Raw genomic sequence first — 72089 nt, forward strand, 5'->3', positions numbered from 1 at the left:
CCTAGCAAGTATTCATTTACAACTCCCAATGCTTGGACACCATTGACGTGATAAGGTAGTGAATAAAGCAAATTCTTTTTGCTTGGGAAACTGACATTCTTACTGGAAGAGAAAACATTAGCAAATCTAAACAGACAACATGTCAGATGCCGATGTGTTCTGTGAAGAACAATAAATCTCAGGGAGAGGGGACAGCATGACCACAGGGTCGGGGAGGAGGCAAGGACAAAGATTTTAGATTAGTTTGTAATGGAAGCCTGATTCTCTGAAGACTCCATTTGAAAATTAATGAAACTGAAGCTTGGAGTGGGTATGTGACTTGGGGAAGTTTGGGCAGCAAGACTGGGAACTCAAGGTCAGCTGTGCCTTCAAGACAACTCAGTGAACTGCACACCTATGATTCTGTGGACTTCTATGTCTGTGTGTTATTCTTCCAAAAAAAGTTTTAAAATTATCGTGTGCTCGATTTCAGAATTCGTCATCTTTCAAGGATACCACCCTGTCTGTTTCTCGTTAATTGAGGAAGACTAAGGAAGTGATGTTTGGAGTTCAATCAGCAGAGAGATTCAAATCAAAATGGTTTGGAACCACTGGATGACTCAGTGGACAGCTTCCTGGAAGGGAGCCATAGGTGGAGCAGCAGTGAACTTGGCTATTCCCTTTGATTGCCTGTTGGGCTTTGTCCAGGGTCCAGCTCCTTACCATTTTAGCTGCTGAATCCAGCAAAAGAAATCTGGTTCTCACAGACCACTCGGGAGACTGCAAACAGCGAAGGGCTTTCCCCCTTTCTCCAATCCCTCTCCCAGCCAGCATATCTGGCCCCATATCACTGGGCAAACCCAGGGGAGACACAGTTTCCTAAAGAGATGAATCATTGTTAGGGCCGTGAGGTTACCAGGGGGGTCAAGGCAGTCACTCAGAAGTTGCAATAAAGTTTGGAATCTGAAATAAAGGCCTCCCCATGCTCAGGAAATCAAATGGCTGCCCACAAAGGTGTCTGCAGACAAACTCTCTGCAGGTCACCAGCCTGTGCAGGCGATGACCAATTGACTGGTTCTCTAAAGCACTTTTGGCTGCTGCAAATGATTTACCAGAGGGTCCCCAAGGTTCATGTCCTGCTGAAAGACTGACACAGTGACAGAAGCAGATGTCCAGATAAGATCTCGTGGTGCGGTGAGCGCAGGAGCAGGAACAAAATATTTAGGAGCCTTCCTCATGGTAGAGCCGACTGGAGTGTCAGACTCTGTACTAATACATTCATTCATTCATAGTGGCTTATCTGTACCAACCATGTGCCAGACACAGAACACATTGTTGCAGAAGACACGGCCCCACTCCCAGGGGCCCACCCTTTTTAGATGGGGGGGTCAGCATGTTCACCGTCCCCTGTGACAGTGGGACAAGTGTGGCACTGGAGGGAAGCATCTGGGGCTGGGGACACAAGAGACGGTTTGGGTGTATGTGAGGCGGGCAAGGGAGGTGTCTCAGCAGAGGTGAGGGCTGGGGTAAGTTTGGAAGGGACAGCATGCTCAAGACACAGTGACAAGAGGTCTTCGTGCATTTGGTAGGGAGGATGGAGAAGGAGTGGAAAAGAACAGGACCCCAAACAGGGAGAGCTGTGATCCCAAGCGAGTGTGGAGATGGCACAGGAAGATTTGTGTTTTAAAGTGACTGATTCCAAGAAGGCGCGTTGGAGGAAAGAATGGCATCATGCAGACCAGAGAGGAGCGTGGTCTAGGACGGGTCAGGGGCTTGGCTGCTGAGATCAGAGATGGGTAAAGAGATAACAGATTTGAAAAAGTATAGTTGACATTCCTTGAAAATGACTGAGAGGAGTCCAGGATGTGTGCGCAGGTGGCAATGCCCCCATCAGCGCCAGGAGGAGTGGGTTTGGGGACAGGGCAGGATGACCTCGGGTATGGACATCTACATGAGAGGTGAGGCCGTTGGCAGTAGCAGGATGATATTGTGGGTCATGGAGGTGGTGTTCAGGGGCCTATGGCAGGTGTCAGATGGGGTACTAGTGGGGACCCAGCACTTGTGGTTGAAACGACCAAATCTTTCTGGCACAGTGGTCAGCAAGAAATTATAAAGCCAAGGGCTTCCCTGGTGGCTTAGAGGGAAAGAATCTGCTGGCCAGTGCCAGAGACACCAGATCATCCCCTGGTCTAGGAAGATCCCCCATGCCGCGGAGCAACTAAGCCCATGTGCCACAACTATTGAGCCTGTGCTCTAGGGCCCGGGAGCCGCAACCACTGAGCCCACGTGCCCTAGAGCCTGTGCTCTGCAACAGGAGAAGCCACCGAAATGAAAAGCCTGTGAACTGCAACTAGAGAGTAGCCTCAGCTCACCGCGACTAGAGAAAAACCTGCAGCAGTGAAGACCCAACACAGCCAATGATAAATAAATAAAAGTAATAAATCCTTTAAAACAAGAAATTACAAAGCCAAGTGCAATTAAGGTGATATCTGTTTGTGTTTCTGCTCCGGCACTCTGGACTGCGTTTTCATGACCTAGAGAGAGGGGACCATCCTGGGATACAGACTTCCTGCTTTCTTGGCCTTGGAAAGGGTAGGGTGGCTGCAATTGCCTGTCCCCACGTCTGACTCCCTCCCTGAACTCTTTACCAGTCAAGAAGCATGTTTGGTTCACCACTGGATCAGAGCACAGACAATACCTGCACTGCCAGGCACACCATAAGTACCCGCTGAACGGAGGAGGATGGGGCATCCGGAAGAGAGGCCGGTGGATACGCGGACCTACTCCTGACATCAGGGAAACAACTTGGAGAGAGCTATGAGTGTGGAAGCCATCAGCACACCATGGTCAGCGTCCAATACATGTAGGTGAATCGGAATCTGCCCCAGATTCTTCCTGCAGATTCCTGGCCGTGAACCTTTCGCCTCTCTGCAGGATCCCTTCCTCTCTCTACACAGCCATGCCTCCCCTCTGGCATTGACCAGCTTTGGGTTTCACCGAAAGGTAAAGTCTGATCCCAGTTCCCTGGAGACAACAGATGAGTTTTTATGTCTCTTGCTTCTCCCCAGAAAGGCAACATTGGGTAGGGAAGAGGTCACAGGTTTTGATGGTGAGCAGATGTGGGCTGGGGCCTGGGTTCACCCCCATCAGCTATGGTTCTGAATAGGTGCATTCACCACTCTAGGCCTTGGGCCTCTCCTTGCACAATGGGGATATGAAGGCTTGGTAGGCTTGGTGGCAAAGGTACCTGTAGGCTTGGTAGACTTGGTAGCAAAGTGGGGAAGCAAGCAGGGTTTGAAGCTGACAGTCCTTCCTTGACCTCAGGCGAGTGATTCCTAGCTGTCTGTCGGTTTCCTCAGTGGGAACATTAGCAGCAGCATCCTCATTGGTTATTATGAGATGTTGATGAGTCTGTGTCCTGCTCCTAGTCAATATCTCTATGTGTCAGCAACTGCTACTATTTAGACTGCTTAGTGAGAATATTATATATGCAGATTCCATGGCACTTAGTAGGTGCCGAGTAAATCACAGAATTTCCCCCTAATTACTAATGTTGAATGTTCTCTTCTGAAACAATTTGCTGTCCACTCTTCACCAACATGCCTAATCATGCAAGAATTTATCACTGCATGCCAAGTTCATTGGAAAATGTAGAAGCAAGATCACTGAGGAATGTGGAAGGCTGCTGGGAACGTTGGAATATACAGTAAATGGGGTGGGAGGAGCTGAATTCAAATCCCAGTTTCACAATGCCCTACCTTCAAAATGCTTATCTTCTTTAAAAAAATTAATTTGTTTATTTTAATTGGAGGCTAATTACAATATTGTGGTGGTTTTTGCCATACATCAACTTACTTAAGGAGTCTTGCATCAGTTTCCTCATCTGTTTAATGGGGATAGTAATTCTTACCCTCTTAAAATGGCCGTGAAGGTTGCAAGCTTCACAAAGGATGGTATGGAGCTGATTCTCCTGAAACAGACTGAGATGGAGGAGTCTTAGAGTAAAGCTGCTTGTGCTCTAAAGATCAAAGCCTCTGAACGAAAAAGGATGCAGCAGTTGAGGGCAGAGAAGACACACTTGATTCAGGTCCGGCAGAGCCTTGGTCAGCAGAGAAAGGGCCCAGGATTAGGCTGGCCCAATGTGCTGAGTCAGCACACCAGGTCTTCACTCCCCTGCCCTCCTCAGGGAGAAGGCAATGGCAAGCCACTCCAGTACTCTTGCCTAGAAAATCCCATGGATGGAGGAGCCTGGTAGGCTGCAGTCCGTGGGGTCGCTAAGGGTTGGACACGACTGAGTGACTTCACTTTCACTTTTCACTTTCACACATTGGAGAAGGAAATGGCAACCCACTCCAGTGTTCTTGCCTGGAGAATCCCAGGGACGGGGGAGCCTGGTGGGCTTCCGTCTATGGGGTCACACAGAGTCGGACACGACTGAAGTGACTTAGCAGCAGTAGCAGCAGCAGCCCTCCTCAGTCACCATATACACAGAGGGGAAGGGTGGGACTTCTAGTCAGATCCCAAACAAGTTGATTGCCAGGGACCTTTGGACCGCGATCCCCACAGTTGAGCAGCAAGTCCTGACTTGAAGCAGGATCTGGGTGGCACCTCTCCTTGTCTACCATCCGAGGGGAGCTCTAGGCATAGGACAGGTATCAGTTAAGATCAGTGACTCTTAATCTGATTGTGTTTGGGGAATATTAGCAACTGCTATCACCCTTTTCAGTTCAGTTCAGTTCAGTCGCTCAGTCGTGTTCGACTCTTTGCGACCCCATGAATCACAGCACGCCAGGCCTCCCTGTCCATCACCGACTCCCAGAATTCACTCAAACTCACGTCCATCAAGTCGGTGATGCCATCCAGCCATCTCATTCTCTGCCGTCCCCTTCTTCTCCTGCCCCTAGCATCAGAGTCTTCCAGTGAGTCAACACTTCACATGAGGTGGCCAAAGTATTGGAGTTTCAGCTTTAGCATCAGTCCTTCCAATGAACACCCAGGACTGACCTCCTTTAGGAAGGACTGGTTGGATCTCCTTGCCATCCAAGGGACTCTCAAGAGTCTTCTCCAACACCACACTTCAAAAGCATCAATTCTTCAGTGATCAGCTTTCTTCACAGTCCAACTCTCACATCCATACATGACCACTGGAAAAACCATAGCCTTGATTAGACGGACTTTTGTTGGCAAAGTAATGTCTCTGCTTCTTAATATGCTATCTAGGTTGGTCATAACTTTCCTTCCAAGGAGTAAACATCTTTTAATTTCATGGCTGCAATCAGCATCTGCAGTGGTTTTGGAGCCCCCCAAAATAGAGTCTGACACTGTTTCCACTGTTTCCCCATCTATTTCCCATGAAGTGATGGGACCAGATCCCATGATCTTCCTCCCAAACTATTAAAATCATTCTCTCTTTATCCCCTCCTGAATTGAAGCAAAAGATCTATTAATGATCTCCATTCCCACGTCCAGTTACTGCTGCTCCCCCTGGAAGATGTGGTTTCATCTGGCTTATGTGCCAGAGAGGCTGTATTCCACTGGCTCCTGGGCTCTGTTGGGCTCTCATAGTTTCAGTGGTCAAATCCTTCTCAGTAACAAACAACCTGAAATCACCACAGCAGAGGGCAATGTGGAGTATCCCTTCACCCTAATCTACACCACCACCACCACCACTACATGCCCACCACACCGCAAACGCCACAATATCCAGCCCCAGTGAACCAGTGCCCCCAAATCAAAAACATATCATTCCAAACCCATACCGCAAGCACGCCCACCCAACCTATAATCTCCCAAACAGGCCCAGTATACCAACAGTTTGGGTTTGAGAAAACCCCAAGCCTGTTTTGGCAAACCGTTTGAATCATTTGGTTCACGCATAATTTAAAGGAAATTCAATCCACGTGTAGCTGATTTGTTCGCCATTGGATCCTCAGAGTAGTGCCATTCAAGAAGCGTTTTCTATCTTCAGTGCTCCACCTCCTGCAGATGGTCGCCACTCCACACGAAGTAGCAGTTCTTCTATTTCAGAGGGGTGGTAGGAGTGGGGATCATCCTTTCAGAAAAAGTGCATGCACGCCAAACTGTATTGAATTCCAAAAGGCTTACAGGCTTTCCCAAAGCCAGGTGAAGAGGCTCAACTCTAGAAGCCAGAGTTTGGAGACCAACAGTGTCTTAGAAAAATCAAGGGGGAAATCCTAGGAAAACAAGGTTTGAGTCATCATCCTATTGCTGACAAGGTGTGCCACCCAATCAGAAAAAAACTGCGCACCTACCTGCTCCTCCAGGGTCTCTCAGACTGTTGCCTTATTTTTGTTAAGTATGACTAATAATACCCTGCACTGTTCTTTTGAGGATTAAACAATAATAATAACAACAATAAAGTGACATGTGATCATCAGTCAGGATTGGGAACACCCAACTCAATCACAACATTTCTGATTCTTCAGCTCTAGGACATCACCTGGTCACCTTCCCTGGATCTGAACACCTTCCAAACTCCTCAGTCACACTTTTAGAAGTCATTTTCCTGGATCACCCCTCAAAAAGTCTGGTGGCTCAGTGATGAAGAATTCACCTGCCATTGTAGGAGACATGGGTTCAATTCCTGGTCCAGGAAGATCCCAGAGGCTGCGAAGCAACTAGGCTGGGGCACTGCAATGACAGTCCCAACTATTGAGCCCACGGGCCACAACACAACTACTGAAGCCCTGTGCTCCGCAGCAAGAGATGCTGCCACAATGAGAAGCCTGTGCTCCACAACTAGAGAGCATCCCTCACTCTCTGCAGCTAGAGGAAAGCCCGAGCAGCAGTGAAAACCCTGAGCATCAATGAAGAAGACCCAGCATGGTCAAAAATAAGAGGTCTGAGCTCATCAATCATGTATTTTTAAAACACTATAATTTGGATTTTCTTTTCATGAAAGTAACATCTGTTCCTTTTAGAAACAAAAAATGACAAAAGGTAAAAACTATGCAGCAGAAATTGAAACTCTCCTACCATTTTACCATCCAAAGAAGCTATTTATATTTTTATGTCTTTATAATGGGTAATATCAACTCAAATACATCCTCCAAGTTTCCCCTCTAGGCCTTGTGTCCAGTGAGGTCACATTTACTAAATTAACCTTCAGGGCCTGCATCTGCCAATCTCCGTGAGCTATCCCAGGGAGCCTGGGGTGGGGGTCTCAGGTGAGCTCAAGACCAAGCCCTCGCATTCTGCTGCCCTGTGCCCACCACTCTGTGCCCCACTGAGAAACATCTCTGGGTTAGTGCCCACCGTGGCCACTGCTCTCCGTTCAGTGTCCGCTGAGATGGTGGTGACATCTGGGCCAAAAGCCTGTGTCCTGAGAAAACCAAGGGATCCTGAGTTCCCAGGTCCTTCTCCAGAGCTGGGCCAGGGGACTGGGCGAAACAGTAGGACAGGTTCTCTCCACTGAAACTGGCTGCTTCTTCTGAGTTCCTATTTCTCACAAGGGCCCCTGGGACTGGCCAGCGGACTGCAGGTCCTTTGCTGCCCTCCTCATGCCCCTACCCCATTTCTTTCCCGAATCTCCTCTTTGATGTTTCCTTTCGTCCACTGAGAGAAGCTCACGCCATTAGACACATTCATTAGTGTTTAATGAATTCAACTAACATAGAGAGACACGTCTGAATTGCAGGAGTTGGGGCTCAGCTGGAGTACAGGTGACCTTTATGAAACTGGGATCTTATTTCATACACATTCTGGCATCATGCACATTCATGCTTGATATAAAAACTCTCCTAAAGCATGATTTTTTAATTTGATGATTAGTACTCTTGCATCCAGTCCTTTGACCACAATTTATTTAAGTAATACCATATTTTTGGGATTTCAAGGTTCTTTTGTGTGTTTATAAAAAGTATGGCAATAAATGCTTTTGTAAATATATGTGTTCATGCAGGCAGTCAAGAGTCCAATGGCTCCACCAGCTCTCTCTGTGACTGGCAAGACATGTACCCTCCAGAAAGAATGACTTTCTAATTCACAAGTGGGTTTTCTCCAAGATCTCTTTCACTTTTCCAACTTTTAAAACTGAAACTCAGATTTTTATTAAAGCGTCTATAACACAAAATTTTATCTAAGAAGGAAAGACATACCCTCAATGAACTGTCAAGGTCAAACCCTTATAACAAGGATTGCAAACTGGTGGCCCCTGGGCTGAATCTGGTTCAGACATTGATGTTGCTTGGCCAAGCCTATGATTTGAATTTAGATCTGAATCCCCTAGTTGGGCACACTCCAGTCTGTCCGTTATCAATGCACCCCCGTGTTTTACATTGCCATTCCATTATGTTGCAGGATTTGGCTCCCAAAGTCTTTTGAGTTGCCTGCCTCTGCTTTACAGCTCAGCCAATTACTCTTGTCTTTCGATTTAGACTTCCAGTTAATGAATCAGTTAGTCAAGCTGATCAGGTGTTTACTGAGCCCTCCTGTGTGCTGACTGCTGCATGTAGTGCTGAGGATGCAGCTGTGAACAGCAGATCTGGGATTTCATGGAGTTTGTAGACAGAGGGGAGGCCAGACAATTAGCACACAGACACATGCCTCAATGAACAAGAGAATCCTTAGTCCTGATAAGGGCTGTGATGAAAATAAAGTAGGGTGAGTGCTAGAGAGATGCGGAGAGGATATATGCCTTTAGAATGGGAGCTTGGGGAAGGCTTCTCCAAGGATGTGACGTGCAAACTGGGACCTGAAGGAGCCAGCTTGTGAAAACCTGTGGGAAATAGATGGGAAAACAGTGGAAACATTGTCAGACTTTATTTTTTTGGGCTCCAAAATCACTGCGGATGCTGATTGCAGCCATGAAATTAAAAGACGCTTACTCCTTGGAAGGAAAGTTATGACCAACCTAGATAGCATATTAAAAAGCAGAGACATTACTTTGCCAACCAAGGTCTAGTCAAGGCTATGGTTTTTCCCGTGGTCATATATGGATGTGAGAGTTGGACTGTGAAGAAAGCTGATCACCGAAGAATTGATGCTTTTGAAGTGTGGTGTTGGAGAAGACTCTTGAGAGTCCCTTGGACTGCAAGGAGATCCATCCAGTCCATTGTAAAGGAGATCAATCCTGGGTGTTCATTGGAAGGACTGATACTAAAGCTGAAACTCCAATACTTTGGCCACCTCATGTGACCAGTTGGCTCACTGGAAAAGACTGATGCTGGGAAGGATTGGGGGCGGGAGGAGAAGGGGACGACAGAGAATGAGACGGCTGGATGGCATCACCAACTCAATGGACATGAGTTTGAGTGAACTCCGGGAGTTGGTGATGGACAGGGAGGCCTGGCGTGCTGTGATTCATGGGGTCGCAAAGAGTCGGACACGACTGAGTGACTGAACTGAGCTGAAACAATTAGATGTTCTGGATGGGGAGAGGTGAGAGAAATCAAATAATGAAGGATGACTCCTTCTCACCTTGGAACACAGTTCTCACCTAGGAATGCAGGCGGCTCTTGTGACACACAAAAATAATAAAGGCCGGTGAAGCTTCCAGCTTCACCTCCTTCATTCCCTTCCCTCCTCTCCCTGTAATCTGTCTACTTTTCCTTATGAACTCTAGTCTCTCAATAATGGATTATAATACAGAAAAAAAAAAAAATTCCTCCCCCAGAGTTGCTGGAGATAAGGGAGACAGGGCTCAATACCTCACTTTCCCAAACCAGCACAGTACCTTTCTCCAGGACGGCCCACCGTGTCAAAGGCCTGCATAGAAACTTTGTTCTTATCAGCCTCCTGGCCTCAGGCACACAGGGTCCGTTGGGCTCCTGGGGCTGTGAGCAGAAGCCCTGTTTGCCTGGTCCACAAGCGGTTCCCTGGATGCTGATGCATAGAATGTCAGGAGCTTTGCTCATGCAGCGCCCGTTACCAACCTGTTTAGAAAGAGAGACAGTTGGGGGTCTCTCTTTGCCCTTGTCAACAACATCCCGGAAAGCATCCTTGTACCTGTTCCTTGAGCACATGAGTTGGTCCTTCTCTAGGGTAGGTGCTTGAAGGGGGATTTACAAGGCTATGGGGAGTACCTGTTTTTTATTTCATACCTCTATTTTTCTACAATCCCTGGCCATTTTCACCTTAGCAACAACCCAGATTCCATCAGCACTGGGAGAATTCTGAAAGACAGAAACATGGGATGAAGGCTTCTCTTCTCTGGCAGGATGTACACTCTCATTTCAAAGGTTCTCTGATGGGATGCTGGGTTCCTTATCATGCCCTCGAGAGACACTAGCTTTGGCATCATTTAGGCACAGTACAGGACAGGAAGCAACAGTTAGAACTGGACATGGAACAACAGACTGGTTCCAAATAGGAAAAGGAGTACGTCAAGGCGGTATATTGTCACCCTGATTATTTAACTTCTATACAGAGTACATCATGAGGAACGCTGGGCTGGAAGAAGCACAAGCTGGAATCAAGATTGCTGGGAGAAATGCCAATAACCTCAGATATGCAGATGACACCACCCTTATGGCAGAAAGTGAAGAGGAACTAAAGAGCCTCTTGATGAAAGTGAAAGAGGAGAGTGAAAAAGCTGGCTTAAAACTCAACATTCAGAAAACTAAGATCATGGCATCTGGTCCCATCATTTCATGGGAAATAGATGGGAAAACAGTGGAAACAGCGGCTGACTTTGTTTTTCTGGGCTCCAAAATCACTGCGGATGGTGACTGCAGCCATGAAATAAAAAGATGCTTACTCCTTGAAAGAAAAGTTATGACCAACCTAGACAGCATATTAAAAAGCAAAGACATTACTTTGCCAACAAAAGCCCATCTAATCAAGGCTATGGTTTTTCCAGTGGTCATGTATGGATGTGAGAGTTGGACTGTGAAGAAAGCTGATCGCCGAAGAATTGATGCTTTTGAACTGTGGTGTTGGAGAAGACTCTTGAGAGTCCCTTGGACTGCAAGGAGATCCAACCAGTCCATCCTAAAGGAGATCAGTCCTGGGTGTTCATCGGAAGGACTGATGCTGAAGCTGAAACTCCAATACTTTGGCCACCTGATGTGAAGAACTGACTCATTTAAAAAGACCCTGATGCTGGGAAAGATTGAAGGTGGGAAGAGAAGGGGATAACAGAGGATGAGATGGTTGGATGGCATCACCATCTCAATGGACATGAGTTTGAGTAAACTCTGGAGTTGGTGATGGACAGGGAGGCCTGGTGTGCTGTGCTCCACGGGGTCGCAAAGAGTTGGACACGACTGAGCGACTGAACTGACTGACTGACCGAGGCACAGTACCTCTTATGCCTGGTTGGGTGATCCTGATTGCTCTTTAACACCCAAGAGCTTGGCTTTCTCCTGTAAAATGGGGATGGAAATCACTATATCAGAGCACGAGAGGGAATGGGATGAGATCATGAGTGTGAAGGAATCATCAAAAGGCCAGGAGACAATAGATTCTTCCAGCCAACGCTGGTACCCAGAGGACCTCCTCGTACCAGTCTCTGAGCTTGGCATTGGGACTGCAGTGGTCTCCAGGACTCCAAGGCCCCAACTTTTATGGTCTTTATACTCTGGGAAGCTGCTTTTCTTTCCTGCTAACATCATCAGTTAAGCAACATTTTGATGGGCTTTGGCACCACCCTGCTTCCTAGTTTTGTACTCCTGATGAATGAATGTGTGCCTTCACATGAGCTCTGAGTGAGTGATAGTCACTCAGTCATGTCCAATTCTTTGCAAACCTCTGGACTGTAGCCTGCCAGGCTTCTCTGTCCATGGAATTCTCCAGGCAAGAATACTGGAGTGGGTTGCCATTTCCTTCTCCAACAGAAAACTCTCATTGTAAAAAAATTTTATTGTCCACATTTAGTGTTCCAAATTCATAGATTTCTTTATAACTCTCACGAAGGCCAGCCTAAAAATATTTTTTTCTAATACGTCTTTTATTTCTTTGCAACACACCTGGAACTCGTCTCGAGGGGTATCACTCTTTTAACCTATCAATTGACTGTGATAAAAACAGCTCACACTTACTGAGCATGTACTAGAAGCCAGGTGAGGTACTCAGCCCTTTTTATTCATTCTCTCATTTACCCCCCACTTTACAGACAAGGAACCTGAAGCCTAAGAGATTATGTGACTGATCTCGGGTCATAGGAATTCAAATCTCAGCAAGTTGCTTTTGGAATAGGCACTGGTAACCATTACTGTCTATAGCCTTTTGGATAAAATACAAGTTATAAGAGTTACAATTTTATTTTATTTTGTAACAACGTTGTTGGTGTTGTTTAGTCATTAAGTTGTGTCCGACTCTTTGTGACCCAATGGACTGTAGCCTGCCACGCTTCTCTGTCCATGGGATTTTCCAGGCAAGAATACTGGAGTTGTTTACCATTTCCTTCTCCATGTAACAACATAGTTGATCTATAATTTTCACATCATACAAATCCTTCTTTAAATTGTAGCATACAGTTCAATGGCTTTCAGTATACTCACCTGCGTTCATTACCACAATCAAGTGTAGAAAACTTGCCCCCCAAAGAAACTCTGCACTTTGTAGCCATCACTCCCCAATCTCCTCATCAAGCCCGCCCCACCCCCGCCCCCGACAATCACTAATCTACTCTCTGCTAGATTTTTCTGTGGTGGGCTTTCCCATGAATGGAGTCATACAGTATGAGCCCCTTTGTTGGTTTCCTTCAGTGTAGCGTAATGAGTTCAATGAGCATCCGTGGCGCTGCACATATCAGTATCTCTCTCATCTTTATGGGTGAACTGTGTGGCCGTATCACGTTATGTTGAGCCATTTGTCTGTTGATGGACAGTACGGTTTACACCTTTTGTCTCTTCTGAATAAAGCTGCTATGAACATTCCTGCACAAGTTTTCATGTGGACGTACGTTTTCATTTCTTCTGGGTATACACCTAGGAGTGGAATTGCCAAGTTGTGTGATAACTCTGTTTAATATTTTGTGTGAAACTACCAGACTGTGTTTCCAAAGTAGCTGAACCATTTTGTAGTCTCACCAGCAGTATATGAAGGTTTCAATTTCTGCACAGCTTCACTACCATTTTGTTATTATCGATCTTCTGATTATAGCCGTATTAGTAGATAGATGATGGTATCGTGTGGCTTTGAGTTACATTTCCCTGGTGGCTAATGATGTTGACCATCTTTTCATGTGCTATTGGCTGTTTTTTCATCTTCTTTGTAGGAGTGTCTATTCAGCTCTACTGTCCATTTTAAACTATTTGTTATTGGTCCTTTTATTATTGAGCTATAATAGTCACTTATAGTCTAGATAACAGTTGCTTACCAGATATGTCATTTGCAAAATTTTTCTCCCATTCAGTGGAAAGCCGTTGCACTTTCTTGACGGCGTCCTTTGAAGCATAATTCTAAAAATTTTGACCATATCCTGTTTATCTGTTTTTTTCTTCTGGTGCTTATGGTTTTGGAGTCATTTCTACTTTTTCATTTTTTTTCCTTTGCTTTTAGACACATTTTCCCCTTCCTTATTTCCTATCTTACTCATTCTTTGGGAACTCTGTCTTCTCAAGACAGAGCTGGGCCCGCCCAGTGCTCCTCACAACTTCCTGCACCCTTGCTGAACTTACCTGTCCACTTGCTTATCTCTCTTCTGATAGACTGGGGCTCCTTGAAGGAAGGCCTGTGTTTTCTTTTCTGCTGAATGTCCCAGGCCTTGGACAGAGTAGCCCTCAATAGTACTGAAAGAAAAAAGGGCGAAAAAAATATAAAGAACAGCCTGAGGAGGGTGTGGGGACCAGAAAGGACAGAGAGGGCCTGGGGTTCGAAGAGGGGCCTCCTTGCCTAGAGGGTCACATTGGTTCAGATTCCTGACGGAGTTAAAAATTAGGTGTATGATGGTTGTTAATTTCCTTTTTTCTATTCTTTCTTCCTTTTTCCACTCCATAAACATTTTCAAACTTTAGAAACAATTAATGAAAAACACATAAAGGGGGTAACTGAATAATCTCAGCATCTGCGTCACCTCTGACCCAGCCCCTAACTAGTCATCTTCGGGCCATTTAGAAGCTGGAGCCCTAGGAAAGTCATTAGATCAAACACGGCCTTTTGACTGGGGACAGTTTTTGGTCACACGTTGTTTACAGCATAGTTTTGGGAATACAGTGGTCTGCTTTGGTATCTGTATTTTTCTACCTCTTTGTGTCCCAAAAGATTTAGCTGAAAACAAGTCAGCTACTATTTGCAACCTCCTGCCAAAGTTTTGCCCAAACTGCCTCTGTATGTCACACTATATTTAATAATCTTACAAAAGGGTGAACAATTGAATCAGGGAATTTTTTAAACAAATTAAACTTTCATGACATCAAGATGCTCTCCCAGATCAGATCAATAGGCTAGGGTATTGGGCAGACCCAAGCTTTTTGAAGCAAACTTCAAAGAAAGGCAAGCATGTCTTTATAAAACTGAAACCCCATGGAATCCATCTGAGCCTGCTGCTTTTTTCATGGATCCGAGTCATTTCAATTGACAATTGAGTATGTTTGTGCTAATTAACTAAATGTTAGCTATTCTTAATTGCAATTGCAGTGTAAAAAAATGAATGTTTCTGGGGGAAAATACCTAACAAAATATATTTACTCTGGTCAAATCTTCACAGACTGTTAACCATAGCCAGATCCCTGTAGAAAGCAGCACAGTTCTCCCATAGAGGCAGAGCTGATTTGCACCTTTCATGGAGGTAAAACTACATACAGGATCCAATAACATTTTTTTCTCCAATTACAATATAATCACCATAAATTCTTTCTTCCCGTAAAAACCCTTTATTGACCTCATTTCACAAAATAGCTTTTTAAAGCTAGAAAGAAGCCCTGAGAGCATCCTTTCCACAGTGGTCCCCTCCCACTGATGTGGAAGCTGGGGTCCTGAGTAGTCAGGAGAGGTGACTGAGGCCACACAGAGGCAGTTTATTGCCAGAAAGCCGTCCTAGGCCCAGGTGTGCTTAGAGCTCTCCATGGAACCAGGGCATTGCTCCTCTTCCTTGAGACAGTTTCCTCATCAGTAAAGTGAAAGTCGCTCAGTCGTGTCCGACTCTTTGTGACCCCATGGTCACACATACAGTCCATGGAATTCTCCGGGCCAGAACACTGGAGTGGGTAGCCATTCCCTTCTCCAGGGGATCTTCCCAACCCAGGGATCAAACCCAGGTCTCCTGCATTGCAGGTGGATTCTTTACCAGCTGAGCCACAAGGGAAGCCCAAGAACACTGGAGCGTTAAAATAGGCTCAAAACCAAGTCCCCTGTGAAGAAGAGAGACAGTAACTGTGCAGTGTCCTTCCAGAACAGGCCAACAAAAGTATATTGATTCCAGAGCCCATAACTTGGGGAGGGAGCTAGCCCTTGGCCATCACAAAAGTCCTCATGATCCATCAAGAGTCATGGAAGATAGTTCTCTGGAGATTTCATTCCCTGTAATAACAGCAACTACATTTATTGAGAGCTCACAATATGCCAAGTGACATTTGAAGCATTGAACTCTCGTGCCCACCAGTGACCATGGTCTTAGCTTCTCAGCGCCCACAGCTGAACTTTGAGTCACTCTTTGGTCAGCTACAACCACTGGACTGTGATCTGATGTCTCCCCTCCCTTTCTCGGTAATCCTTGCTCTCTTTCCCATCTGCTAGCCGCAGGGGTAGAAACCTCGGGACCCAGAGGGAGATGAGCACCTAGGTGGAAGGAGCCTGGGTCCCTGAGAGACTGGGGAGGTGGTGATTGTGAGCAGCTGAGTCCAGGATGAGCTGTTAGAGTAGCTGGTGCTACTTACTCTGCCTAAAGCTCTGTTGCATCTGTTCAGTGATCTGCATGTAGTGACTTACTCATCTTCACAAGCCTTTTCGTCATCACATTACAGTTGAGGAAGTTGAATCATACAGAGGTTAAGTGACACCCAGGTTCTCACAGCTGGGACACGACACGGCAGAGTTCAGCCCCAAACAGTCTGGCCCCAGAGTGTGCACTTTACAGCACCCTTGACGTTTTGATGATAAGGAACTACCCCTTTATTTGTTTGGGAGGATCCACCCCTCCTCCCGGGCTTCCCAGGTGGCACAGCGGTAAAGAATCCACCTGCCAGTGCAGGAGACACGAGAGACATGAGTTCTATCCCTGGGTGGAGAAGATCCCCTGGAGGAGAACGTGGAAACCCACTCCAGTACTCTTGCCTGGAGAATCTAATGGACAGAGGAGCCTGGTGGGCTACAGTCCATGGGGTCGCAAAGAGTGGGACACGACTGAGCGTGCGCACACACACACACCTCCCCCCTCTTCCCTCATTCTCTCTTCCTTACTGGCTCTTTCAGGTTCACTAAAAGTCTACTATGTGCAAGAATTGGACCATGCAGTAGTGAGGGTGCTGTGATGAATGGGACATGGTCACTACCTTATAACATTCACGGCCTCATGGGGAAAGAGACCCGAGGATGAATAATTACCATGTCGTGTGATAAGTCTCTGACAGGATAAGCGAAGAGGGCTGTAGGGTCACAGGTAAGGGATACAGTGACCACATGAGTGGTAGGCTGAGCAAGCACAAGCTTAAACTAGATCTTGGGGGCCAAGGGAAGTTAGCAAGGCCAAGGAGGTGGGAAGTCATTCCAGGTGGAGGGTACACCTTGAGCAAGGGTGTGGAGGCATAACATACTCTTTCAGACTTGCAGGTCCAGAGAGCGGGTGGAAGCAGGGAGGGCAAGAAGGATGCAGAGGTTGAAAGGAACTGGAGTCCGAGGGTCTTGATGGGCAGGCTAAGGAGATTTGGCTTAATTTCGGAAACAAGGGGGCAACGCAGTCAGATTAACACCCCAGAGAGTTAGTTGCTCCTAGAATGACTCAGCATACACAGGGCTGGACTGGGGTCAGGAAGCGGGTGCTGATGTAGAACCAGCAGTGTCTCCACGACCCAAGCGTCCCCTGCCGCCTGATCCAGGCAGTTAGGCTCCTTCCCATCCCATTATCATGGGCACCGAGCAGTTTATCTCTTCTTTTTGAGAGCCTTCTAAAAACAGACTGCGGGGATGTAACAACTTCAGAAGGCAGTGTCCCCGTCAAGCTTCAGACAGTCTCTCCAAGGCAGCTCATCTCTCTAGCCAGAATGGGGCCGGGAAGCTGGCAGTATCCTAGTAACTGCTATCAGGGGACATTTAAAAATAAAAAAGTCTTCTCCAAGAACAGAGAGGTGTTTCCAAAACCCAAGAGCCCTGTCCTCGGGATCCAAGCAACCTCAAGTAGCTCCTACTTCAGTTTAAAATCTAAAGGCCAAGGTCAAGTGTTCATGGTCTTCTAAGTCCACAGAATGAATAGGGGTTGCCTTCAGGGCATGCCACCAAAGCACAGGGGAGCCTGGTGGCTTCAAGAAACAGTGCCTTCTGATCAACTCAGAAATGGTGGCTTCAAGAAACAGTGCCTTCTGATCAACTCAGAAATGACTCATTTTCTGCAGTGCTCAGAATCCGTGATCTGGAAGGAAGGCCCGAAAACAGTTGTTTACTCCTGGAGGTGAATCCAGACTGCTTAGGGCTTGCCCATCCTGGAATCTTCTATGGAAAGCCTCCCTGCCGGGTTCTGAATGCCTGAAATTGTTGGGGTTTGTGCCCTGTGCAGTGGAGTCTACCCTGGGTGTCTCTGATTAGTTTTGGGTTACTGGATATTGGGCAGAAGCAGAAAGAAGCAAGGGCCCCTGGAGCCTGGCCATTAGAGTTTACCTTCCAGCTCAGACTCTAAGTGTCTTCTTGTGCTGTGAAATAGAGCAAGATAGCTCTTCTCCCAGAACCTCTTCTTTCTCTGTGACAAAGAGAAAAATAACATTGCCTCATTCTCCTGTCATTCTGAGAATGAAATGAGATATGGTCTGTGAAATGACCCAGCCGAATGCCTGCATGTAGATGTGAGTTTTTTCCTCTCATTTTTGGAATGCAATTGTATTAGTATCTTGCGGGCCTCATGTTTCATTAGGACTGTATTTCTTTTTAAAATCATAGCACTGACAGGGTACTGAACCATATTCAGAATGCATTTTCAACCCACGTGGGTCTCATGCACACTCCCCTGCAGCTGTGTGATGTTAGCAGGGCAGCTATGGTCTTTATTTTATGGGACTGAGAAATTGATTTTCTCACTGGTGCTTGCCTTGCCTAAGCTGATGGCTTGGGCCTGGTCTGTTGTTACTGTTGCTGTCGATTCTTTCCCCTTTTTGTTTGTAGTGGGTCTAGAGAACTTTCCCTCCCGAGTAGATGCTGAGTGCTGGCTACTGAATTCACACACATCATCATGTCTGCGGCGCCTGGGGGAATCCAGGACACCACGGATTCATCACCGCTGCCCTCTCTGTCTTTCAGTTCTCAGCAAAGCTTTTATCTCCCAGTGTGTCTGGAAGAAAAGGGTCATCCCACCAGTCCCCACAGACAGAAACCAAGGCCAGGAATAGAAGTCAATGTTTCCCAGAATGGCTGGCTCAAATCAAATTTAGTGCCTGGGAAGAGTCCTTCAGAGGGTATAAAATGGGCTCTTTTCCTTTTCTTGGCAGACCTCAAGGGGCACAATTTGAAAGCGGGAAGAGGGTAAAACAGAATCAAGTAATTAAATGCTACTCCAAAGAATAATGAGAAAGTGCCAAGTGCAAGGAAGAAGAGGTACTGTACAACTATTCGGTGGTTAGGAAACATTTCTCCTCACTCTTTACAACTTGAGACTCCATTTTCCCTGAGGATTCATGCATGCTCGTGTGCGAGCATGAGGCCACAAGGGCTCTGAATGGTGACCTCGGGCCCAGCTTGGCTCAGACTGGAGACATGGAGGATCAGATACCTGTTCTTCCTAAGAAGCCCCGCATTTGCTTCTCCATGAAGGCCACGGAGAGGGGAGATTTTCCTAAAGAGGAGACGATCCTCAGGAGTGGCCACAGGTCATCAGAGGTAAGTGAGAAGTGTCCCACTGCTGATTAGGGGATACACACAGATGGTGCGCTGGAGCGAGGATAGAGAAAGGATGCTTCCCCAGATAAACTGGGACAGTGCTTTTCAAACCACAGAACAAAACTGACAAGTAGTGCAATCAGTCCCATCACTGATGAGAAGCTCTAAATTAAAAGAAAAAAGTAATAATGAACGAAAGAAGCAGAAGAAACTAGAAATTATTCACTAATGGTAGGGTAATTTCTGTGCTTGGAACTTTTGTCTGATACGAACTATATTTTGAAAGCCAGTTATTAAAGAAACAAAAAAGTTTACCCTTGAAAGAGAATAGGGTAGAAATGTTAGTACTACCTTTATTTTTGCAAGTGGCCACTTGAGCATTTACATGTGTGTTTCTCTTTAAAAGTCTTTGGTTCAATAATTGAGAGTCTACACGCTCTGGAACCCTTGGTAGGCTCCCAGCTAAATAAAATACAGCCCATGACCGAGAGGAGCTCACCATTTCCTGAGGAAGACTGACTTGAAAACGGATGTTACAGGAAGAACAATAATAATTGCATGAGTATTCATGAGCTTCTACTTTTTCCCATGGCTGTCGTGGGGAAGATCTTTGCTCGCTGAGTCAGCATCCAGAGACTGGCTAAGGGAGAGTGTAGAGAAAATAAAATAAGCCAGAGATACAAAGTTAATGTATGTAAAATAAGCTGAGAAAGATAAGGAACATATTTACTCATTACAAAAATTCAGGGAGGATCATTTGCTTGATATTCTGTGAAAGTAGCAATCTTAGAAGCACCACTCCAAAGGCTAGGGCAGGAATGGTGCCCTTGGTTGTATGCAACTGAGGGGCCTTGATGAGGAGGCAGTAATAAACATAGAAGTTAGAAGTCAGGGTTGGTTTCAGAGAGTGAGAATTTGAGAGAAAGAATGAGTGAGTTAGTTTTAGACGAACTGTTGACAGAAGGATATTGAGAGAGCCAACGGCTGGGAGAGAATTTCTAAGGTGTATACTCGTAAGAATCCATCCTCCTCTTTGCCATTCCCATGGAGGAGCTCAACAAAGACTTCCAAAATGCTTCATTACTTGTGGATTGCAAGACTCTGCCTTTTAAGGACCTGAGCCTATGTTGAAATTGGACCAGTGTGTCCCCAGAGAGAGATATTCTTGAGTTGTACAAGCCACCATAGAATCACAGTATAGTATATTAAGGGCTGGTTACAGAACAATAGTGTTTGAAAACACAGATGGAGAACCAATTATTTTATTCTATGTGGGTGGAAGAGATGGGTTGGGGTAAAGAAAGCAGAAAATTTTTGATCTAAGTCCTAAAACATGAAAAAATTAGCCTGGTTCACAGGTGAATAAAAATTCCAGGCAGAAAGAAAAGGATGGAAATATGAAAGCGCTGTGTGTTAGGAAATGGGATGGCTTGCTAAGGCTGGGTGATTAGAAGAGTAAAAGAAAGTGGAGATTATTTTATAACAGAAAGTTAGCTTGCTATCAGATCTTTAAACAGATTTTTGCTCTCTAGCTACAGGACACCTGGATGTTCAGAGACTGAGGCCCACTCTGCCAGGACCAGGGTAGGAGAGGGGCTCTGCTCTGCTCTTTCTTTCTTTTATTATTTTATTTTACTATTGGAGTATAAGCACTTTATAATATTGTGTTAGTTTCAGCTGTGCAACCAAGCGAATCATCTGTGAAAGTGACAGTGTTCGTCACTCAGTCATGACTGACTCTTTGCGACTCCATGGACTTTAGCCAGCCAGCCTCCTCTGTCCATGGAATTCTCCAGGCCAGAACACTGGAGTGGGTTGCCACTTCCTACTCCAGGGGAATCGTCCCAACCCAGCGACTGAATCTGGGTCTCCTGCATTGCAGGCAGGTTCTTTACTCTCTGAGCCACCAGGGATATGTATTGAGCCTCCCTCCCATGCCCACCCCTTACTCTCGTCTTTCTAAAAAGCTGTTCCAATGTTCATTGCAGCACTGTTTACAAAAGCCAGGACATGGAAGCAACCTAGATGTCCATCTGCAGACGAATGGATAAGAAAGCTTTGGTACATATACACGATGGAGTATTTTTCAGCCATCAAAAAGAATGCATTTGAATCAGTTTTAATAAGGTGGATGAAATTGGAGCCTATTATACAGAGTGAAGTAAGCCAGAAAGAAAAACATCAATACAGTATACTAACGCATATATATGGAATTTAGAAAGATGGTAACCTTAACCCTGTATACGAGACTGCAAAAGAGACATAGGTATATAGAACAGTCTTTGGGACTCTGTGGGAGAGGGTGAAGGTGGGATGATTGGGGAGAATGGCATTGTAGCATGTATATTATCATATGTGAAATGAACATCAATCCAGGTTCGGCGCATGATACAGGATGCTTGGGGCTGGTGCACGGGGATGACCTGGAGGAAGGATATGGGGAAGAGGGAGGTGGGAGGGGGGTTCAAGAAAGGGAACACATGTACACCCAGGGCGGATTCGTGTCAATGTATGGCAAAACCAAACAATATATTAATGTAAGGTAATTTGCCTCCAATAAAATAAATTTTAAAAAAAATTTAAAAAAGCTGTTCCCTCTTCCTACAGGGCTCTTCTCACCTTTGTCCACCTGGCAAACTCCTGCTGATCTTACCCACTTCACCTGATGGTTGTATTCTTAACTAACCACCATTCACTCTTGCAGTCCATTTTGTGTTTAATGTTAGCCCAACACTTACCACATGTCTTGTGCTGGCTGATCTCTCTGTTTGTCTTGTCCCTAAGACTGTAAACTCTTAGAAAGCAGGAATCAGACATTCCTTGAATCCACAAAAAGTCCTGGGGCAGAATAGATGCTGAACTCTTATGGAATGAATGAATGTGTGAATAAATGAATGAGTTATAGAATTTTGGACTATCTGCTGCTAAGTCCCTTCAGTCGTGTCCGACTCTGTGTGACCCCATAGACGGCCTCCCCTGTCCCTGGGATTCTCCAGGCAAGAACACTGGAGTGGGTTGCCATTTCCTTCTCCATTGGACTATCTTAACTGGGGTTAATTAATTATAGCTTTCCACAGCTACTCTGCTCCTGATCCTTTTCCAAATAACTGTTTACACTTATTCATGTTGGGGGCAACTTTGGGAACACTGAGAAATGAACATTTTTGTTAGGAGATGGGCCATTAAGGTAGGGTGGATAAGAATAAAGCAGTGTTTGCCTTCCCCATGGTTCTCTGAACTGGCCTGGAGACCTTTGGGAGAAAGGTCATAAAATAAACTGAAAGATCTATTCTAGAAATACTCTGTGCAACTCTGCTTTGGAGTTCCAGTTAACAAAATGCATTGGGGTGTTCATGAAGAGTGCCCCGCACCTCTGCACAGAAACCACCACCACTCCAGCGCCCCAAGAACTGAAAACTCTGGGAGTTTCCAGTGATGACCTCCTTGATGTGAACATTCATGTTCTCCTGATGCACAGGAGCCTTGGGGAGGTTCTATCAGTTGGTTTTAGGTGGTTGATGGTAACCAGTGGGGACAGAGAAAAGAGAAGAAGAAGGGAGGGAATGCTATTTAGTGCCTGTCATGGACACATGAATCACCCCTTGGGGACTCCCAGAAATAAGAGTCAACAAATTCCAAGATTCTCACGGCATCATAATATCACAGTAAGTATGACCTTTGTAGACAAATGTTGATGATGTGTGGGAATTAAAATTAATTTCACCGATTCCTTTTTACTTTATTTAAGATGCCTACTAGAAAGTTAAGAATTACAAATGTGACTGGCATCATGTCTTTATGGCTGCTACTGTAGACTACTGTGTAACCATTAAATGAATGAAGTCCATCTGTAGGCACTGTCAGGGATGATCTCTAATAAAATTTTCCCATTAAATGAAGAAAGCAAGCTGTATCTCTAAATGCATAATCTGATTTATAGAAATATTTTAAAAATTATGTACACATTGCAAAGTGAAAGACTAAAGAGCAGTATCTGAAGAGGTCCCTGGGAGGTTGGGGCCAGATGCTGTAAACAAATGGGGCAGTTAAGCAGAGGACTCTTGAAAAGCATGAGCAGGATTAGGAAAAAACCAAAGGAGTAGTAAGCTATCCTAGGGATGGATACAGGCTTGGGGAAGAGAGGATGTAGAAATTTGATATTTTACTATACTTATTTCTGTAGGTTTTGAGAAAATAAGCACTTATGTATTCTGCAACTTCTTAAATAGAAATTGATTATAAGACAGGTCATCACTGTTGATGGGCTGACATGGACTATGTCAACTGTTGGCCCGTTTCACTGGGCTCTGAAGCTCTGCCCTCACTAGGGCAGTATTCCATGGAGGCAGTTCCATGCCCATTTGATAAATGCATTGTCAATAGCTCAAGCCAACTGAAATAATAATGGGAGAAATGTCTGCTTCTGCCAAGAACTGAGGACTGGAATGACGCTGCCGAGTGTTTCCTGAAGCAAAAGGCAGGTTTCCTATAATTAGAAGCAATTTGCTAGAAAGTTTACCAGGCTCTTCCAAAGCATACAATATGGCAAATTGTTAAAGCTTTCTTTATTTTTCCTTTCCTTTCCTGACACACTGCAGATGGAGACTGTGGAATATTCCCTTTTCCTGGGTTGGGACTGTTATTTTAGAGGATCACCTTCGCCGAGTCAGTGGAGTAGGAAGAAGAAAGCCAACTTTTTGTATCATTGTGGGAAATGGGAGTGAATTCAGCATCATATTCTAAACAATTTGAAGCTCAAGGCCTTTCCAACTGTCTCCACTGAGAGACTTCAGTTTTAGACAAGCAAGACCTAGCAAGTGAAATATATGCCAAGACTAAACTCGTCAAATTCCCATTACAGTGTGTAAGAAAATAGGAGACTCAGAACGCAGTTACACAAAGGTCTATTCCCATTTCTATATTCCAGAAGTCAGCTGCAAAGACCAGAGTTGCGGGGGTGGGGAGACGAACATCTATTGAGCACCGAAACCCATGTGGTATTTTCCCAGCTCTGTGCCAAGCAACTTGCCCATTTTCTGCAGTGCAGCCCCTGAGCGTCATCCCTCCCCTACTCCCTCTCGCTCCAACAACGCTGACGTAGGTACTGTCTCCATTCTTGACTCATGGATGAAACTGAGACACAGCAAGGTTGAGAAATTTTCCCAGGGTCAGAGACAAAGTTAGGGCACAATGCAAGTCTTGCCTGACTCCTAAACCAGTTCTCTTTCCTCTACACCCATCTGCCTGCTGCTTTTGGAGACCGTCTTCAACTGATGGAAGGCTGGTTCTTAATGCCCGAAATGACTCTACAGGATTCACAGGTTCTCCTAACTTGTGGTCTCTAAGAGAGGTAGTGGGAGCAGGCTTGCACCTCTTCCCTGGTCCAGGAGAGGTAGCTCTGCAACATTGGGAACAGCCACTTTCCGGGGAGCCTCTTCATCCAGCTTTAGCTATCTACTCTATTCTATGACACAATAGAGTAGTTCTGAGTGGACTCTGACTCAGGACACCGCTGTTTTCAGCCCTCCTATCTAACCTCAGGCACACTGTCCTCCAGAACCCTGGGAAGATGGTCTCCTCAATCCTTATTTACTATCAGTCTAGTAGAGAGAGAATGGAGACGGGTACTGGGGGACATACAATGTGTTTGTAAAATATGGCTCAAATGAGAGAGAGATTAGATTAGGAGAAGTCCTTGATGCAAAGGAAAAAAACTTATTTAATTAGCCCATCCATCTGTCCATCCATCCAGTACTCATCCATCCACCATCTATTCATCTGTCCATTCATCACCCAGCCAGCCAGCCAGCCCTCATCCGTCCGTCACCCTTCCATTCAATTATTTGATCAGTGTTAAATACGAGCCAGAACAAATGAAAAGAGATTGCGTTCAGTTAGTGGCATCTTTACTTCCACATTTTTAATTAGAATTTTTACAATTTTTTAAAATTTGGCTGAAGCTTTAAATAAACTAAGGGAGATCAGTAGAAAAAAGCATGGACACAGAGAAAGACAAACATTGCACCCTCTCACTCATATGTGGAATCTAAAAAACTCCAACTCATAGAAGCAGAGAGCAGAATGGTGGCTGCCAGGAGTCAGGGAAGGAGGTTTGGTCAAAGGATATAAACTTTCAATTAAAATATGAAATTCCCCAGATCTGGTGTACAGCATGGTGACTATAGTTAATAACATTGTATCGTGTACTTGAAATTTGCTTAGAGAAGAGATCTTAAATGCTTTCACCACTCACCAGAAAAAGGTTACTACATGAGGTGACGGAAAGGTCAATAAGTTGGATTGAGGGCATCATTTCACAATGGATTGATACATCAAAGCACCATGTAGTACATCTTAAATATATATAATGATTGTAAGTCATTAACTTTATTCAAGCTTCAATAAAGTTAAAAAAAGGCAAAAGCATGGGCTTTGGCAATAGAGAGGCTTGAAGGCAGGACTCTGCCTCTGTCTTTTACCGGGATACCAGCGAACCTTGACATCTTTTCTCAGCTTGTTTGCTGGTCTGCCCTGTGAAGGAAGCCATCCTCGTTTCCTTGGTGACAGTGTGAGATGATTGACATACCCAGACCAGAGACCACCTGGCAAGGCTGCACACAGGAGGATTTAGGATGCATTCGTTGCACAGACCAAAAAGGAAGGGTCTCTGAGGTTTAATGGGCCTCTGTTGCTCTGAATCTCAACTGATTCTGTAACCAAATGCCACCTTTTATATTTTGTGATTAAGTAACAAGTGGATTATGCATGGGATGCGGACTGTTAGAAGCTGGCTTTTAGAGCAGTGAGGATGGTGGAGGGGTGGGGCGGGGCGGGGGGAAGGAAGGTGGGGGATGGTGTTCCAGCCCCGCGCCTTAAACCTCTTTATCAAAGTGGGCACGTTTTCAGCCCAATCTGCCTTTGAAACTCAGCAAGTTCACTTGATCCGGGGGTTAAGTGCTACTGGGGCCCCGGCTGAACTCTGTCCCGGGGATAGAAAAGTTGAGCAGGTTGTGCCTTCCTGCCAGAGGCTTAATCTGCTTACAAGATCTGCTACCCTCTGACAGGCCAGAGAGTGGCCTCTTTGCGTGCCCAGGGAAGGTCATCTCTCCAGGATTTTGCTGAGCCTCTCAGCCAGGAGGCAAGATCCGTGTCTCGCCTTTATTCACACCCCTCTAACTGACAGGCACTCAGTGGGTCCCCAGGACAGCCTTTCAGAGGCTCCATGATGGTATCAAAGGGTCCTAGCATTTGATTTCAGGAAAGAGGGCCTTGGTGAGGGACCTGGGTCACATGGAGGCCTTGCTGATTGCTAAGGGTTATTTCCCCACCCAGAGTCTCCGTTTCTCGGCTCTAAAATGGGCCCATGATCCCTCCCTCTTAGGGTTGCGTGGAGGACTTAAATTAGATCTCACATGTGAAAAGTACCTTCAAAAGTGCTCATTAAGTCTTCCTTTTCCTTTGCCCTTCTCCCTCTGTTCTTCCTTCTTTACTTTCTGGGCTTCAGATTCCTCAGCTATCAAAGAGGATGCATCACAAGGCCCATCTTCCTGGGTCGTTGTAAACGACGATGGAAGTCTTACTTACACTCTGAGGTGCTGGACACATCAATCAAAACTGGAAAGAGAGTATCTCAAAGCACAAAAACCGCTTGACTCTCCTGCCAGAGAGGATTGGGTCCATTCCCCACCCACCTCAGCTTAGAGAGGCCAGAGGTCCTGGGATGTAATTGTAATGCTTTCTTGGCAAGAAAAGGACAAAGCCCTGTAGACTGAAGAAAAGTTGAACACACCTTTCCAGATTATTGTATCAAGTGAGAAGTGGTTTCAGCTGAAGCTGTCTGAATAAATTACTGGCAGTCAGAGGGTGAGGAAATTGAGCTGTGAATGCATTTATTTAATATATTTATATGTCAAAGTTAGCTCCTGCTCTGCATATTTTTGTGGCTTTCAGACATAAGATATTTTACTGGATTTTCCTTCCCCCAGGAGGCAGTTGTGTAGGTTAGGAAAAGGCCCAGACAAATCTCCAAGTGAGATATAAATTCTTCCCTCTTCTATAATTTTTTTGTGAGGAAAAAGAAAAAAAGACCCTTTACAGCAAGGTGTATCTGGGGACATGATTCTTAAAGTTGAATTGAAAAATACTCTAATGTAGCTTTAGGATGCTTTTCTTCTCTCACTACTTGGTAAACTCCTAACATACGTCAAAGCCAGGATTAAAGCTGCAGTCAGTGTTGAATGAACTCTCCTGACCTGCTGCTAGTGGTAGAGAAACCTCCTCTGTGCTTGGACCACCCTTTATAGATCCCTCTGTCGAAGCACCACCCTTTATCGATCCCTCTGTGGAAGCACATGATACTCTATTTCCTTTTGTATTTCTCTCTAGAGGTTATGACCTCCTGGAGGTCAGGAGCCACTTCTGATCCATGTTGGAGCCGAAGAAGCCAGCTGTGTAGCAGATCCTTAGCTGATGCCTTAGCAGGTGGTGCCCCTGCATAGTACATTCACTGAATATGAGAAGTGAACACAAAGTTATGGACAAACATGGGATGGGAACTGCTCTGATGGAGAGTGGATGGGCCAAGAGGTAGCTCATAATATTTCCTGGACAAATAATATGAAGAAACAACCTATTACCGTGTGTGAAGGTTGATCTCATTGAGTGTGAAGTCAGCAAGTAAGGTAAGATCAGGAGGATCAACTCTCCTCTTTAAGATTCTTTAAATTCCTGTAAGTGTTAGTCACTCAGTCATGTCCGACTCTTTGTGACCCCAAGGACCGTAGCCCACCAGGCTCCTCTGTCCATGGAATTCTCCAGGCCAGAATACTGGAGTGGATAGCCATTCCCTTCTCCAGGGGATCTTCCCAGTCCAGGGATCTAACCTGAGTCTCCTGCATTGCTGGCAGATTCTTTGCTGTCTGAGCCACCAGGGAAGACCTGAAAGTAAAGTGAAAGCTGCTAAGTCATGTCTGACTTTTTCTATACAGTCCATGGAATTCTGCAGACCGGAATACTGGAGTGGGTAGCCTTTCCCTTCTCCAGGGGATCTTCCCTATCCAGGGATTGAAGCCAGGTCTTCCGAATTGCAGGCAGATTCTTTATCAGCTGAGCCACAAGGGAAGCCCTAAATACCTATCAGTTCAGTTCAATTCAGTTCATTCACTCAGTCGTGTCCGACTCTTTGCGATCCCATGAATCACAGCAGGCCAGACCTCCCTGTCCATCACCAATTCCCGGAATTCACTCAAACTCATGTCCATAGAGTCGGTGATGCCATCCAGCCATCTCATTCTCGGTCGTCTCCTTCTCCTGCTGCCCCCAATCCCTCCCAGCATCAGAGTCTTTTCCAGTGAGTCAACTCTTCGCATGAGGTGGTCAAAATAACTATACATAACAATAAAAAATGTCTGTGTATTCAGCATCATAGGCAATCTTCTCCATCTATCTGCTTTTATGTTGGTGGTCTTCAATTTTCCTTTAAGTCTTCTGTTAGAAGAAGTAATATACCATCACTTCTCAAAAACCTTGTCTTTAGAAAAGTGGATTACCTTGGTTGTGATGGTTAAGAAAACCTTGAAATCCACACTCTTTCTATCAGTTTGGGGCACATACATTGACCATATCGGGAGAGAGGACCTTTCTGCCCAGGGCACGTATTTACAGAGGGGAAGGCTGCAATAAGTGCTGTATGATTTTATGCCAGCTGGATTGAGTTTTGAGCAGTATTTCATAGTTTTAAATTTATCCTTTATATAAAAATTTGACACTATAATTCATTTAAATGTATATATACCCCATAATGTACATATATACATCACCCAGGAACATTTGCAAGTGATGGAAACTTCTCAAAAAGAAGCTTAAGAGTAAAAGGGAAATTCTTGGTTTCATTTCATCAAACTTCAAAGAGCACAAGTGCTGAGTGGACTTGGAGGATGGCTGGAGGGCCTCTCCCCCTCTCCCTGTTTCTCTTTCCATCCCACCTCCCACGGGAGACAGGCTTCCCACAAGCGCTGGACACCGTTGCTGTCCTTCATAGGAGCACAAAGAAAACTCTTCTTCCCCATGATTCCAGGAGAAAAATTCCCAGGGAGTAACATTGATTGGATCAGCTTAGGTGACACTCCTAGCTAATAGGGTGGATGATTGAGTCCTGGACAGATGTGATATTAACCATCACACTGTGTGATCCTGATCTACATTTATTAAATATGTTATATGGATACAAAACATCCAGAGATATATTTGAAGATCTCAAGGTAGCTGAAAGAAACGAGCTATTCTCTACCCTCCGCTACTACTTAGGCATCTTATGCTGTTCCACATTGAAGGATATGCAGACAAACAAGATTTGGACTCTATCACTAAGGAGCTACTGTTTGGTGAGAGAGACAGAGACAAATCGAAAGTAAAAAACTGGGGATATTGAGTTGGTTATATAAGTGCACAGAGACGGAAGCAAGGATGTAACTGGAATAATTTGAGAAGTCTTTCCTTAGGAGGGGACATCTGGACTGGGTCTTAAGGGGTGAATAGAAACTTGCCGCCTAGCTCTGACAAAGGGCATCTAGCCTCCAAGGAATGAGATATTAGAGGATCTGGTGTGGCTTTAAAGCCTAGTTTCAGTATGTCACTTTCAAGTCAGGCTTTCTGAATTCAAATCCCAGCCTTCCCACTCAACAGACACATGACTTCTGGAGAGATGCCCAAGTTACATACCATTTCCGTGCCTTCATCTTCTTATTTATCGAACAGAATTAGCAACCTCATCCTCATGAACTGTTATGAAGATCACATTATTTGAGATTTAAAAAGGTTCGGATTTTGAGCCACACACTGCTAAGTGTGCATGCCTGCCTCATTGCTTATTAACTGAGATCCTGGGGAAGGTATTCTGTCTGTATCCTCACCTAAAACGTTGTGGGCAGCAGTAGCATAGATCTCAGGGTAATTCCCAAGCTTGAATGAGATATAATGCATGGAAAATATTTGCCTCAAGATCTGGTCTGTAGCACATACTAAATACACGTTGCCTGTCACTATGCCATCACTACTGTGCAAAGTGCTCAGTGAAGTACTTGGCATATAGTAGCTGATCAGGTTTCTTCCTCCCATTACAGGTAAGACTGACCCAAGACTAGGGATTGTGCTTGGACGTCTAATCAACCTGCTGATCTTTGTCCACACGCTGAGAAAGGGCAGGGGAGGTGGCCCGTAACCCACCCGAGTCAGGGTTGCGTGTGAGGCGGGAGGTTGTCTCCATTCAATCCAGCTCAATTTTCCTAGGCAGAAGCCCAGAGTCTAATGAATAGAAAGCTGACACGCCAGGGAGTTCATTCTGGAAGAGAATGAAAGCTCATTTGAAGAAAATGCTTCCATCGGCTTGCCCATACCACATGGAGGGGCGTTCTGGCATATGTAATGGAATCACTGACCAGTGGGGATAGCAGTATTACTTTCCTGGGGGTGTTTGGGAACCAGAAAGAATGTTCGCATGGCCCGTACAAATGGGCAGCTGAATTATGCTAACGAGCCACCAGGCCTGCCGGGAGGGAGCAAGCATGTAGTCAGGAAGGGATCACAGTCTGGGCATCTCCATGCCCACAGGCAGGAACGATTTGTTCTACTTTGCAAGGCTTGCCTTCAGACCCAGGGGGAGGAAGTGAACATCACAGGGTCCAGGCAGGGGCTGGAGGACCCACGAATGGGCAGCTTTGCCCCTTGAGCCAAACCTCATCAAAGAGAGGGCAGAGTGCCTTCACTTTACCAGATTCCTGATTACAGCGGCCCCTCCAAACCCTGACATGGGCAGGAAAGTGACCTGTCCAAGATCAGACTCGGTTTCCAGCCAGGCTCTGTCAGGTGTCGAGCCCTGGGTTGTTTTATTGGCAAATTTCTGAAGCTGGCTGTGATGGGGAGGCTTCTTTTAGAGGCATTCAGATATGGGTCCTGTAATTTTCTGGCCCTGTGACCTCGAGAGGCACCTTCCTCCCTCTGAGCCCTGATGATCCCCATCTGTAAAATGGGAACAGTAATGCCTATTTCAGGGTATCATGGTGGGAATTCTAGTGCAACAAAGGCTATGAAAATACTCCGAAAACTATAAATTTTCTGTACACATACATATGCAGATTCTTTTGAGTTTTCAGAGGGACTCTGAGAGCAAGAAAGATGGTAGCCAGGAGGATGAAGAATTAACCCTTAATTGTGGCTGGCCAGAAAAATCCAACAGGGCACAATTTGTCCTTATCAGGTATCTCCTGAGGGTTTGGCAGAATCTTGGCACACGGAGAGGAGAAAGAAACATAGAAAGGGAGCTTCTAAGTGACCACGTGAACCCTTCAAACATGGTGACTGGCAGTTCAGAACCTCTCTGTGTTCCCAGCTCCTGGAGGGCTGAGTGTTGCTTTTACATGTAAATGATTGTGCAAATGAGCTAAAGTTTCTCACCAAAGCCACAAAACTGCATGCCGTGTGAAGCGTGGCTGATGGGACCTCTTTCAAGACATTACATGTGTTTTTGTTTTGTTCTTTCAATGAATTATTCTCTTACAGTTTCCTTAAATGTGTCCCATTTCCTGAGAGTCCCAAGCAAGTTTTTTTGTCCTCTTTCTGCTCAGGATATTTTCTTCTCACGTGTGAGTGCCTTTATCCTCTTCGTAAGCCAAAGAAGAAAAAGAAAATGTGCGAGGGTGGGGTAGATGTATTTCTACATGAAAAACCTATTTGTGTGCAGTCAGATGAAGAGAAAGTTCTAAAGTGTGGTACACTTGAGAACAGGCAGAGGCTGGAGACCCGGACAACCCCGTCCAGTACAACCTCTTCTCTGGGCTCTAGGAAAACTGGGAGAGGCGAGTGGGGAGGCCTACGGGGTTACAGACCAGTCAGGACACCATCGCCCATCACAGGCTGGAGGTGGGAGAGTTTAATCTTCCTCAGGAAATCCTCAGGGTGTAAAGAGTCAAGCCTTATATTATAAAAACCTTGCCGAGAGGTTTTAATGGGAGCGGACATATCAGGAGCATTCTCTAGCTCCAATTTTCTCATTATAAAACTGACCGAAGTGTAAAAAACACCCAAAGCACATTGAATATCTCTAATATGTGGCTGCCTTTTAGCCTCCGGAGGAGGACAGGTATTCATTTTCATAAATTACTTTTTAACTATTTTTTTTTTCAAAGGACAGGGGGTGGTGAAAGAAAACAGAGACAAAACAGATGCCTTCAGCCCTTTGATCAGCCTCACTGCAGACAAGCAGGCTGCCCGCTAGCACCTCTTTAACTAGAGCTTGCCAGGAGGAAAATGGGTGGTTTTAACTGCAATTATAGTGCCTGCTGAAGGCCTGTCATCACAGCCGGGGGACCTGATCCCAGGCAGCTCGGCTGCCTCCAGAATTACAACCAGAGGGGGCAGAACGCTAAATACCCCTGTGGCCAGTGTCTTCCACAGGCCCAGGAGCTCCGGGCCAGTCTGCCATCCCCTTGCTCATGTCCCCCACCCACGTCACTATGAACACAGAAAACTAAGATCATATAAGCTACCTTGACCAGGCCAGACAGAAGAGAAATGAACAGGAAACAGCGGCCTTATCTTGGGCCCAGGGGTTGGGGAATGCAGCTGGAAAGGGGTGGGGGGTGGGAGGGGGGAAGGGGGTGGGAGGGTGGCACAGGCAGAGGTCAGATCTTGGGAGCTAGAGCCTCTTGGAAGTAGGCTCAGAGCATCCGGGTTGGCCTTTGGGTTATTATGCATTAAATAGCTATTCAGTTCAGTTCAGTTCAGTTCAGGTACTTGGTCGTGTCCGACTCTTTGGGACCCCATGAACTGCAGCACGCCAGGCCTCCCTGTCCATCACCAACTCCCGGAGTTTACCCAAACTCATGTCCATCGAGTCGGTGATGCCATCTAACCATCTCATCCTCTGTTGTCCCCTTCTCCTCCTGCCTTCAATCTTTCCCAACATCAGGGTCTTTTCAAATGAGTCAGCTCTTCATATCAGGTGACCAAAGTATTGGAGTTTCAGCTTCAACATCAGTTCTTTATTGACTGGTCTCAAAAGGAAAAGGAGGGTATGATAATGTCGGCTGAAGCCCTGTCTTCAGGCTCTGCCCTAAGCAGTTTCTGTGTGGCCTCTGACGGTCAGCAGGTCTCTGTGCATGCCCGGGGCCAGGCACCGAGGTCTCAGATCCTCAGCAGTCTCTGCGCATGCCGAGGAGTGGGCTCAGAGCCAGGCACATGATAGATGCTTGGGAAAAATAAAATCAATTGGCTAAATGAGGGAGTGCCCAATTTTCAGAAGGAGAAAATAGAAGCCCAGAGAAATTCAGTGGCCAGCCCATGGTCACCCAAGTGGGGTTAGGGGTGATGCTGGAGGTGGGATTGGGGTCCCCATGGGCCTGCCCCCGAAGCCAGTTCCTTCCATAAGAGTGGGTACCTGACTGAGAAAGGGTGGTGGGCTTCCCAGCAAGAAATACAAATCCAAGATGCTACCCTGACCCCCTCTCTGGGGCGAGGCACTTGCATCTGGACCAGAATTTAAAGGGATGTCAAAAAAAACAACATCAAATTTAATGCAAAAATCATGATGAACAAAATACCAAATTTTACAATAAAAGCAGGATCGGGTTTATGGGTGTCTCCTTTGGCCTCAGGCTCCATTATGACTTGGCATGACATGGCTGACTTAAATTGCTGTTATCTTGGTCATCCAATTTTCCTCTCTGGGCCTGAGCTTCCCGTCTGCTTAAAGGGAGGAGCAGGTGGAAGTCTTCTGAGGCTCTTTGCAACTCTGATATGCTGCAGTAGGGTTGAAGTCCCAGCCTTGCCCATGAGCGGCTGCTGGTGTGGGCACAGGCCCTGTGGAGGCACCTGCTGGTCCCCAACCATGACGCTGGGGAAAGGATGAGAGGGAGCATCCCCCCTGCTGTCCTTTTACAGAATCTGGGTGGAGTTTTAAAAGTGTATCCCCAGGAATGCCCAGGAAGGAACTGGGAACCAAGGTCATCTACAGACATGACCTTGGTGCATCTTTGGCTCCATGGGGCAGAGATGGCACTGTCTGCTTTGTGGCACTGGTGGCATGGGCAGCCCAGTGTGAAGTCATTGGCAGTCTGGCCTCTCCTCCTGGTATGCCAGCTCTTGGGGTCACTGCTCATCATTCATGTGGCTTTTAAAATTTATCTCCAACCCCCATCAGCAAAAATTCTTTTATTTTAAGAGCAATGAGAAAGACAGCTGGGGAACTGTTGCAGTGATTTGCTTAAATTTTTCTGACATTTGCTCATTGCTTTGTAATTGCATTTCTGATTCTGTCTTCTCCCACAAATTAGTGCATATATTAGTTCCAGCCATTCACTAGCGCATTCATTCATTCACTTAAGTAAAATTCTTAATACTGGCTAAATGGCTTTCTGGCACAAAAGCACCACACCAGGCAATCACACGTATTTACCCACCCCTTGATCCTCCAGTCTCAGCATGTGTCACAGACCTACTGTGTGCCAGGTACTGAGCTAAGCTCTGGATTTGCACTATGGAACAAACCAGCCCCATCACTAGTCTTGCAAAACAGGACAGGCTGGGCAGCCTGACATTAACCAAACAGTAATAAGCAAACTATAGCTTCAGTCTCTGTGACGGTTGAAGTTACATGTCAATTTGACCTGGCCACAGAGAGTCTAGATATTTGGTTAATCATGATTTCTAGGTGTGTCTGTGAGGGTGCTGCTGTATGGTATTGGCATGTGAGTCAATAGGCTGAGTCAAGCAGATTGTCCTCCTCCTTGAAGGTGGGCCTCATCCAATCAGTTGAAGGTCTAAAGAACATACAAAGGCAGAGGAAAGGAGAATGTGCTCTCTTTCTGCCTGACTCCTGAGTGGGGACGTCAATATTCTCTTGCCCTCTGATGGAAACTTGCACCATTGATTATCCTGGTTCTCAGGCCTTGGGACTCAGACTGGAATTACACCACTGGCTTCCCTGTGTTTCCAGTTTACAGATATCAGATCATGGGACTTCTTTGCCTCCATAATTGTGGAGTCAATTACTGATAATAAATAAATCTCTCTGTATATATAGATAAAGATATAGACACACATATAGACATGTTGAGTGTGTGTATTGCGTGTATGTGCGTATAGATATAGATGCAGACATGTTGCGTGTGTGTTTTGTGTGTATGTGTATGTGTGTATAGATACAGATATGTTATGTGTGGGATTCCCTGGTGGCTGAGACAGTAAAGAATCCTCCTGCAATGTGGGAGACCTGGGTTTGATCCCTGGGTTGGGAAGATCCCCTGGAGGAGGGCATGGCAACCCACTCCAGTGTTCTGGCTTGGAGAATCCCATGGACAGAGGATCCTGGCTACAATCCACGGAGCCACAAAGAGTTGGACAGACTGAGTGACTGACACAGCACACACGTGCTATCTGTGTGTATGCAGATGTGGGTGATGAGTGTGTGTGCATACAGATAGGCTGAGTGTGAGTGTTGTGTGTGTGTGTGTCTGTGTGCCTGTGTGTGCGTGTATGTGCTCTGCTTCTGCAAGGTCTGTTCTCTGGAGAACCCTGACTGATACCACCTCTGAGAAGAGCCAGGCAGAAAAAGCACACAGTGCTCTGAAAGCAAGCAACGAGAGGATCCAGCCTGATGCAGAGGTCCAGGAGAGGCTGATCTCAGGAACTGCTAATGGAACCGGAATGGGAGAAATAGCTCAGTGGAGACAGAGAGAAAAGTACATTTGACACAGAGAACAGCCTGTGCAAAGGTCCTGAGATGAGGAGACAGGTGAGTCAGAGAAACTGGAATGCAGCTCTGGTGACTGGCGTGCAGAGAGCCATGGGACGTGGTGTGGGGTGAGGCTGGAGGCGCCCGGCATGAGACTACGCAGGCCTCACAGTCTGTGAAGAAGAGCTGGGTCTTGACATTATTACCCTGACTGCACCAGCCATTCCTGTTGTTACCGCAACTTTTCAGATGAAGAAAACAGGGCTCAGAGAGGTTTATTCATTGATCCAGCAAACAGTTATGGAGCAGTTACTATATGTCAGGTGCTATACTGGGTGGTGGGGAGTCAGCTGTGAGCAGGGAGTGAGATGAAAGTCGCTCAATGGTGTCCAACTCTTTGCAACCTCATGGACCATATAGTCCATGGAATTCTCCAGGCCAGAATACTGGAGTGGGTAGCCTTTCCCTCCTCCAGGGGATCTCCCCAACCCAGGGATTGAACCCAGCTCTCCCGCGTTGCAGGCAGATTCTTTACCAGCTGAGCCACAAGGGAAGCTTTCACTCATGTCAGTGACAGAGGCAGGATGGGAACTTGGGTCGTATGGTCCATGTCCCAGCTTCCTGGGCCCAGTACTGGAATGAATGGTGACTATTGTCCCCACCCCTACCATCAAGTGCTCAGAGCCTGGGGGCCAAATGCCTCACTTCTGTGATTTCTTCATCTGGGCCAAACCCAGCACCCCAGCCCCCTCAAGATGTCACAGCCACATCCCAAATCTCCCCCCCAAAAAAGGCTGAAACTGAGGAGCAGGGGTGCAATCCTGGGCAGGAAAGTGGCAGAGACTTTCAGCTGTTGAACTAAATCTAGATCACCTCCAATCTCATCTTCATTTTTGTGGATTAAAATAGATTCTTTGAGGGTTAAAAATAGATTTTTTTGGCCACTCCTTGTTTCAAGAGGTGGAGGCTATTTCCCCCTCATTCTGCCTGAGCTGTTCTTGGGACTTACTTGCACCAGCGCCGTTGGTGTAGCACAAGTGACTCCCCGCTGTGGGAAGATCACCTTGAGATGGAGCAGCTAAAGGTAGCTGCTGAGAGATGGGAGAGTATGTGGAGGAAGCGGGCAGGTAGATGGCCCAAGGAGCCCGCTGAATGTAGTCCCACGGGCAACCCTAGGTGAGACCAGCAGAGGAACTGCCCGGTGAAGTCACAGCCTCTTGAGAAACTATAGATCCCTGTATTTCAGACACTAAGCTTTGGGTGCTTTATTGTCCATCAAGAGATAGCTGAAACCCAATCAAAAAGTGGGCAAAGGACCTAAACAGACATTTCTCCAAAGAAGACATACAGAAGGCTAATAAACATGAAAAGACACTCAACATCCTCATTATTAGAGAAATGCAAATCAAAACAACCACGAGATATTACCTCACACCACTCAGAATGGCCACTGTCAAAAAATTTGCAAGCAATCAATGCTGGAGAGGGTATGGAGAAAAGGGAACGCTCTTGCACTCTAGGTGGGAATACAGATTGATCCAACCGCTGAGGAGGACAGTATGGGGATTCCTTAAAATACTAGGACTAAAACTACCACTATTATTGTCGCTCTTCAGTGGCTGATTTGTGATCAACTCTTTGCGACCCCACAGCCTGCTGCACGCCAGGCTTCCCATCCTTCACCGTCTCCTGGAGTTTGCTCCAGTTCATGTCCACTGGGTCACTGATGCTATCTAACATCTCATCCTCCATCACCTCCTTTTCCTTTGCCTTCAATCTTTCCCAACATTAGGGTCTTTTCCAATGAGTCTGCTCTTTGCATCAGGTGGTCAAGTATCGGAGCTTCAGCTTCAGCATCAGGCCTTCCAGTGAATATTCAGAGTTGAAAACTACCACGTCAACCAATAATCCCACTACTGGGCATATACCCTGAGGAAACTATAATTGAAAAAGACACATGTACCCCAGTGTTCACTGAAGCACTGTTTATAATAGCTAGGACATGGAAGCAACCTAGATGTCCATCGACACATAAATGAATAAAGAAGTTTTGGCACATAAGCACAATAGACTATTACTCAGCCATAAAAAGGAATACATTTGACTCAATTCTAATAATGTGGACGAACCTAGAGCCTATTATATAGAGTGAAGTAAGTCAGAAAAGCAAATATCATATATTAACATATATATGTGTGTATATGTAATCTAGAGCGATGGTTCTGATGAGCCTCTCTGCCCGGTAGCAATGGAGATGCAGATGTGGAAAACTGATTTGTGGTCACAGGGAGGGAAGGGAAGGGTGGGAAGAACTGAGAGAGTAGCATGGAAACATATACATTACCACACGTAAAATTAGCTAGCCAGTGAAAATTCACTGTATTAGCCTAGAGGGGTCAGATGGGGCAGGAGGTGGGAGGCAGGGGACATAGGTGTACCTGAAGCTGATTCACGTTGATGTGTGGCAGAAACCAACACAGCAGTTATCCTTCAATTAAAAATAAATAAATTTAAAGAATAAATAAATATACATATTTTTAAAAAGAATTAATTTAGTGACTTCAAAACAGAAAGACCACTGCCTGTGCCTTTGGCATAATGTGAAGTGTGATCTGTGGAGGGGAGACGCCTGTGGTTTTCACTCAGCATCCAGTTCTCTTTCCTCTGCTAAGTGAACCCCAGTTTTCCCCAGGGCTCCTTGGCTCTCAGGTGTGATAAGTGAAGCTCCAGGGGAGCGAGACCAGTCAGGGTCCCTGAATAGTCCGGGGGATGTGATGTGTGGACCAAGCCGGGTAGTTCCAGTATGGATGGAAGGGACAGGATGGATTTGGAAGATATCTTCAAGCGAATCTTAAAAGGATGTGATGACTGGTTGGAAAGAAGGATGGGTGGGATGGACAGGGAGAAGCAGAAAGGGCTCCAGGTTATCAACTCTGCAAATGTCACTGGTGATGAAACGTCTCTATGGAGTGCTCCCTATGGGCGCTTCTCTTACCTAATATCACAACTATCTTAAGAGACATTAGGTTATTATCATTAACATTATTATCCTATTTTCCAGGTGAGAAAACTGAAACTCACTGATGTTAGAAAAACTGGCAGCTAGCAAGTAGTGTTGCTCGAATTTAAACCCAGACCCATCTGGCTGCCACCGAATGTTTCACCATCTGAGCTGCCTTTTAGCAGGACAACCTCAGAGTCCCTCTCCCCGAACGGGCAGAGGGCCAGGCCAGGTTTCCTCAGCATCGTTCATCTTTGTTCTCTTACCTCTATCACCAGCTGGACTCTTTCATAGATGGTTCATTGGCTGGAGGGAGGAAAGGAGTAAAAAAAGCTCTTGACAAAATGTTCTTCACTTCCCCACGTTATTATCTTTGTGACCACCTTGAAGTGCACACCAGCCCCTCATCCCAGTGCCCTCACGTCCCCCTGTGCCCACTGGGTCGCATCCTTCCGCAGGCATGGCTCACCTGGCAGAGGCAGCTGACTTATTTAAATGAACTGCTGTGCAGTTTTACTGCCTTCTTGGAAAGGAAGGCGACTTTGCAGGGAACACAAACCGCCCCTCATCCTTTGGCAATAAGGGCTGTAAATGTATCTCTGGCCACACCTTTTGACAAACATGGACGCTCTCTTCTTCCTACCCGCCCCTCTACTCCACGTAGGTCCCTCATGGATCATATTCTGTCTCTTTCCTCCCTGTCTCCCACCAGCTGACACATACCACCCTGCCTCCTTTTTCGGCAGGAGACTCTGGCTTCCCTTCTGTTCAGATATTCACTGGCCTGTCCGTGAAATGGGGATGTGAAAGCCAGAGACGAGAGAGGAAATTATCGTGGTCAGCAGCGATCAAAAATAAATGGGGCAAAACTGTCTCGTGGAGAACTGACGTAAACCAGCTGAGTCCGGGAAGACGGCTGGCTGCTCTCATTTCCACAACAGGGCAGGGGCTACACTGGAACTGCACCCCCAGATGCACTGGGATGACTGGCTCTCAAGTGCCCACTGCATGGTCATCGTCACAGGGGCTATGAATTGGTTTCACAGATGGTAAGGGCACTTGAACCCTGAGCAGAGCCAAATGACCCCATAGGGCATTACAGGTGATTTTTAAAAATTTATTTTATTGATGGTTGATTTATTCTATGGAAGTGTAGTTGTTTTATTGTTGTGTTAATGTCTGCTATACAGCAAAGTGACTCAATTATATATATATTGATGTTCTTTTTCATATTCTTTTCCATTATGGTTTGTCACAGGATATTGAATATAGTTCTCTGCACTGTGCAGAAGGACCTTGTTGTTCGTTCATTTTATATATGACAGTTTGCATCTGCTCATCCCAAGCTCCCGATCCTTCCCTCTCCCCATCCCCTCTCCCTGGGCAACTACGGCCTGTTCTCTTCATCCATTACCATTTATTTTGACTGAAGAAAGGAGAGACAGGAGAAGGGATGGAGAGGGAAGGAGAGAGGGAGGCGGGGGAGGAGAGAGAGAATGAGAGAGGAGCGAGGCCCCTGCTGCATCCGCAGCCCCAGTGCCCTGGGAGGAGCAGCCTTCACCTGCATTGTGCAGGTGAGCGAGGCTGCGCCCCGCACTGAGGTCACCTTGTTTGCAAAGGTGGAGCAAAGCCTTCAACTCAGAACCAGGCCAAAGGCAAAGACCTTCATTTCATTAGTGATGGGCGGCAGTCTGACCAGAAAATAACCTCTTATTTTCTGAATTTACCCCTGGAAATGACATATATGTTGTCAACCGGCTGCCTCAGACCTTTAACGTTGAAATTCAGATTTCCCCAGCCTGACGGTGACAGTGGCCTCCACTGCACCTTGGCTGTTGGGCCTCACAGAACTCCCCCTGCCAGGCACAGGCATCCAGGAGCCCTGCGTGTCCCCCAGGGGCTCAGGCACAGTCCTCTGTCTTCAGCGTCACTAAGTCACTTTTGTGCCCTGGCCCCACGTTGGCTCAGCGGAGGCTCTGGTGTGGCTTAGGGACCCCATGGCAAAGCAGGCGTCAGCTCCACCAACAGCCCCTTGGTGTGTAGAGCTCAGACCAAGGTGCTTGAGCTGTTGTGCAGGACAATATTCAGAACAGGCTCAAGGGACTCTGGGCACTTCCCCAGGCTCAGCAAGCAAAACCACTTCCTCATTCTCAAACAACCCCAAATCTCTCTAAATTGACTCCTGGGAGGGGTCTGGCAGGGCCTTTCCCTAACAGGCCCAGACTTGTCTGAATTCCAGAGTGGGCTCAGCTAGAATCCTCACCCTCTGATTCAGTTTAGAAAACAATTTCCTACCTACTCTCTCAAGTAAGCTTCAAAATAATCCCATGAATCTGGCAGGAAACTGAGTTCTTTCTCCTTTGCAAATGGAGAGGCCGAAGCTCGGAAGGTCACATGGATGGAGGGCTCAGGATCTGACCCCTGTCTTCTGAAAGCCCGGCTCCCCCTTCTCTGCTGCAGCCCCCTACCCGACTCCCAGACTCCCTACCAACCCCTCCTTGGAGGCTGGGAGACACCAGCGTGAGTCTGGAGTCAGGGAACCTGTGTTCCATCCCTGGCTTAGTCGGTTCCCTCAGCCTGCGTGTCTTTGTCTGAAAAGTAAAGGTAGAAACCATGCTGCCCCTTAAGGCTGCTGTGAGGATTAAATGGAAGAAGTCGTACCAAGACCTGTGCGGAACTCCTGACACGGAGACACTGCTCGCCGGCCGTCGGCTGGCCACACAGACGCGCTGGAGACAGTGACGTCCCGCCCAAAGCATGCAGCTTTAAACAGCCATTCACCCTCCACTGGAGGAAATGTTCCATGCATGACCTCAGTGGGACACGTTCGCTATCAAATGGGTATAAAAATACATCTTATTCCACAGGGTTCTTGTAAAGATTAAACAACAACAAGTGTGATGACTTCTCTGGAAACTATGATGGGCGAATCCGTTCTTACTGTCATTACCAGCCTAGAGCCTTCTTTGCAAGGACTCTTAGGGAAGATTCTCCTAGGTTGGAAGAAGAAAGGAGGGCAGGCCCTGTTGACTGAGGCCCCAGGATGGGGCAAGCACATTGTGAACAGTGGCTCCTCTTCAGGTGCAACCTTTTTTATAGATGGGGAAACTGAGGCTCAGAGAGGCCGTCCAAGAGGCCCAGGGTTCCAAGGCTTGTGAGTAGAGAACCAGGGATTCAAACCCTGTTCCATCCACCTCTCCAAAGCCTCGTTTCATCAGTCACCATGGAGATTTTTATTATAAACGGAGACATGGGCTGGTTAGACGGGGAAAAAAAGAAATGGTCCAGAGGTGGCCTTAGAAAAATCCCCCAAATGAAAGACCAGGCAGAGGCTCTGTGGCCAGGACTGTGCTGGTGAGGGGGCAGCGACAGGCTGGAGTCTGAGGCAGCACAAGCTGAGTTATAACCTGGGGCTCAGATGCTGCCACCCCTCCCTCTCCTGTGCGCCCAGGCCAAGTGGAGAAACCAGATCCCAGATGTATCTGCAAAGAGGCCACAGGTAGGCTGGTGGTCTCTTTGTCAGACAATGGCGCCCTCTGCTGGCAGCACAAAGGGAAGCGGCTTCAAGGAGAGCCAAGAATACTTAAGTGGGTTGCCATTTTCTTCTCCAGGGGATCTTTCTGACCCAGGTATCAAACTCTCGTCTCCTGCATTGCAGGCCGATTCATATATATATATATATATATATATATATATAATATTACTGGCTCAGACAGTAAAGAATCTGCCTGCAATGCGAGAGACCTGGGTTCCATCCCTGGGTTGGGAAGACCTCCTGGAGGAGGAAGTGGCTATCCACTCCAGTATTCTTGCCTGGAGAATTCCATGGACGGAGGAGCCTGGTAGGCTATAGTGCATGGGGTAGCAAAGAGTCAGACACAATGGAAGCGACTAACACTCTCACTTTCACACACACACATATGGCCCTAAAAACATTTTCGGCTGTGTGGGTTACAGATCTTGAAAGAAACAAGTGAGGCAGAGCTGGCACAGACCAGAGCCCTGAAGACTCCAGAATTCCAAGACTGGGCATCCGGCCTTCTGGGCACCAGAAGTCATGAAGAGCAGTGGCTACAGCGCCAGGAAGGCCCGTTCCACACTGGCAGCTTTCAGCATGTGGCAGGCCCCTCTTGCTCAGCGGCAGAGCCTACCCCAAACTCTGGCAAAGCCTTTGCCCAACTCCAAGTCCTTGGAATTTCATATCTTCCCTGTGACTCCAGGAACCCAGGTCCCACTCTGTCCCCCAAGTGGGTCCCCCAGAGCTGCATGGTATTAGCAAAGGCGGACACAGCCAGGGGTCAGCTGAGACATCCCCATGTGGCTTCAGAAACTACTTCATCAGGGACAGGTATCCAGGGCAAGGTCTGCAGACCTGAAGGAAGCTTTACGGCCAAAAGAAAGACCTTCAGAGTTGGAAACTCTGGAAGGGAGTTAGAGGCACACCTTCCCCAGTGATGTGAAGATGACGGAACTGACTTCATGTAAATTGAGATTTATTTATCCATATTCTTTACCACTGAGCCACCAGGGAAGCCAAAGTCCTTTAATGCTGACAATAAATAAGGCATTTAATGTTAATAATAGAAATAATAATAGTGAGGATAACACACACAGTAGTACCACAGAATGACCGCAAAAAGGAGGCAGAGGAAGAATAGAGGCATTTATGGACCTCATAGAACCAGGTTCTGAGCTGAGCATTTTACAGAGCTAATCTCATTTGATCTTAAGTACTAGTATTTTTTGTCAACTTGCATAAAAATAAGCACAATTCAGAGAGGTTATTGAACTTGCCCAAGGTAAACCTAGATATACCTGCCAATGCCCTACGCTGTGAAGCTTGGCCCAGTTCATTTCCATCCCAGATAGAGCCCTGGTTTTCTTAGGTGGCTAGTATGATGGGTCCCTTGGACTGCAAGGAGATCCAACCAGTCCATTCTAAAGGAGATCAGTCCTGGGTGTTCACTGGAAGGACTGATGTTAAAGCTGAAGCTCCAATACTTTGGCCACCTCATGCGAAGAGTTGACTCACTGGAGAAGACTCTGATGCTGGGAGGGATTGGGGGCGGGAGGAGAAGGGGACGACAGAGAATGAGATGGCTGGATGGCACCACTGACTCGATGGACATGAGTTTGAGTGAACTCCGGGAGTTGGTGATGGACAGGGAGGCCTGGCGTGCTGTGATTCATGGGGTCGCAAAGAGTCGGACACGACTGAGTGACTGAACTGAACTGCACCTTTGCAGTGGGACACAAAAGCAAGGTCCCTTGCACTACAGGGTTGTCAGACTTAGCAAATAACCGGATACCCAGTTAAAACTGAATTTCAGGAAAATAACATATTTTAGTATAAGTAGATGATAAGATGGATGAGATGGTTAGCACCACTGATTCAATGGACATGGATTTGAGCAAACTCCAGGAGACAGTGAAGGACAGGGAAGAAGGGTGTGCTGCAGTCCATGGGGTCACAAAGAGTCAGACAGGACTTGGCAACTGAACAACAACAATAAAAGTAGATCCCGAATGCTTGCATGGGGCATAGTTATAGTTGGGCTTCCCTGGTGGGCGGCTCAGATGGTAAAGAATCTGCCTGCAATATGGGAGACCTGGGTTCAATCCCTATGTTGGGAAGATCCCCTGAAGGAGGGCATGGCAACCCACTCCGGTATTCTTGCCTGGAGAATCCTCATAGACAGAGGAGCCTGGCGGGAATAGTCCATGGGGTTGCAAAGAGTCGGACACGACTGAGCACCTAAGCACAGCACATAGCTGTAGTTTTAAAAAATGTCGTTTATCTGAAATTAAAGCTTAGGGGCTCCCTGGTGGTCTAGTGGATAAGACTGTGCTTCCAATGCAGGAGCACAGGTTCAGTCCCTGGTTGGGGAACTAGAATCCATTATGCTGTGTGCATTGGTGGAAAATAGTAAAAAATATGCAAAAATGAAAATTTAAGCTTGAATAGCTGTCCTGCATTTTATCTAACTCCTCTCCCCAGCTTCAAACAGCTAGACTGGTATCTCTGTCCCACCACTTTCTGGTTGTGTAATCTTGGCAAATTATATAACCTCTGAGTTTTAGCTGCTGTACCACAGAAAAAATATCTGCTACTTAGAGTCATCGTGATGACTGTGATCTCCTCCTACTAGTCCTGGTTCCCTGGACACATCAAGTAACCTCTCATAGCCTTGGGAACCTCATGGCCCAGGCTTGGTTAAGCTAGCAGATCACATCAGGGCCTGGGTTGGCTTCTACATGGTTCTTTCATACTTCTGCCTGACGTTCGCCTTGGCTTCCAACACCACGTCCTGTCATAACACTTGGTCCAAAGACAAGGAAAGGAATTTCCATCCCAGGCAACTTTGCCTCAGAGCTCACGGTCTGAGGTCGAGCATCAGAGGCTGGAGAAAATGAATAGCTTGCATTTTCAGCCTTTGGAGTGGAAGACAGTCTCTACCTACAAAGAAGTGGCAAGAAAAACAGTCATTGGTAAAGAGCAAACACATTATAGTCATTCTCTGCCAGGCATTGTCCAAACAGTCCTAAAGATATTCATGCATCTATGATCAACCTTGATAATATATTAAAAAGCAGAGACATTACTTTGCCAACAAAGGTCCGTCTAGTCAAGGCTATGGTTTTTCCCGTGGTCATGTATGGATGTGAGAGTTGGACTGTGAAGAAAGCTGATCGCCGAAGAATTGATGCTTTTGAACTGTGGTGTTGGAGAAGACTCTTGAGAGTCCCTTGTACCGCAAGGAGATCCAACCAGTGCATTCTAGGGGAGATCGATCCTGGGTGTTCATTGGAAGGACTGATGCTAAAGCTGAAACTGCAATACTTTGGCCACCTCATGCGATGAGTTGACTCACTGGAAAAGACTCTGATGCTGGGAAGGGTTGGGGGCGGGAGGAGAAGGGGACGACCGAGAATGAGATGGCTGGATGGCATCACCGACTCTGTGGACATGAGTTTGAGTGAACTCCGTGAGTTGGTGATGGACAGGGAGGCCTGGTGTGCTGTGATTCATGGGGTCGTGGAGAGTCGGACACGACTGAGTGACTGAACTGAACTGAACTGAACCCTCATAAGATAAGCATCGTTATTAATTTTACAGATGACAAAAGTGAGGTCCAGCGATGTGAAGGTGGCTGCTTGGACAGACTGGCAGATTAGCAAGTGGAAGGATGGTGATCTGAGCCTGGGCAGACAGCATGGGCATCTGTGAGCCTGGCCATCAGTTGTCTTGTCTGGAGGCAGCCTCCCTGGTTCTGACTCACCGCTCTTCTCTTGGTGATGCACGAGGCCTGGCACAATGTGTCCTTAACTGAGTCCCAGGGCTGGCTGCACACCAGTCACCTGATAAATGTCAACAATTACAGACTTGTGCTTGCTTTCCACCCTCCCTGTCTCCCTTCACTGTGTGTGATGGCTTCGCTAGATATATGTGCAAACACTTGACCCCCGTGGAGAGGGCTGGGGGACGGGCTGTGCCTGTGGCCTGTCCCTTGTGATCTGGACCCTGCCCCTGCCTGCTTTGTTCCCATCGGTTACGAGAACGAGAGTTGCTGATGAGACAATGCAATAACCATCACGATTAAAATGCAAGAGATGCAAGAGCGTGGTCTGGAAAATGCCAAATGTAATATATTAATTATTCTTGGACTTTGGCATCTTACTTTTATTGTTTTACTATTCATATATTCATATTTGTGTTTATTATTCATTAGCATGTATTAATGTGTAGTTTTAATAATTATTATTGTTGGGGGTTAAATTTATCAATGCTTACTGGATTGGAAATTAAAATGGGGAAATTTATAAAACACGTATTTTAACACTTATTTGTAAGCCCAGTACATCTAACATATCATATTTTATTTTAAAAAATTGCATTTTTCAAAATAAAAAAATTAGTGGAAGAGTGGCATCAATGTTTGTGCAAATCTCTTTAGTGTCTAGCTTAATAGAAGGGACCTGGGTTTTTGTATTCGCTCTGCACTCAATCTGTTGAGATATATGGGTGAAGAATAAAAAGAAAATCTGGTCTCACACAAATATGTAGTTGGTAAAGGGAAGAGTACTTTAACAGATTTTCTAGGTGATTGTGAATATTATTCTTTGATATTATACCCAAATTGACAAATGGCACTTTCTCAAAGGTTAGTGGCAATCTGGAATCTGAAATATATCCTTTGTTATCATTTCAGAATTTCTTTCTCCTCTGGTACCTTACAATTCATTATTTTTCTTAGATGGATCCTCACTCATGCAGGATTTTGTAACATCCTGCATTCATTCTTCGGGAGTCATTAGTTCACTGAGTCATGCAGATCTATCAAATCTTGGCATATTTCACTTTAAAATATCAAAAAACCACTTCCACTAATATCAGCATATGTTTTTTCAAAAGAGTGTTTAAGTATTGGAAAATTGTCAGGCTCACAGTGCTGAACGTGGATTTTCCTAAATTCAAATTTTCACTGGCAAGTTCAAATTTCATCATTGGTAAAAAAAAATGTCATCCCCCCCTTTTGAGTGATAAGCTCACATTATTTATTTTCAAGAAAATGTCTATCAGATACTTCAGTAAGTTTGGATAGTTTATCAGTTGTGCTTTCAGGAAAATGTGGCTAGTTTAGCTCAAAAATATTAGCAAAGTGCTTTCCTTCAGGGCAACTGTCATACTTGAATCTACAAAAAAAATACCTTCTGCATACTTCCTATTCTGTCATGCAGAACAGTAAAACGTTGTGCATGCAGGGGTTGAGATGTAATAAAATTGATGATTTCACAGAGCTTCATGCAGACATTTGTCAGTCACTGGCTTCTCCTTCCTTCCTTTTTCTTTCCCTGCTCCCTCCCCCCTCTCTTTCTTTCTCTTTCTCTCCCTCGGTGCCTGGTGGGAGAGAACTCTGACGCTGACAACACTTCGGGCCACTCCTTTTGTACCTCTATTGCCTTTGCACCCTTGGTTCAAATACCAACACCGTGAAGCACATAAAGAATGCCTCGGTATTCTCATGAAAAGAGTTTTAATCTGGCAGCCCCCCTGGAAGGAAGTTGGGGTGCCCCCAGGTCTGCAGACCACACTTTTAGGACTGCTCATGGAGGCAGCCTGTGCAGGAGGTGGCGTGGCCTGCCCAGCAGAAGAGCAGAAAGAGACACAAGGATGGAGACGGGACAGGAGCTATGGCTGCTGAGGTGTCTGAATGGAGGAGAGAGAGGGGCTGACTCAAGGATGACACGCAGGCATCTGACTGGGGACAGGGACGCTGGCCCTGGGAATGCTGGCTATGGCAGGTTGGGGCAGATAATGACTTCATGGTTAGTTACAGCGGGGTGTCTCTGAGACATCTCTGGGGAGGCAGCTGGAGACTGGCGCTGGCTTTCAGAATCATATGTGCAGAAGGTATGCATTAGTTCCTAAGAACACTGAGATTTTCCCAAGAAGGAAACTTATTTGTCTTCTTATTAATAGGACGTTGAGCAAGCTTAAATGGCTTTAAGTCAAGGCAAGAAATAGTGTGGTTAGTGCTAACTTCTTATCCTCAGGCAAAATGCCTAGAGCTTTGCAATCAAAGTATTAGTAATAATAATGGTTGATGGTCACTGAGCACTCACTCGGAAGCTTGCTGTGGCCCCAGTGGGGCAGTGCTCGCCAGCACCCTAAGTCTGGCTGTTGGGGAGCAGTCAGAAAGGCGATGGAGGTGGAGAGGGCATCACGGTGCCCGGTGAACTCTCAGTGAGCCATGCAAGCTTTGTTTTAACAAGGTCCGTTCATCATCGGCTCCTTGACAGGCAGCCCGGAAATGACTGGGGGCGAATGGGCAGGTGGTTGTGGAACTGGACTGAGGTCTGAGCCGCACAAACCCAGGAGAAGCACAGGAGCAGCAAACAGCGGCGGGGCGGCGGGCGGGCTGGATGAATCGTTTCAAACCGCACAGAGAAGCTGCCATTTGGGGGCAACATCCCCGCCAGCCAGGCTACTGCAGACGTTCTCTTCCTCTCTCCAGCTGCATTTTTGGAGAGCAGCCACACTGCATGAAGAAGAGCCAAACCAGCAGCCAAAACACATGACTCGTCCAGGCTGAAGAAGTCGGGAGGGTTCATTTAGTTAATAAATACGCATGTATATTCGAGTCCCACCAGTTTCTGCAAACTGTTTGTTTTCGTGGTCACGTCTGTAACACGTCCCTTTGTCTCAGGTCTCAGTCCTTTCTCCAAAAAGCTGCAGCTGGTGAAGTGTGCAGAAGGCACCCTATCGAGCCTCCAGGAGCCTGATGTGGCTCTGAGCTCACACCTGTCTGCGGCCTGCCCACTGCAACACCTTCTTGTAACTCCTCGTCTTTATATGCAGGCAGCCCGTAGGTTATTAGTTTGTCTTTCTTTGACCCAACTGGAAAAATAAATAAAGGGAAAATTACATAAACATCTTCCCCATCAGTAGAAGAATGCTCAAATAATTATTTTCCCACCATTCAATGGAAAGCTATGCCACTGGTAAAACAAATGCATCTGATCAAGCTTCAGATTTGGAATGCTCTCCAAGATACATTTCTCAGTGGAAAAAAAGCAAATACACAGTGTGATATCACTGCCATTTAAAAATAGATATGCATATGTATTTGTTCCTTTACACATATGGGTGTGTGTGTGTGTGTGTGTGTGTGTGTACGTATGTACATATGAGGCTTCCCAGGTGGCAGTAGTGGTAAAGAATCCACCTCTCAGTGCAGGAAACATAAGAGACTTGGGTTCAATCCCTGGGTTGAGAAGATCCCCTGAAGGAGGGAATGGTGACCCACCCACTCCAGTATTCTTGCCTGGAGAATCCCACGGACAGAGGAGTCTGGTGAGTTAACAGTTCACAGGGCCACAAAGAGTCAGATATGACTGAAGTGACTTAGCATGCATGCACGTGTGTGTCTGTGAGTGTGTGTGTGCGTATGTAAAATGGAAGAATGTAGTAGGAACCGAGGACACTGGTTTTCTGAGCAAAGGAACTAAAGGATGGAAGGGAAAACTAAGGTTTATTGTAAACCTTCGTGTTCTGTCTTTGTTTTTAGAGTAATGTGTGGATATTAGTTAAATAATAAATGGCAACATTTATTAAGCTCTCATTCTGCGAGAGGCATGGTCCTAAGTGCTGTGTGTGTATTATCTTCCTTACAGGGAGAGTTATGGCACTGGCACTGTTTCTGGGAGACAGCTGCCCAGCCAGGGACTACATTTCCCAGCCTGCCTTACATCCAGCAGTGGCCACATGACTTGTTCTTACCAGTGAAATGTCAGCAGAAGTGAAGTGACATCACTAGGATGGAACTCTAAACAAGAAGTACTGTCCTGGTGCCCTCTTCCAGCTCCACCACCAGATGCAGAAGGTTTGGGCCCTGGGGGAGGGTAGAGCCACAAAATAAAGGCACCTGGCCTCCTGAATTGCCTTGTAGACAAGTCTCTCACCAACTGGGATTGTCCACATTGGACATGACTTAGAAAGTCTATGAAATTAATTCTGTAGGCGGAGACATAAATTTCTAGGGTTTATTTCTTTCTGCAGCTAATGTTGCTCTAGCGTGTCTAAAACGATTGGATTAGCTGCCAGGCGCAGAATGAGCTAGCTAGGCGCAACAGTGTGTGTGTGGGAAGCCCAGTTAAAAGATTCTCTGAATGTGAATGGTGGTGTCAGATTTGGGAAAGAAGTAGACAGGACCCAGGAGGAGGCTGGCAACCCACCCCAGCATTCTTCCTGGAGGATCCCCGTGGACAGAGGAGCCTGGCGGGCCACAGTCCACGGGGTCACAAAGAGCCGACCGAGTGACTAAGCACACGGCACAGATGGGATCTAGACGCCAGCAGGCAGAGGGCTGAGAGGAGTCCGGAGGGAGGGGTGTGAAGGGGAGGGAGCAGCAGAGGAAGCCATTCGGACCTCTTCCCTTCCCAGCCGCATGGGCAGCGATGCTGGTGCAGTCTGCCAGAGCACCGAGGGAGAACCAGCGTCTCCATTAGGATCCAGAAAGCCTGGACCGCTTATTCAGTATGAATTTCTGTCACTTGAGGACTTCTAAAAATTATATCCGATGAAATAAGTAGTATTTACTGAATATCATCTATGTTCACTTTCCCCCATTTGCCTTCAAAATGTCACTCTACAGATGGCTTACTAGAAAAGTGAAAGTGAAAGTAGCTCAGTAGTGTCCAACTCTTTACAACCCCATGGACTATACAGTCCATGGAATTCTCCAGACCAGAATACTGGGGTGGGTACCTTTCCCTTCTCCAGGGGATCTTCCCAACCCAGGGATCGAACCCAGGTCTCCCGCATTGCAGGCGAATTCTTGACCAGCTGAGCCACAAGGGAAGACCCATATCTAAATACAGGATCCGACGCTGCATTTTTTGATGTCTCTTAGTTGTCTTTCAGTGAGGCTCCCCTCTCACCTGCCTGCCATTCATTTCTTGAAGAAACGGGGTCATTTTCCTGGTAGCATTTCTCACATTTTGATCTTGGCAGATGGACTGATGATGCTGATAAGGTCCTCTCTCCCACACGTATCTCTAAAACTTAGTACTAGAAGCTTGGAATTCCAGGTGAGTGATGTTTGCAAGAATACCTTACAGGTAGTGCTGTGACCCTCTCACAATCTGCGTGTCCTCTTGAGTATTTCCTTGTGTCTGGGTGTTCACATTTCAGTAACGTCAGATTGCCCAGAAAGCTAAGGCTATGGCAGCCAGATTGCTCGATGCAGTGTAAGTTACCACACTGGTTTGTCCCTTGAGAGTCTTAGCAGAAATTAGCAACCATTGCTGAGATAGTGTTTTATTTGTAAAAGAATTGGGTTTCTAACTCTATCATTGCTCCTGTATTTGTTAGCTTAGAGTCTTCCCCAAAGAAGAATATTCCATCAACCATCTGCTTATCCTGAAATATGGTACATAGAGGCAAGGCAAGATAAATGTTTTATTCTTTCTCTGTATTTATCTATTTTCAGAATAATAAACTGGTATCCTAGCAACCTCCAAAAGTAAGAAGTAGTATCATTATGAACTCAGAGACACTATACATTTGCTGCGTTTCAATCCAGTGCAGTCATTATTCTTTCTGATGCTAAAATTATCCCATCATTAAGCCGAGGGAGGAGCCCTTCAAATCGGCTCTTTGATAGCTTCTTACTTTTAGGCATGATAAGACGTGCCAGATTTTTCTTATACACTTCCTGCTCCAGATCTGGACGCACACATACACGCATACATCATCCTGAGCCAAGCCTTTCCCACACAATACTTTAGAGATAATGAAACAGGGACTTGGGGAAGTGCCATGACTTGTCCAAGGTCACACAACCAGTGAGGGGCTGATGGGGTCTGAGGCCACAGCTCTCACTCCTCAACCCTTGCCACTGTTGAAAAAACAAAAAAGGAAAATTATTCATGACACTTGTGGAAATGAGTAAGGAAGATGTTATTCAAAGGGGGCCATTGTCATGGTTAGGGGGACACTGCCCTAGGGTCTTGTAGCCAAGGAGAGAGATTGGGCTCAACTCCAAGCATAGCGTGGACAGGTGGAAATCTAGAGCCAAGGGGCAGAGGGCGCTGTGCCTGGGAAACCACCAAAAGGAAACTTCAGGCCAGGGGGGTTCTGGGTGTGATTAAATGAATGCTTGTTAACACCAGAACCAGGTGCTAGAAGGCGAGCCAAGATTCACCAACAGAAAGTGAAAGTGGCTTGGTCATGTCCGACTCTTTGCGACCCCATGGACTGGTAGCTTGCCAGACTCCTCTGTCCATGGAATTCTCTGGACAAGAACACTGGTGTGGGTAGCCGTTCCCTTCTGCAGGGGATCTTCCCAACCCAGGTGTCGACCCCAGGACTGCCACATTGCAGGCAGATTTTTTTATCGTCTGAGCTGCCAGGGAAGCCTGAAAGGGAAGTTTATCCCTTACAGGTCCTGAGGGACACTCACAACACCCCTCAAGAGGCCACACATGGAAGTCAAGGCAGCGTGCGGAGAGAGGAAGGGCCTGGAGCACGTGCGTTTGTGACGGTCTTTGAGTGGGTTTCAGGGCTGAGGCCAGGTCAGCCCATTTAAACCAAAAGCGCGAGGCTTTGGGAAGCCCTGCAGGGGTCATATCTAAGGACACCTAAGACACACAGGTGCTGGGAGACACAGGAGACGCTGATCTATAAGGAAGGCTGATGGGACAGTCACAACAGGATTTCCATTTGCTGGTGACTCTGGAGTCTAGAGCACATGCTCCAAGTCCACCTGTCTGCCCAGAGCTGGCTCAGAGGGAGGGCACCTCCCCTCAGGACCCAGAGGGCTCTGACTGTGCCCCCAGAACTGACATACAGGGACGGCACCCGCGGAAGGACACATATGGGCGTCAAGAACAGCCAGGAGTAGTCAGATTCCAAGGGGCGAGAGAGAAAAGAAATTTATCAGGCCCGTCGTGTGAAGCTCTGTGACTGAGGCTTGTTCTTTCTGGTTTATAGATGAGAACACAGACGCCAAGGAGGTGATGACCCTGACCAAGGGCGCTCAGCTCACAGGCCACAGTGAGGTTGTGGACCTTGCTCTCTCTGATGCCTGAGATCTTGCTGTTCCCCTGATCACAGCTGCCTCCTGGCTGGGGAGGGCTGCCTCTGACTGAGGAGCCAGAAAGCCACTCTCGGCCGCCACTCCCCAAGCCTGCTAGCCCAGGGGAAGCCTGGCCTCTTCTTATTAACCTGAACTAGGGTTTGGGAAATAGCAATACCCCCAGTTATGCTCTCCTTTAAAGGTACTGATGAGCTCATTGTCTTTTCTCTGTATTCCCACTGACCTATTTAGAAATAAAATGGAAAAAAAATAAAATTATTTAGATCAAAGGCAAATTATAAAATATTTAGCAACCGAGTTAATACAAAAAGATACAGCACCTATATGAATGAAGCTGTATAGCCTTAATGAAGACGCAGAACATGTCTTAATGAGCAGAAAAACAATTTCAGGTACCTGAATAGGAAAATGAACTACCATAAATTCTTACCACTTCAGTTAGGATCTCAATAGGTTTTGAAGAGAACAAAGTTATTTTCAAGTTCTTATGAAAGAAAAAAATGTCAAGAAAATGCAAAATATTCTTGAAAAGGGAAAATACTTCCAGAAATAAACAAACAAGCTAATTTAAGAGACAGCAAAAGCACAGTAGGGCAACGACCAGCAATAAGGCAATGATATAGGCCAGAATGTTCGAAACACACCCAAGTTCACAGGGAAACTTGATATTTTAAATGGTGGCCTTTCATTTCAACGAGAAATATATGGTACTTGACATCTGGTGGAAAACAGTATCTGGGCCACATTGATCATACATTTAAAATAAAAGATTCAAGGTAAATTAATAATCTAAATGCAAAAAACAAAATAAAATAATAGAAGACATCTTAGGAAAATATCTTTGAATGGAAATGATCTAAGACAAGTTAGGAGAATATACACACTGCTGTACATTCAATAGATAATCAGCAAGGATCATAGCATAGGGAGCTGCATTCAATATCTTTTAATAACCTGAGATGGAAAAGAATTGTAAAAAAGAATCTGAATCACTTAGCTGTACATCTAAAACTAACACACTATAGATCAACTATATTTCAATAAAAATTTAAAAAATAAAACAAGTCAGGAAACCCAGGTGCTTCAACAGGTAGGAGAAACAGAGATGACTGCAAAATATACTTAAATTTTTGAAAAGCAAAAGATATCATAATCAAAATCCAAATGTTTGGGGAAAACATTACATATGTGACAAAGAGTCAATTTTCCCCCGTATGTGAAGAACTCCTACAAATTGATAAATAAGAGGCAAACAATGACTCTAAAATTGAACAACAAATATGAAAAAGCAAATCTTTTTGTAATTAGGGAAGTGCAAAATAGAAGAAAATGAAATATTGTTTCCACCAGTTACATCAGCAACATTCAAAAGAACGGTCAACCTGATTCTGATGTAGAGATTAAGTAAGTAAATGTTAGTGGCTCAGTTATGTCCAATTCTTTGCAACCCCATGAACTGCCCTCCAGGCTCCTCTGTCCATGGAATTCTCCAGACAAGAATACTAGAGTGGGTAGCCATTCCTTCTCCAGAGGATCTTCCTGACCCAGGGTTCGAACCCTGGTCTCCTGCATCACAAGCAGGTTCTTTACCCTCTGAGTCCTCAGGGAAGCTCTGATGTGGGGAATGGTCCTCCTTTTATAATAGTGTGGGAATGCTGATGGCTATAACCATTTTAGAAGGCATTCTGGGGAAAAAAATATTGTAGGTTCATAAATACTTATCTTTTGGCCCAGGAATACCACTCTTGAAAAATCTACCCACTAGATATTAAAACACACACATGAAGATGCACCAAACGTGGAGACAGAGGAGGAAGCCACCTGGGGGTTTCTGGGGCTGGTGGATGGGGGTGAGAGTGGGGATGAATTGAGGTAATCTCTCTAGTGAATCACTGTGCACCTGTTACCCAGCAGAAGACCTAGGGAGATGGCCAAGAGCCTTAGGTAAAAATAGCAAGTAGAAGAGGAACGCATGAGGCACCGTCTTATTTGTGGTCAAACAAAAAGCCCCCAAAGACATGAATGAATACATGAGCACAGAGGACTACTGCATTTCAGAAGCAGAGTCCCGAGCCTGCTCAGCCCTGAAGTCTCCACAGCCCTAAGCACAAGGGACGCCTCCGAGCGGTTCCCACACAGGGGCGGCCAAGCTGGGAGCATCTGCACCGTAGAAATTGGCAAATGCTGCGTGTGTTCCGGTTTTACGCCCCGGAAGCCAGTAGTTAACTGTGGCAGCGCATTGCTGCCATGAGGGTCCGAAAAGGGGAACAGACGTTGTCTGCAGAAGCTCCCAAAGACCTACTTACTCCTCACACTAGGAAATACACAAATACAGATTGATTTTTATAGCACTCAGGGGACCCATCCAGGCTCCATCCAAGGAACACCGTTCTCTCAGGAGGAGCCTGTGGTCTGTGCAGCCTGAGCCACTGCACCAAGGGCTATGCTGCATCTTGGCCACTTGAGGGCAGTATAGCCACAGCCAAGTCCCCGCACAGCCTGGGTGACGCCCCCCACTTCTGCCAGAAGCCGGGCTTCTCAGCTCCTCCCCGCCCTGGGACCCTCCCCTGTAAGGGGAGGCGGGGAGAAAGGAGGGAGAAGACTCAACCCTAGTTTGCTTAAACCCAAAGAATGTTGATTTCAGAGGTGGGGATAACAGTAATAGACTTTCAGCCTGTATGCTTGTGTGCTTGGTCACTCAAATCGGGTCCAACTCTTGCAACCCCATGGACTGTAGCCCGCCAGGTTCCTCTGTCCATGGGATTCTCCAGGCAAAAGTACCAGAGTGGGTTGTCATTTCCTTCTCCAAGGGATCTTCCCAACCCAGGAATCGAACCCGGATCTCCTGCATGGCAGGCAGACTCTTTACCAACTGAGATAAGACGGAAGCCCACTAAAATGAAAACCACTCAGTCATGTCCAACTCTTTGCGACCCCCCAGCCCATGGAATTCTCTAGGCCAGAATACTGGAGCAGGTAGCCTTTCCCTTCTCCAGGGGATCTTCCCAACCCAGGGATCGAACTTAAGTCTCCTGCATTGCAGGCAGATTCTTTACCAGCTGAGCCACCAGGGAAGCCCACCCACTCAGCCTGTTACCATGTAAACCACGTGGTTCCCCTTGCAGCATGGGAGCCATTGCAAGATCATGAGCCTCAGTTTCTCCATCTGGAACGAGAGAGGATCCACAGAGGATGATAGTACTGATGTCAGGGGGCTTTGTGACGATTAAATAATGTGATATATTGAGAGTTAAGTACTGTTATTTTATAGAGTAAAACATTGACTGACATAGAAAAGAAGTGCCCTCCCAAGGCCGGTTACAGGGATTCGGTCTCGTCTGCATGACATCACAAAGCTCTCCTCCCCAGCCTGGTGCGGCGGAGACGATGGAGGGAGAAGAGTCTGCAGGCTGCTCTGGGGCCTGAGCCACTCTGCCCCCCATCCCCACCAGGGTGGGCCACCTGGGACTCCGCATTCCCCTCTCTGAGCGCGACTCCTTCCTTGTAAAGTGAGGCTTGTAACCACAGGGTCGGTGTGGGATCCAGAGACAGGGGCATGCAGCTCTTCACAAGAAGCTGTCCCTTCAGCTCTTCATTCCACTTGCATGCACTCTGAATGCACACAAGGCCCCGTAAGGGTGTGGGGTGAACCCCTGATTTTGCCATAATGGGCTCCTGATCCAGGAAGGGAAGACCGATTGAGCCCGTTTCCACCTCTGGGCATGAGTATTGTTACTTGGCAGGGTCAGGCATTTAGTGGGTGGGCAAGGTACCTGTCAGCACCCTTCTCCTTCCAGCTCCCCACCAAATGCTCAAACACATGATGTTGTTACTGTTCGGTCACTCACTCGTGTCCAGTTCTTTGCAACCCCCTGGTCTGTAGCTCACCAGGCTGCCCTGCCCCGCACTATCTTCTGGAGTTTGCTAAAATTCATGTCCAATAAGTCGGTGATGCCATCTAAACATCTTATCCTCTGGTAATCCCTTCTCCTATTGCATTCAATTTTTGTTAACACCAAAGTCTTTTCCAATGAGTTGGCTCTTCAAATCAGGTGGCCAAAGTATTGGAGCTTCAGCAACAGTCCTTCCAATGAACACCCAGGATTGATCTCCTTTAGGATTGACTGGTTTGATCTCCTTACTGTCCAAAGGACTCTCAAGAGTCTTCTCCAACACTGCAGTTCAAAAGCATCAATTCTTTGGTGCTCAGCCTTCTTTATGGCCCAACTCTCACATCCATACATGACTACCGGAAAAACAATAGATTTGACTATATGGACCTTTGTTGGCAAAGTAATGTCTCTGCTTTCTAATATATCATCTAGGTTTGTCATAGATTTCTTTCTAAGGAACAAACGTCTTTTAATTTCGTGGCTGCAGTCACTGTCCACAGTGATTTGGGAGCCCAAGAAAATAAAGTCTGTCACTGCTTCCACTTTTCCCCCTTTGATTTCCCATGGAGGGATGGGACCGGATGCCATGATCTTACTTCTTTGAATGCTGAGTTTCAAGCCAGCTTTTGCACTCTCCTTTCACCCTCATCAAGAGGCTCTTTAATTTGTCTTCACTTTCTGCCATTAGAGTGGTGTCATCTGCATATCTGAAGTTATTGATATTTCTCCCAGCAAACTTATTCCAGCTTGTGCTTCCTCCAGCCCAGCGTTCCTCATGATGTCTTCTGCATATAAGTTGAATAAGCAGGATGACGGTATACAGCCTTGACATCCTCCTTTGCCAATTTTGAACCAGTCCGTTCTTCCGTGTCCAGTTCTAACCATTGTTCTTGACGAGCATCCGGGCTTCTCAGCAGACAGGTAGTGGTGGCACTCCCCTTTAAGAATTTTCCACAGTTTGTTGTGATCCACACAGTCAAAGGCTTTAGCATAATCAATGAAGCGGAAGCAGATGTTTTTCTGGAACTCCCTTGCTTTCTCCCTGATCCAATGGATGTTGACAATTTGATCTTTGGTTTCTTTGCCTCTTCAAAACCCAGGTTGTACATCCAGAAGTTCTTGGTTCACGCATGCTCAAACGCGTATATGGAAGCACATGTGCAGACGCACACAGGAGATGTTGAGTCTTCATTTGTGGGGCAGTGCCTTTCCCTGTTTCTGAGCAACATACGGGGCTGCCTGGCAACCGGGAACAGCTCAGCATGACAAGCACTGTCCCACACCCGACTCGCAGGGGCACAGAGAGGAGGGCTCGTCTGTCGAACCTCACCCAGACTTAGGAGATGGTGGTATGTGAGCCAGGCCCTGAGCATCCCATGCTGCCCACCCAGAGAGGCCACCCAGCTCAGAGGGTCACAGGCAGGCGGCCACATCTGTTTCTGAGCCAGGCTTTCTGGTCCAAAAGGCAGGGCAGGAGCAGCCAGACAGGGCTCTGCAGGGAGGGCACCGAGCGGGGGTCTGGGCAGGTAAGCGCTGCAGGGAGAGTCCATGCTGACGTTCCCGCAGCCTCCCTCAAAGCTGAGGACCGCTTCTGCCCTCCAGGGTCTCATCACAAATGAGTGTCACGGGCCTTCCCCGTCCATCCCTCCCCATCAGGGGAGCTGCTCAAGGTCTGACTAGGACAGAGACGCACTGACTGGCCACGAAGATGCGACTAGACCTTACCCCCGACCCTCTCTCCATTCTTTTAGGGGCTGGAGCTCTCACTTTGCCTCACCCCTGACTCTCTCTCCTGCTCCCCATCCAGTCCATCAGCAAATGCAGGTGCTCAGACTCTGACTGGACTCCTGCTCATCCTGCACTGCAGACAACCGCCCGGTGCCAGCCTGGATCATTTTAGCCACTTCCAGCTTCCTGGGGACCAAAGTGGTCCCTGCGTGGAGTTCTCTGGTGGCTGCCATCTCACTCAGAATAAAACTCAAAGTGCTTCCTTGGCCTGGCCATCTGCCCCGCTATCTCCCCGATTCTGCCCTCCCCCAGCCTCAGGCACTAACCTCTCATCCACTCCTCAGATGCTTTGCACCTTCTGTTCCCTCTGCCCAGCATGCCCGTCCCCAGAGAGCCACTTCCGGCCTCTGCTGACCCCTCGTGAGGGGCCCGCCTCTTCTTCCCGCATTACGAGAATGGACTCCTCTTCGCCTCTGTCTGTCCTTGTAGCTCTCACAGCCAGTTAGCACTTTGCCTGCGGACTGGGCCCCGTTCATGTGTGCAGACTCCGCAAAGGGAGGGCGCAGGAGAAACTCGAGCCCCAGCTGGCAGTCCTCGGCCATGGTGATGAGCAGGCACCTAACAGATAAGTCCGGAACAAACGACTGAAGAGGATGCGGAGGGAGGGCTGCATCAGTGGGTGAGCGAGCGAGGCTGGGGCGCACTCCAAGGGGTTGGCTCAGAGTGAAGGAGACGGCAGGTGCTCTTCTGCACTGGCTTCCTCTGCACCACAGCTCCTCCAAAATCCCCACAGCTGTCCTCATGGGCACACGCAGAATCCTTGCTCCTGAATTCATTCCAAAAACACTGATGACTGGAGTGGAGTCAAAGAACTTTGGACCTAGAAGAATCCAACTGACTGCCCAGAAATGGTGCTCCAGGTTAGTTCTTTCCCCTCCAAAGACAGCCTGGTCTAGTGGAAGTGAAAGACTCTGCAGGGACAATCCTGGAGTCAAACTCTAAATGTTCTCTCTCCAGTCTATAGGACCTTGGGTATGGTCATTCACTGGTCTGTGCCTCAGTTTCCCCCTGTGTTTAATGGGTGCAATGCTCCTGCACACAGACGGAGCGCTGTGACAATTAGGCAGGGCCAGAGCCCTTTGGGAGCCACGTGGTCGATGCTGGGCACACAGAGCACCCAGCAGGTAGGGGACACACGGCAAATACCAGCACCCTTTCCCCACTGCTGGCCCACGGCCCCAGTACCCTTGTCTCCTATTCCTCTGTGGAGCTAGGGACAGCAGGAGAATAAAACAACTTACCCAAGGCCATATATGGAGAGAGTTCTGTGAAGCTGAAGCTGGGCGACTCTCAAACCTTGATTCCCAGCCCAGAACTCACCCACTGCCACCCACGAAAAGTGTTCACTTTAAAGACTGCCTGGAAACATAGTTCCCTGGGGTAGCACTGGGGGTGATCTTGAAGAAAGGAGCTCAAGTGAGCTCCATGCGCGATGAAATCTCCTGAGCTGGGATGGTGTTTATTGAGAGACTCCTGTGTGCCAAGCCATTTGGTATAAATGCCTTCATTTGATTTAATCCTTACACAGCCCTGGGTGGCAGGGCATCACTACCCATTTCACAGAGGGGAAAGCTGAGGCTCCAAGAGAGGCAGCCACTTGCCCAAAGTCCCAAGCAGCTTACAAATACTGGAACTTGGATTCAGACCCAGGTCTGTCTAAACCCCCGCTTTCCCCACTGTGCCCGTCTACCTTTCTGAGTCCCCTGAAAGCCTCCCCTCTCCAGCCACATCCACCAGGGCTGTGACCCTGCTTTCTCCACAGCAGGAACCTCCAGCCTAGACCCCTGCCGAGCTTGAGCAGGTAAGGTGGTGAGCGAGGTGGGCAGTGTGGGGAACCTCACTGCTAAGACCCTGTCAGACAGGGACTCCCATCACTCCTTCAGAATGCAGGGCAAGAAACCTGGTTCAAGAGGAAATGGAAACCCAAGTTCTCATGGGAAATTGCCTTTAGAACGTCAGTCACAGCGGCAGGTTGTGTGTGGTCGTCATCTGTAGGCCAGCACCACTGCATCACATAAAGGCCAGTGAGAGGAGGAGAGCCAAAGGACGGACTGTCCACAGGACGAACTGCCTCCTTTGTTCTGTTCCCTTTCCTTCCTTCCTTCCTTCATCCTTCCCTCCCTCTCTCCTTTTTCCCTCTTTCTTTCTCGCTGTTATGGGGTGAGTCATGTACCCCTAAATGTATACGTTGAAGCCCTAAGCCCCAGTACCTCAGAATGGGACTGTATTTGGCAATAGGTTCCTTAAAGAGATGATTAAGTAAAAAATTAAGTAAAAGGCCATGCGGGTGGGCACTAGTCCATGTGTGACCTCGTGGGAAGGGGAGATTTGGCCACAGCCCCACAGAGGGAAGGTCGTGTGGAGACACAGGGAGAAGGTGCTCACCTTCAAGGCACGCTGCGAGGCCCCAGAAGAGACCAAGCCCGCTGGCGCCGGGAGCTCGAAGCTCCCAGCTCCAGACCTGCGAGGGAACACATTTCTGTTGTTTAACCACCCCATCGGTGGTACTCATTACTGCAGCCCCAGCGAACTGATTCAAACTGATTCCTTCTCATTCTCTCCCCCTCTCTCTTCCTCCTGTATCGGGTAGAACAGAAAAGGATCACATCGCAGAAGGAAGCAGAGCTCGCAGGAGGAATAGGTGACCCATCTGCTCCAGGAAGAACGTAATTTGAGCATGAATCTGCCTTCACACCCTTCCCAGAGATCAAAGTGAAGGACACGCCTCTCAGGAATTCCAGCACTTCCTCTCAGGAAACTTATGGAATTTTCTAGAACTATGCTTGGGGATGTACAGTGAGACCTTGAGGGCTTGTCACTCCAGCAACAAGCTGTTCTCCAAGATGCAGGCCAAGAAGAATGAGGGTGGGGGACAAGAGAGGCAGGGTATGAGGAGCCCCTGTGTGCTGGGACCCCCAGCTGCCTCCCACCACCAAAGCTTGTATAAAATTCTATGCACGCTCACAAAATGGTGCAGATGAGTAGAACTTTGTTTTTTCTATTTCTTTTAAACAAAAACATTTTTATTGAAAGATAACTGATTTGCAATTTCTGCTGAATAGCAAAGTGATTCAGTTACATTCTTTTTCATAGTCTTTTCCATCGTGGTTTATCCCAGGATATTCCCTGTGCTATACAGTTGGACCTTGTTGTTTATCCATTCTGTATGTAATAGTTTGCATCTGCTAATCCAACCAGTCCACTCTAAAGGAGATCAGTCCTGGGTGTTCATTGGAAGGACTGATGCTAAAGCTGAAACTCCAATACTTTGGCCACCTCCTGTGAAGTGTTGACTCACTGGAAAAGACTCTGATGCTGGGAGGGATTGGGGGCGGGAGAAGGGGACAACAGAGAATGAGATGGCTGGATGGCATCACCGACTCGATGGACATGAGTTTGAGTGAAATCCGGGAGTTGGTGATGGACAGGGAGGCCTGGCGTGCTGTGATTCATGGGGTCGCAAAGAGTCAGACACGACTGAGCGACTGAACTGAATCCCAAACTCCCACTCTGTCTGTCCCCCAACCTTGGCAACCACAAATCTGTTCCGGACAAGACTTCTTAATGAAACTTGTGAAGGAGCTGTAACCAGGGTCAGAATGACACCAATATCTCATTTGTTGTGTGGTTTAATCCTTAAGTACCAACCAACTCTTTGTGATGCCATGGACTGTAGCCCACCAGGCTCCTCTGTCCATGAGAGCTCTCCAGGCAAGAATACTGAAGTGGGTTGCCATTTCCTTCTCCAAGGGATCTTCCTGACCCACGGATCGAACCCACGTCTCCTGCATTGGCAGCTGATGTTAAGCTGGTTGCGGGGGTGGTGGCGGAAGGGGGGACAAGAAGGCCTCAGGCAGCCTCCTGTGCCACTTAGCCAGAAGCACGGCCAATCTCTCCGCTTCCCCTCCCCACCCCGGCCCCAAATCCATGGGTCAGGGCCCTCCCTGTCCCCATTTTATAGGCGGGGGGGAAACGGAGGCTCTGAGCGGGCTTGCAGGCCACGAACTGCAGTGCCGGGAACCTAGCGGGTTTCTGGCCAGCCTTGGCGGGGAGCTGGCACCTGCAAACAAAGGCAGCGGGCCGGCGGGCTGCGCTGGGAGCCCCTCACCGCCAGGGGGCAGCGCGCGCCCGCGGACGCCGCCCGCGAGGCCTTTGTCCGGTAAGGCCGCTTCCCGCACCCGGCTCTCCGCCCCGCGGGCCGGCCCAGCCAACCCCGCGGGCGCCGCGCCGCCTCCCGCCACCGTCCTCTGCGTCGCCTGCCTTCACTCCTGTCTTCCTTTTCATCTGTCGGGCCTGGCTCAGAGATCTTTGCAGTCTTTCGCCTTTGCAGATTCTCTTTCCTCATCGTCTGCTCACAGGGACCCACGCGCCGCAGCCCCGTCTCCCTCCATCGTCAGCTCCGTCCGCCGCCGTGAAGGCAGCTTCTGTTCCAATGTGGATTCCAGCATCCCCGGTTCGTCCAGAGTGAGCCCGCGGCCAGTCCTGGTACAAACGTGGAGGCCGCTAGGCCGCCTCGGCTGCAGGAGTAGCCGGGTCTGTGTCCCTCCCCATGCTGATTGCAGGGGCTGATCCGAGAAGATGGACCGAGACCTTGGGCCAGGACCACCTCTGGGCCCCTCTGGTTCCCCCAGGCCCATCTTGGTGCCTGCTGGGCAACTCCTACGTGCGGCGCCTTGGTGCCCGGAGCCCCTGCAGCCCGCATTTCTCCCGGTGTGCGCGTGCTTGTGCCGGGAGGCTTTTACAAACTCAAAGTGAGCCTCAACCTGGGGCAGATCGTTTGGAAATCAACAGAGCTTTTTAGCAGCTAAGGCAGGGTGTCTTCACTGCTGCTCCGGATGAGAGCCAGCCCCTCCTCCCCAACACACAGGCATATACACAGACACCAACGTTTCTCTGATTTGACCTGAACATTTATCTTCTGCTCCTAATGTTCCCCATGTGCTTTTCCCATTTCCCCTCAGTCAACCTTGCCTCACCCATTGCACAGAGGAAGAAACTGAGGCCCAGAGCAGGGGAGGGACCTGGAACCCCCTGCTCCACCTGGAAGCCCACTTTCTATTCCTTCTGGAACCCGCCCATCCCCATGCCTCCTGCATTTGCCTTCAATTCCCACCTATTCCCCTGCTCTTTCTTATGGCTCCCCATCCTGATTCTTCTGTCTACTTTCTCAGGAGACTCTTCCTGCCTGTCTCCTGTTCTCAGTTCTGAGCTCCATCGAGCGGAAACTGTGAATTTTGTTCACCATGCACTCTGCCTAACACAGAATATGTATTCAATCAAATGTGTTAAATGAACGAATGAAGCTTTGAAGCAGCCTTGGGGGGATGTGCTGTCAGCCCCGTCACCCCCTCATCCCATGGATGAGGAGATCCAGGCTCAGCATGCCGACTGTTAAGGAAAAGAAGGGGCGCTTCTGCTCCACGCGGATCAAGACTTCTCGGTCTGTCCCTCTAGTCGCTCAGCCGTGTCTGACTCTGTGCGACCCCACAGACTGCAGCCCACCAGGCTCCTCTGTCCATGGGAGTCTCCAGGCAGGAATGCTGGAATGGGTTGCCATTCCCTTCTCCAGGGGATCTTCTTGACCCAAGGATCAAACCCAGGTCTCTTGCATTGTAGGCAGATTCTTTACCATCTGAGCCAAAGGGGAAGCCCACCAAGACATTTATTAAAGTGCATTTGGTTAAAGGGTTTATGAACATGAAATTACATGTCTGTGTATTGAAAATACCTTGCATGTTTTTAATTGATCTGTGATTATTTTATTATTATTATTTTTAATGTAAATACAGTTGATTTACAATGTTTGGTCAGATATACAGTAAAATGGATCAGTTATATAAATATATATATATGTACATATTCAGTTTTAAATATATATATGTGTATATAGGCTTCCCTAGTGGCTCAGACGGTGAAGTGTCTGCCCACAATGCGGGTAGACCTGGGTTCCATCCCTAGGTTGGGAAGATCCCTTGGAAAGGAAATGACAACCCACTCCAGTGCCCTTGCCTAGAAAATCCCATAGACAGGGGAGCCTGGTAGGCTACAGTCTATGGGGTCACAAAGAGTCGGACACGACTGAGTGACTTCACTTTTTTCACTTTTAAATATATGTATATTGGGTGGGCCAAAAAGTTTGTTTTGGTTTTTCCATAACATCTTATGAAAACCCTTAGCCAATCCAGTGTTATAAAAGAATATATATATGTATTCTAATATATATATACATATATTATAATATATAAATATCCCAGTCCATGGGATCACAAAGTTAGACATGACTGAGCAACTGAGCACGCACACGTACACACACACACACACATATATAAGAGACTATATACACATATCCTTTTTCAGGTTCTTGTCCACTTTGTATGTTTTAATGACAAACAGAATGGACTAGAACAGCTGACTTAGTAAAATGCATCTCAGTGAACCATGTGAAGGCGAGGGTGATGGAGTGAGTGGGCCTTGGAGCATCTGGGTTGTGGATCCGTGACTGTAGGTGGGGTGAGCCAAGCGCACAGCTGGGGTTGGACGAAGTAGAGCCCAGGGCCAGGCTGAGGCTGCAAAGTCCAAGCACCGTGCACACCTCCCTGGCCACGGCCCGTTCCTCTTGCTAGTGAGGTGGTAAGAATGATAATGCTAATCACAGGCAAATGAAGTAAACACTGGGGCTGGGCCGGCCACTGTCTTGCTAGCTGCACCCGGGGTAGGGTGCCAGGAGGAAACCGGAGGTTTGCAGGGAGCTTGCAATTGCTAGTGCATTGCTAAGGAGATGCCCACACTGCCTGGTGGGTTTGGAGGCCTATGAACCTGTCCTTTAGGGGTGAGTCTGGATCGCCCCTCCTGTCCAGCTTGCCCCCATCTACAAATGAGAGAAGAGTGTGGAGGGAGAAGCAGGAGTCAGCGTGGAAAGCAGGGCTGCTTGCCTCAGCTTCGCAGTGGCGGTGGGGAGAGCATTGCCGGGCAGCTTTCTCTGTCTCCCCTGCAGCTGCCAGAGCTGTGAACTGCATCCTGGGCAGAGCCAGGTGGGGCAGGGAGCCCTATGGAGCCTAACTCTGGCAGGTTTTTGTCTTAAGTCCTAGTCATTGGCCATTAATTACTCCTCTGGCATGAGGGGTCCCATCTGGGGCTGTCCACCTCACTGGCTTTTAATTTACGATGCTTCCCGACAGGCGACTACTGGGCTCAGAGCCAGAAGATGCTCAGGAGAGCCCACGGAGGTCATTGTTCCTGTACACTTTTGTCAGACCCACGGCACATGCCAGGCCTTGGGCTCAGAGTTCCATAAACTGGCCTCCAGGAAGTAGAAAGAACTGGCTTCAAACCTCAGGTCTGTCTCTTCCTAGCTGTGTGACCTTGGGAAAATCACTCAACCTCTCTGGTCGCTTCTCCTCATTTATAAAATGCATGGGGTGGCCTTTCCCTCTTCTGGCCGTTTGTGGAGTTCTCTTTATTATGTAGTTTCCTTGCTGTGTGTGGGGTTGGACAGGTGACTTGTCAAGGTTCCCTGGTTATGGAAGCCTGTGTCGGTGTTCTGGTGAGTGCAGCTGGATTTCTTCTCTCTGGAGTGCAATGAAGTGTCCAGTAATGAGTTATGAGATGTCAGTGGGTTTGGAGTGACTTTGGGCAGCCTGTATATTGAAGCTCAGGGCTAGTTTCCTGTGTTACTGGAGAATTTGCGTGGTATGTCTTGCTCTGGAACTTGTTGACCCTTGGGATTAGCGTAGGTATGGAACATAGAAAACTATAAAACACTACTGAAAGCAATCAAAGAGGACACTAATAGATGGAGAAATATACCATGTTCATGGATTGGAAGAATAAATATTGTAAAAATGAGTATACTACCCAAAGTAATTTATACATTCAATGCAATCCCTATCAAGCTACCAAAGATATTTTTCACAGAACTAGAACAAATAATCTCACAATTTGTATGGAAATACAAAAAACCTCGAATAGCCAAAGCAATCTTGAGGAAGAAAAATGGAACTGGGGGAATTAACCTGCCGGACTTCAGGCTCTACTACAAAGCCACAATCATCGAGACAGTATGGTACTGGCATAAAGACAGAAATATAGATCAATGGAACAAAATAGAAAGCCCAGAGATAAATCCACGCATCTATGGACACCTCATCTTTGACAAAGGAGGCAAGAATATCAAATGGAGAAAAGACAGTCTGTTTAACAAGTGGTGCTGGGAAAACTGGTCAGCCACTTGTAAAAGAATGAAACTAGAACACTTCCTAACACCATACACCAAAATAAACTCAAAATGGATTAGAGAGCTAAATGTAAGACCAGAAACTATAAAACTCCTAGAGGAGAACGTAGGCAAAACACTCTCCGACATAAATCACAGCAGGATCCTCCATGACCCACCTCCCAGAATACTGGAAATAAAAGCAAAAATAAACAAATGGGACCTAATTAAAATCAAAAGCTTCTGCACAGCAAAGGAAACTATAAGTAAGGTGAAAAGACAGCCTTCAGAATGGGAGAAAATAATAGCAAATGAAGCAACTGATAAAGGATTAATCTCCAAATTATACAAGCAGCTCCTGCAGCTCAATTCCAGAAAAATAAATGACCCAATCAAAAAATGGGCCAAAGAACTAAACAGACATTTCTCCAAAGAAGACATAAAGATGGCTAACAAACACATGAAAAAATGCTCAACATCCCTCATAATCAGAGAGATGCAAATCAAAACCACAATGAGATACCATTTCACACCAGTCAGAATGGCTGCTATCCAAAAGTCTACATGCAATAAATGCTGGAGAGGATGTGGAGAGAAAGGAACCCTCTTACACTGTTGGTGGGAATGCAAACTAGTACAGCCACTATGGAGAACAGTGTGGAGATTCCTCAAAAAACTGGAAATAGAACTGCCATATGATCCAGCAATCGCACTCCTGGGCATACACACTGAGGAAACCAGAATTGAAAGAGACACGTGTACTCCAATGTTCATTGCAGCACTGTTTATAATAGCCAGGACATGGAAGCAACCTAGATGTCCATCTGCAGACGAATGGATAAGAAAGCTTTGGTACATATACACAATGGAGTATTATTCAGCCATTAAAAAGAATACATTTGAATCAGTTCTAATGAGGTGGATGAAACTGGAGCCTATTATACAGAGTGAAGTAAGCCAGAAAGAAAAACACCAATACAGTATACTAACACATATATATGGAATTTAGGAAGATGCAAATGATAACCCTGTATACGAGACAGCAAAGAGACACAGATGTATAGAACAGTCTTTGGGACTCTATGGGAGAGGGTGAGGGTGGGATGATTTGGGAGAATGGCATTGAAACACGTATGTTGTCATATGTGAGACGAATCACTAGTTCAGGGTCAATGCATGTTATAGGATGCTCGGGGCTGGCATGCGGGGATGACCCAGAGGGAGGATAAAGGGAGGAGGGAGGTGGGAGGGGGAACTTATGTAAACCCGGGGCAAATTCATATCAATGTATGGCAAAACCAACCAATATAATATTGTAAAATAATTTGCCTCCAATAAAAAATAAATTAATTACCTAAAAAAAAAAATAAATAAAATAAAATGCAGCCAATCACCCATAGCATTTTGTGTGGACCAGCTGAAGAGTAAGATATGAAATGTGGGTGTGACTGATGGAATCAGAGCAGGGGGGCACTGCATTCCTGACCCCCAGTACAGACTTCTCTTCAGAGCAGAAGGATCAAAGTGGTGGTAAGACCAAGATATGGGCCTTTGAATGCTGGACACTGAACTTGAATTTTCTCCTGGGCGTCATGGCATGTTTGGAGGGAAGTGCTCAGACTTGTGTTTCAGCAGAGATCTGTGGAGGGTTGGTGGGAGGGGAGAAGCTGGAGACCGAAGGCCTTCAGGGAGATGGCCAGGGGTCTCCCGTGGAGATGGGTAAAGCTCTGAACCCAGGGGCCTCACAGAGGACCAAGGAGCTGCCCTATTCATGTTGGTATTCCTGCGGGGGTCATCATGGAGCTCTGCCACTGGAGATGCACAGCTCCAGGATCCCTGTTATCTGGGGGCTTCCTCACTCAGCTAGGGGCTTCCCTGGTGACCCAGATAGTAAAGAATCCGCCTTCAATGCAGGAGACCCAGGTTCAATTCCTGGGTTGGGAAGATCCCCTGGAGAAGGAATGGCAACCCACTCTAGCATTCTTACCTGGGAAATTCCATGGGCAGAGGAGCCCGGGAGGTTACAGTCCAGGGGGTCCTAAAGAGTCAGACATAACTAACACTTTCAACTTTCACTCAGTTTTACCCAAATTCTTACTTCTGTCCCTTTCTGCCCATTCCATGTAAAACATCAGGATTTAAGCATTTTCTTGTAAAGAAGCCACTTGGTGTTGGGAAAGGGCGAGGAGAACAATGCAGACCTGGGTTGCTCACTCTGCTCCTCCCAGCACTCACGTCCTCCCATCGAACCATGTGGAAGCCTGAATAACTGTCCCAAAGATGACCACATCTTGCCCCCGGAAGCCATGGATGTGCACTTCACATGGTAAAAAGGACTTTGTAGGTGTGACTGAGTCAAGGATCTTGAGATGGGGAGATGACCCAGTGGCTTAGTATCATCACAAGGGTCTTTATAAAAGGGAGGCAGGAGGCAGATCAGAAGACATGGTGCTACTGTGTTTGAAGGTAGAGAAAGAAGCCACAAACCAAGGAACACGGGTGGCCTTGAGAGGCTGGAAAAGGCAGGGAAACATATTCTCTCTGATGAGGTTTGAATGTGTGCACCCAACATTCATATGTTGAAATCTTAACCCCCAGTGGTCTGGTATTAGGAGGCAGGCTCTTTGGGAGGCTAACAGCTCATTCCACCTTCATGAGGGGAATCAGTGCTCATAAAAGAGACCCTACAGAGCTCCCTTGGCCCTCCCACCACGTGAGGACAAAACGAGACGTGTGTGGCCTGGAAGAGGGTCCCACCTTCCATGCTGGTCCCCTGATCTTGCACTTCCAGCCTCCAGAACTATGAGAAGTAAATTTCTGTTTTTTATAAGCTGCCCAGTTTGTTACTTAGTTACTGCAGCTTGAACGAACTAGGACACTCTCCGAGGGCCTCAAGAAGGAGCAGAGCTCTGCTGATGCCTTGATGTCAGCCGGTGACATGCATTTTCAACCTCTGACCTCCAGAGCTGTAGGAGAATAAATGTGTTGGCTTAAGGCCGTAAATTCATGGTACGCTGTTACAGCAGCAGAAGGAAACTAATGTATGCCTTCCCCAACTCTGGGCCTCTGTTTCCCATTGAGGCTGTGGCCACAGAAAAGCTTCAGGCACCGGCTGCAGTGAGTGGAGGTCAAGGGGAAGTGGAATGGAGCAGGTCTTTCTGGGCAGCTTGGGCTCTCCCTGTGCCCACAGCAGACACAGCAGAGGAGATGCTCGGAACTTAACCCCTGCCTCTCAGATCCTAGAACTGCGTGAGATGAGCAGGTGAGAGTGGCAGTAGGCGTTGGTGGGGTCCCAGAGCAGAGACCTTGGCCAGAAGGCAGCCCTTCCTGCATTGCCAGGTGCAGAAGCAGGCCTGGGTTGCCCGGATCATCCCGCTCTGCTTAGAGAATCAGGACGATGGATGCTCCTGTGAAATCTCTCAGTCCTGGATGTTGCCAACCAATTAGAAAAGAATTAAACATGGAGCGAGCCAAATCAAACACATCTGCAGCCCAACCTGGCCTCCAGACCGTGGCGATGCTGCCTCCAGCTTGATCAGCCAAGCTCTGTGCTTCGGCATCAGCTGGAGCTGGGCTGGAATCGGCTCTGCCACAGCCAGGTCACCTGGGCAGCTCGCCTGATCTCTTTGAGCCTCAGTTTCCTCGTCTGTAAAAGATATATGAGTGCCAACCTCATGGGTAGGGGGAGGAATGGATACTGAAGTGCTTTTAAGGTGTCCCGAGCTGGGCCTGGCGTGGAAGAAGCCAGTTATCACACGATCCTTCTCCCTGTTGTTACCATCGTTTACCGTGTGAGCAGGAAGACGGCTTTCCATCCCTCTGTGCCCTGTGCTGAAGGACCTCTATGTCAACCAGCGATGGGACTCAAAGCCTGAGCTCCGGAGAATCCCACAGTCTGCCGTCTCTGAGTTCACACCTCAGGGCACAGATCCTGGTGCAAGAACACAAGCAGCAAGGTGCTACAAAGAGCAACTTCAGGGGCCCAGCGTTCTGGTCACCGCTCTAAGTCAGCACCCCACCCGTCCCTCCATAAAACCGTACCTGCAAACAGATTGTCCTGCCCCACATGCCAGACTGAGGTCTGGCTTGCAATGCACATCCTCTGCACCCCCAAAATACTGAGTAGACTCAGTGTTCCCCGAAGTTCAGGTCCTTACAGTACAGCCAGTATCTTCTATTCTTCTTTGCATACTGTTTTTCTTTTAATTGGGCTTCCCTGGTGGCTTAGACAGTAAAGCATCTGCCTACAATGCGGGAGACCCGGGTTCAATCCCTGGGTTGGGAAAATCTGGAGAAAGAAATGGCAACCCACTTCAGCATTCTTGCCTGGAAAATCCCATGGATGGAGGAACCTGGTAGGCTTCAGTCCATGGGGTCACAAAGAGTCAGACACGACAGAGCGACTTCACATTTCACTTTCTTTCTTGTGGCTCAGCTGGTAAAGAATCCACCTGCAATGTGGGAGCCCTGAGCTTGATCCCTGGGTTGGGAAGATCCCCTGGAGAAGGAAAGGTCACCAACTGCAGTATTCTGGCCTGAAGAATTCCATGGACTGTATAGTCCATGGGTCACAAAGAGTCAGACACGACTGAGTGACTTTCACTCACTTTCTTTAAATTGACCCATTTTCTTATATAAATGTAGCTCCCACTTGGGAACATTATATGTAAAACAATGGCTTTGATGAGCTAATTATTTTTTTCTCACCAATGTTAAGAAAAAAGTGTCTCTGTTAACAATGTAAACTCTTGTCAGTATGATGATGGCAAATCATCCTGCCAGCTCTTGCGGTAGCTGGGGCGCCCTCCTCAAGATGCCCCGAGGCTGAAGGCCAGTGAGACCTCACATCCTCGCTGCTTGTCCCCAGGAGGTCTCTCCCAGTCTTGGTTCCCCTGCCATGGGGCTTCACCAACGGTGAAGAGCGGAGTCCAGGGGAAGGTGAGAACGCGCCTGCAGGCACCATCATCAG

At 47.2% G+C, this 72089-nt stretch overlaps 1 long non-coding RNA gene across 1 annotated transcript; it reads right to left on the reverse strand.

Annotated features, from left to right (window-relative positions):
• Nucleotides 1-33079: 33079 nt before the first annotated feature.
• On the reverse strand, nt 33080-39143 carry LOC148775013 (uncharacterized). Its single transcript, XR_016035215.1, has 3 exons — nt 39097-39143; nt 38894-38933; nt 33080-33142 (listed from the first exon to the last, which is right to left on the reverse strand). It is a non-coding gene; the product is annotated as an uncharacterized LOC148775013 (long non-coding RNA).
• Nucleotides 39144-72089: the final 32946 nt, after the last annotated feature.

Source organism: Moschus berezovskii, chromosome 18, assembly GCF_049115385.1.
Source record: "Moschus berezovskii isolate FMDL1 chromosome 18, NW_MosBer_1.0, whole genome shotgun sequence".
Lineage (NCBI taxonomy): Eukaryota > Metazoa > Chordata > Mammalia > Artiodactyla > Moschidae > Moschus > Moschus berezovskii.